Source organism: Equus przewalskii, chromosome 15 (genome assembly GCF_037783145.1).
Source record: "Equus przewalskii isolate Varuska chromosome 15, EquPr2, whole genome shotgun sequence".
NCBI classification, from domain to species: Eukaryota; Metazoa; Chordata; class Mammalia; order Perissodactyla; family Equidae; genus Equus; species Equus przewalskii.
Window position 1 is genome coordinate 41,821,191 of NC_091845.1, and position 69,648 is coordinate 41,890,838.

The following is a 69,648-nucleotide window of genomic DNA, read 5'->3' on the forward strand; positions in this document are numbered from 1 at the left end:
TAGTTTGCTTCCGTTGGGTTCATGACACGCAGTGCTGCCCTGGAATTCTTGCACGTGAGCCCATGTGAGTCCTGGGAGTGACTCACGAGATGGCTCCTTAGAAGCAGAATTTTAGCTGTAGAATTTAAAAACAGCTTCCTGAAACAGGGTCAGCTTACATATTGAGGACAAAATATGACATTTATCAAAATGAGACTCCCATCCCCCACCTCATACTGCCACAAAACAAAAACAAAACAAGCGGTAGGACAGCCGTCTCATTGGCAACTGAGCAGACAGGGAGACAGCCGTTGGGCACCGGGTGGTGGTCGTTCCCTCTGAAACCTCGGGCTCTGTTTTCTGGGAGCTGTACTGTGTTCTTGGTAGGTCTGAGAGGGACCGCACGGGCAGCCTGGGTCAGACTCTGGGCAGCCTCTGTTCTCTCTGCCAGCCGTCCCAGGCTGCTGCTGACCTCAGACCAAGGCAGTTGGGTCCTCTTTAGAGCTCCAGGCTGCCTGCTGCCTCAGGATGGAGGCGGATGCACCTGCCCTGACTGGCTCCTGGGCACTTTAGACACCATCTGCTCAAGGAAAGGGCAGTCTCACAGTCAAGATGATCCACAAACATTCACCTTAGGACCCCCACTCTGTCCAACCCTCTAGGACACACGGAGACCAGAAGGAGGACAAAATTCAGGGACTGCGCTTGTGACTCAGCAGGGGCTTGCAGACTAGTGGGAGAGAAAGAACATCCCAACATCTAGGCAGCACCAGGGCAGACTTGGGAGGTGGGGTGTGGGGCTGGGTTTTCTCTCTCGAGTTGCCAAGCCTTGCCTAGGCACCATTCCTTCTCCCCTCCTCCCTCCGTTCCCTCCCCCCAGGGTTCTTTGGCCTCAAGGAAATAGTAGGGGGAGGGGAACTGGGTTGAGAAGCAGGTGCCTATTGGGTCACAGGGCAGGGCAAACCCGGTGAGGTCACCAAGCCCTAGATAAAAGGGTGCAGAGCCGGCGCAGGTGGCAGAGGCTTCCTTCGCTGGAGTCGCCTCAGGACCCCAGACATGAAGCTCCTCTTCCCAGTTCTGCTGTCCCTCGGGGCCCTTGGTGAGTGCAGGTACCTGGGGACGCGCCCGGTCCTGTGGGCGTCCTGCTCTCTGCACCCCGCCGGTGGGTGAGGGTCCCAGTCCCTGCGCCCCACCAGGTGGGCGTCCGGGTCGCAGCGCCACGTCGGGCTGGCCCCCAGCGCCTGCAGCCGAGGAGGCGGCCGTGGGTGGGGCGGCCCCGGGGCCGAGTCCCGCCCCCGCCTGCCGCCTGGGGGGAGGTGCCAGGTCAGGGCTCCTGGCGCGCCTGGAGCTCCGCAGAGCTTTTCAAAGGGCCTGTCCCCTTTTGTCCTATTGGGATCTTTGGTACCCTTAGTACTGTATGCGTTAATTTACATGGGAGGAAAATGAGTCTCAGAGAGGGTGAGTGACCTGCCTGAGACACACAGGAGACCGGAGTCCAGGTCCCAGCTCCTGCAAGGACTGTGTAACTTGGACAAGACAGAGCCTTTCTGAACCTTAGTTTCTTCATTCAAAAAACGGCCCCAACATCTTCCCACAGAGCTGTGAGGAGGAGGCGGGTCCCATATGCTCAGTGGTAGGCGAAGGTGTACACCAGGCTCCGCCCGCAGAGGGGCAGTGGGGCTGGCACAGACCCTCCTGAAGGGACCCCTCTGTCAGAGGGTGTGAGAGAGAGATGATTGACTTCTGGTTTTAAGTGTGCCCAGACTAGAAGGGACTAAATAGAAGGGACGGAACAATTGTTAATTTTGTATCCGAGTGTCTGAAATAATTTCTGCGGTGCTCAGAGGGCACTGGCCAGTATGGACGGTGGTGGTGTAAAGGTGTGAGGGCAGGGCCTCCTGCAGTGGAGGGTGAGGGGCTGGGCAGCAGCAGAAGGGGCTGATGGGCACCAGCACCTGGGCAGTGGGTGGTCAGAATGAAAGCCCCGGTGTCCCCTCCCCCTCTGCCAGTGCAGCCTCCACTGTCTCGGGGCATCTACTCGGGGCTCAGGGCTTCCTGTATGGAAGGGGGTGGTCAGAGAGCAGCAGTGAGCTTGTGCCCCCAAACCTGTGCCTGCCTTCTGGTCCCCTTCTCCAAATTCCTTCCCAGGGGTGTTGGCCACTCCTCTCTTCCCTAAGGCAGGATCAGGCCTGGCCAGGACCTTCTGCTCCCTGACATCTGGCCTCCCGGGCCCACAGCACAGGGTTGGGGTCACCTGGGAGTGGCCTGAGAGGTAGGAAGCCTTGCTTTCCTGGAGGGGGTCACGTGCCGGGGTCCAGGACCCTGACTCAGAGCTGTACCCCTGGGTTCCATTTTCTCTTGTACCTTGGGGTGTCTTGGCCCCCACAGAGGCCTGCAGTTTAAATCCTGCAGCCAGTAGGATGGTGGCCAGCATCCCAAAGTGTCCTGAAATCTCGTCCGACCCTGAGGAAGGTTGGCTGCCCGAGGGGATTCCTGCCCTGCTCCCCGTGGGTGTCCTGGCCTGCAGGGTTGGGTGGAGTGAGAAGAGCGACTCCATGCCAGCCCTTGCCTTTGAGGCTAGGGCACTGCGTGTCTGCACAGAAGGAATCTGAGGACGTGTCCTTTCAGGAAGATTCCATCCAGGCTCAGATGGGCAGCATCTGAGTGGCTGACACAGTTCAGTTGCTGGGTTGGTGATATAGGAAGGGCCACACTCAGAACTGCTTCAGGGAGCACTTGGTCTTGAGGGGGAGGCATAGCTTTGGAGCTGGATGGTGAGGGCTGTGGGAGGGGATGAAGAGAGTGATGTCTTCTGCACCCAGGCCCTGGGGTTTGGGTCTTGGAAAACCCCTCAGTGGTCCTTTACTCTCCTCGTCACGCCACCCAGGGGAGGAGGAAGGGAGCTCTGCCACCGGTCCCCTATTCCTGCCACTGCTTGTACGCCCCAACCCTGCTTTGAGGCGTGGTCTTCGTTTTGCTCTCTCCCTTCACCCCCAGGTTCCATCCATTACCAGGCTAATTTCTGACACCAAGTTTCTATTCCAGCCCCCTTCTCCATTTCCCAGGGCATCTCTGCCTGGTTCCCAGGTTTCAGTCCACTCTGCCCCCTGTCCTAGGCAGAGCAGCTCTGACCTCTGCTCTCTGCCATGAGTCACAGCTCCACCACCTCTGGAATAAGACCCCCTTGGACCTGCACTGGAGGCTTTCCAAGATCTAACCCCAAACCCTTTACCAACCTGATGTCCACAGAGCCTGTCTCTAACCCAGCCAACCTCAATAGGCCGGCTGCCTAGCCGTAAGAGCAGGGGGCTGGGGGCTTGGTGTCTGACTGCCTAGCTTCGAATCCTAGATCCAGTACTTACTAGTTGTGGGACTTAGGCAAGTCACATAACTTACAGCCACAATTTCCTCACCTAGGAAATGGGGATGTTGGCCAAACTCACAATAAAGAGAGGCTGGGGGAATGGATGGAGAGAGAAGTTGTGCGGTGAGAGAGTAAAGCCCCTGCATGGAACGTGCCTGTCATGGTGGCTGTGCATGTGGGCCCTTTGTTGCTTCCTCCTGGAAGGCCCCCGTCCTAATGACTGGCTCAGGTTGTGGGGACCTCACTCCTGGTTTGGTATTTGTTCTCTTCTAGAGCATTCACCATACTTAGCTTCCTCTTTTTTGGGCTTTTGCCTTTCCAGACAAGACGTGAGACCTGGTCCAGTCTGCTTACGTGTTTCTCTGCATATCATGCAGTCCTGTGTATACAGAGGGGATCCAGCAAATGCTATTGGGTCACAAATGGCTGAATCTTACAGAGTTAATTCTCACTTCATTCCATGAGGGCTTCCGAGGATGGATCACATCCCCTGGGATTTCCTAGGATGACGGCTGGTGGAGGAGGTCTGTGACAGCCAGGTGCCCCTGAGGCCCTGCCGACCAGCCTGAGAGCCACAGGTCTCCCCACACCCTCCCACACTTGGCAGGTCTGCCTGTGCAGGGGATGGCTCATGAATAGGAGGTGGCAGAGGGCTGAGTGTTCTCCCCAAAGCACATCCAAAGGGGAAGTGGGCTTTTTGCAACCAAGTGTTTGGTTTTCATTTGTAACAGCTTTACATATAGGTATAGATTACATATAATAAAATTTACCTATTTCAAGCATACAATTCAATGATTTTTAATAACTTTACCAAGTGGTGCAGCCATCGTATATCAGTTTTAGACATTTCCACCCCCCCCCCCCCCCCAACTAAGATTCCTCTTCCGGTACGGAGGTGAGTGGTGGTAGCTCAGGCTCCCTGCCCCATGTGGGACACCGCTGACTGCCGTTTGCGGCTACTGACAAAGACTCAGGCATATTTTCCTTAGTTCCCTTGGCATCCTCTAGGGAGATGCTGTAGAAACAACAGTCTAGAGGGATCTGGATTCCAGGCTGGACTTTGCCCCTGCTGAGCAGCCGTCACTCAGCCTCCTCAAGAGCCAGTTTTCACACCAAAAAGCCAAGAGCAATAATCCCTTTCCTCCCTACCTCCTGGGTTCAAGTGGGACAAAGCACGGAGAAGAACTCCATAAACTGATGCAAGGATTGTCATCATTTTTTAGGGGTAGGAACTGTGTCAGTCATAGGAAGGAAAAGAATTAGGAGGGTCTGACTGTCTCCTCTAATTTATTGAGCCTCACTGCCCTCTGGTCAGCACAGAGTTCTCATTAGGCCAGCAAGACACCTCCACTTGAGGAGAGCGCCTGACTTGGCCGCAGGATGGAGAGGGACGGGGAGGAGCTGAGAGAGGGAGGAGTCTGGAAAACTCCGTCCCAGGGTGAGGCAGTCTCTTCCATGGACAGTGGTGGAGCCCTTACTCCTTGGCCTCTTTCTCCCAGGACTGTGTCTGGCTGCCCCTAGGAAAAGCGTTCGATGGTGCACCATATCACCAGCAGAGGCAGCAAAATGCGCCAAATTCCAAAGGAATATGAAAAAAGTGAGAGGCCCCTCTGTCTCCTGCATAAGGAGAACCTCCAGCTTTGAGTGCATCCAGGCCATCGCGGTAAGTCAGCATCGTATTTCGGGTGGGACCAAACTGCATGGAAGGGAAAGGAGTGGAGTAAAATAGAAAATGTGCTCTCCCCTTCTCCCTCTGCTTTTCTTCCTGGACGCCTGTAAGTTGGGAGCAGTCCACTCTCCTAGGACACAAGGCTGTTTTGAAAGCAGAAACTAACATTCTAAAGTGGAGAGACAGTGTAGGGAAATTGGGATCTCAGCATAAATTGTTAATAACAACTGTGCAAAAATGACAGAGAAGCAGTCCTATTGGAAGAATATGTACCACTGGCAAAAGTCAAGGTTGCTCTGAAAGGTGAAACCTCCAGAACATCTTCACCCCTAAACCCTGAGAGACACAAGCGCAGTTGGTCATGGTCACCACATGGCACGGCTGGGGCAGGGCCTGGCGGGCACCAGGCATCGGAAAGACATTTGTCCAAGACGTTTGCAGGGAAAGAGGAAAGGGAATCGTGACTTGTGGATGATTTCAGATTCCTTTTGCCTTTTGAGATGTAAGATCTACCAAAATAATTTTCACTCATTCACTCAACAAATTTGTTCTGTGTGCCCGCCGCGTGCCCTGGTTGTGTGTCCTCTGCTCCAGCACAGACTGGGTACTTTGTGCAAAAGTTTCCCATAATATCTAGGGTTATGGGAAAATACTTAGGGAAAAAAATTAGTCTGAGCAGTGTTTTAGGCTATTATTTTACAGCTGTGGCCTGTGGACAAGCAGCACCAGCATTTCCTGCAGGTTTAAAAATACAGCTCTCTAGGTCTTGTTCTAACATAGTCAACCCAAAAATATCTGTGAATGAGGTCACAAAACATGCCTTTCTAATAAGAGCCCCATTTTAAATCAGTACTACATACCATGCATCAAAATAAAGTTGAGATAGATTAAGTGGTTAAAAATAAACTGTGTATTATTGAAAAACTGGAGGACAGATTAATTAGTAGAACTGTAGAGGGGAGAGAAATCTCTTAGCTTGTTTTTGTGTGTGTGTGAGGAAGATTGGCCCTGAGCTAACATCTGTTGCCAAACTTCCTCTTTTTGCTTGAGGAGGATTGTCTCTGAGCTAACATCTCTGCCAATCTTCCTCTATTTTTGTATGTGGGACCCTGCCACAGCATAGCTTGATGAGTGGTGTGTAGGTCCATACTGGGGATCCCAACTCATGAACTCTGGGCCGCCAAAGCAGAGCGCACGAACCCAACCACTACACCACAAGGCCAGCCCCCAAATCTCTTAGCTTTTAAGCCGTGAACCAAATCATGAAGTAAACCGACAGATTTCAAAATATAAGAAATTTAATTCATAGCCATTATAAACATTTAAACAAAAAATTTAGAAAGTGCCAGAGTGAATATGCACCGGCTCTGCAAGTGATTACTATTTACAGTCTATAAAGAACTAACTCAAACTGGTAGGAAATATAGGATCAAGTAAGAAAAATAATAGGAGTAGAGTATTCGTAAGAGGGCATTCATAATTAATTAAAATACTTAGGAAGGTTCCCCTTAATAATCAGAGAAATACAAACCTAAGTAATTTGTCAGAACTTGCATTTTCTAAAGTAGTAACACTTAATGAAATGAAAGCCTGTCCTGCTGGGGATTCTATAATGTAACTGATCCTCACAGTTGGTGGCATTCCAAATTGGCATTATGAATCTTCTGGAAAGCAGAATAGCAACAGCAGCCAGGCCTGTGAAGCCAAACATGCTCATTGTCTGGGTGACTCCACACTCAGACGCCTATCCCACGGCAACAGTTCGTCAGGAGAAAAAAGCTACGAGGACAAAGGTATCCATGAGAGCAGAGTTTTAACAGCAAAAAGTTAGAAAGAACCCGAGTGCTGAACATTTGGGGAATTACTTAATACATTATGGAAGAACCACATGATAAGAAAATATTATGAAGTCAATAAAATCAATAAAAGCTCTACAGAAGTAAGGAAATGTAGGCAGTTTTCGATAAGTACAGCAGTCCGCAAAATATTATCTTTACCAGATTGCAAATATGAGAATTACGTAAGCATAGGAGAAGTGACATGCCAAAGAGGACGAACATGGTTACTACTATAATTTTAAGATATCATAATAGTTATATTATCTGTTCAATAAAAAAGAACTTAAAAGAAATAAATACAAAGCAAAAACAGGGGAGAAAGGGTCTAGAACAAACAACATGAAATATAAACGACTGTGAAGAGTACGATCAACGGAGCCGCATAGGCGGGTGGGCACTTCTGCGGCAACATGCCAACCTCAGGAGTTACAGCAGTTGGGCTGGTGCTCATTGCCCAAAAAGAGGGAGCCTCAGCTCGTGCTGCCTCTCACAGGATGTGAATGGACATGATGGAAAGCTGACCCTTTTGAAGATTGTTCCAGCCATGGAGCCTGCTGATGTCCTGAAATCCCTGTGCCTGGGTTAGGGCGGTTTTCTCCTGACGTCGGTCGTTCTGGCCTCTTTGCTTTCAGGCAAACAAGGCAGATGCTGTGACCCTCGATGGCGGTTTGGTGTATGAGGCAGGCTTGCACCCCTACAAACTGCGACCTGTGGCAGCGGAGGTCTACCAGACCAGAGGGAGTGAGTTCTCCCTGGGGACCCGGAAGCTGGGGCCTTGGCCCTGGCCCTGGCCTTGGCCTCTGGGGAGTCAGAGTGGATGGGTTGCGGAGGTGGGGTCTCAGACGATATCCCACTTACAGGGAGTGGAGTCCCTGGGCTCTTTGCGCAGATGCTGACCCAATAAGGGAGGACATGATGTGCTCCCTGGGGAAACAGAGCAGGCTCTGGGCTGCCCTGCCCCACATGAAACTGTGGCATGCAGTCCAGCCACCCACCAGCGGCTTGCTTGGGGTGGGCTGTTCATCTCCCTCTGGTTCAGGCTAAGAGCTTTCAATTCTTTCTGACCCTCTGCAGAGCCACAAACCCGCTATTATGCTGTGGCCGTAGTGAAGAAGGGCAGCGGCTTTCAGCTGAACCAACTGCAGGGCGTGAAGTCCTGCCACACAGGCCTTGGCAGGTCCGCTGGGTGGAACATCCCTATTGGGACACTTCGTCCATACTTGAACTGGACAGGGCCACCTGAGCCCCTTCAGAAAGGTAAGATGGCTGGGGGATTGTGGGTAATCTCAGGCAGGGGTCTCCACTCCAGTTGCACACACAAGCCACCACTTTGGGATCACACAGGTGAACACGTGTGATGAATCCAAGGTGGGGGTGAGGTGAAGCAGCTGGAAACATGCACTGGGAGGCTTGGCTGCACCAGCAGCCCTCCGGAGGTGGCAGCTGAGTCTGCTCTCAGCCGAGGTGCACCTCTCTGAGTCTCGGGCTCACAAGGAAGCTGTCTGGCAGGGGTGGAGGAAGCCCCTCTCTGCCCACAGGGAGTGCACACTGTGAGGTGTAACCGACTGTGGCCGGGGCTGGCTCACACTCCCTGGTCCATTTCTCTGTGTTCAACAGCTGTGGCCAACTTCTTCTCTGCCAGCTGTGTTCCCTGCGCAGATGGAAAACAGTACCCCAACCTGTGTCGCCTGTGTGCGGGGACAGAGGCAGATAAATGTGCCTGCTCCTCCCAGGAACCATACTTTGGCTACTCTGGTGCCTTCAAGTGAGTGAGATTGTCCTCTTCTCCCCAGTGGCCTGAGGGCCACATGTCCTCAGGCCAGAAGGCCTTCTCTCTGGCTCCAAATAGAGCTCAGCCTGCTACTAGGGACCATAGAGGAGGTTCAGTCCTTCTACTGCTGTGCACATAGAGAAACCGAGTCCAAAGAGGGTGCTGACTTTACCCAGTGCATGGTCCCCTCCAACCCCGAGCCCCACACGTGCCCTCTCACCTCTGCATCAGCCTGATGATGAGCAGTCACCTTGGCAGTGGCCCCTTCCGTCTCCCCAGAGAACCTTGAATCTGGCATTGCCCCTGTGTTGTCCTGGGTTGACTTCTGCCCCCTCCCTAACCATAGAGGGACTGAAGGAGTCTTGTCATGAGACGACCAGTCCCAGTCTCCTGGCCAGGTAGGACAGCTGGAGTGTCCAGGCTGACGTCGGTCTGCCCCACCTGGGCCTCTGCCCCACCTGGGAGACAGTGCGCTCTGCCGGATTCACCCCTGCACCCCATCTGCCCCCATGCTGAGGCTGATGCTACTGCTCTGCCCCCATCTGCCCCCTGGGTTAAGGCACTTTTGCAGAGAGAGGCCTCCCTGCTTCTCACCCGCAGGGCACATTCCTTCACTCAGTCCTGGAGAAAGAACCACATGGCCAAGAATGCCAAGCCTTCACCCTCTGGTGTAGAGCCTTCAAAACTCTCTGCTACATAGAAAGACAAGTTTTGCCCTCTCAGCCCTCAAAACGGAAGGTGGGGGTCTCTGGTCAGCACTTGAGTCCTTCCTCAGGGTCTACCTGGAGGTGGCCCCTGCCACCTGTCCAAGCGAGGTGCCCCCAAACCTCAGAGCCCTGCCCTTCCAGGATCAGCCGCCCACAGGAGACAAGCCCCAGGGCCTGTTCCACAGGAAGCCTGAGGACCGAGATGGGGGGCCGCTCCCTGCTGACGCTTCTGGTGCTTTCTTATTTCACAGGTGTCTGGAAAATGGGGCTGGAGACGTGGCTTTTGTCAAGGATAGTACAGTATTTGGTAAGAGGAGTGGGAAGAGCCACGGGGACTGCCTCCTATTATTTTATTTTATCGTAATTCTGAGTATTGTGATAATTAGATTTCTCACTTCTTGGCACACTATTATCAAGGTTCCCCACAGGGCACACAGCTCTTATTTGATGTTATTTCATAGTTTAAGTGGTCAGTTTTCTTTAATCTTCCAGGCCCACTGCCCTTCTCTTCCCCTCATAGACACCCCTGCCAAGGTACTTGACATGCATCCTCTGAGATATGTGTGGTCTGGCAACAGGTATAGTGCTGGTTTGTTTCCCTCAGCCCACAGAAGTTTCACTGATCATTAGAAACCATGCTGCTGCCAAGGTTTTCCACTTAGCATTTTGTTTTAGAGATTTATCCATGTTGTTGTATATGTCTAGTTCAGTGGTTCTAACAGTTGAGGAATGTTCCATGGAACACGTCCACCAGATTTTACTTATCTATCACCCTAGCGATGGACTAGCTCCTTCTGTCCTTCCCTCTACCACAAACAGGGCTCCGTGACTCATGCCCTTATACATATCCTCTTACTGTCCTTCAGGAGAATGTCCCTGGGGGACTACTCACTGAAGCACAATTGCTCAGTGTGCACAAGTGAACACACTCTACCCAGGACCACCAGAGACAGGCCCGCCACATTCACCCAGGACCACTGGAGACAGGTCCTCTCCATTCACCCAGGACCACCGGAGACAGGCCCACCACATTCACCCAGGACCACTGAGACAGGTCCTCCACATTCATCCAGGACCACTGGAGACAGGTCCTCCCCATTCACCCAGGACCACCAGAGACAGGCTCACCACATTCACCCAGGACCACTGGAGACAGGTCCTCCACATTCACCCAGGACCACTGGAGACAGGCCCACCATATTCACCCAGGACCACCAGAGACAGGCCTGCCACATTCACCCAGGACCATTGGAGACAGGCCCACCACATTCACCCAGGACCACCAGAGACAGGCCCACCACATTCACCTAGGACCACTGGAGACAGGCCCACCACATTCATACAGATATCAAGCTATTGTTGGTTCTAGATTTTAGGAAGATCTTTTCTCAGTCAAAAAATCTGTCAATAGCACCCTTTGTTGACCAGAAGTCCTTGACACTGATAGGGTCCAATTCATCAATTTTGCCCCGTTGGTCTGTGCTTTTGGGGTTTTTTTTAAAGATCCCCTCTTTACTCCCAAATCATAAAGATTTCCCACAATGAGATTTAAAGACCACCCTCGCCAGCACACGTTTGTTGTGTATTCTCCACACCTTGGAAATTAGGTATGGCTTTGGCCTCAGCATTTTCCTTTTATAGGAAGACCATCGCCCTCACAATAGCAACTATATAAAATTCAACATTTTTCCTACCAATATGTGGAGCCACTTCTACAGCAAGTTTGTATATATCCATGGATCAGTTTCTGGGCTACTTTGTTTCACTCGTGCATTTGTTTTTTCCTGCTTTTATTACCCTAGCTTGTAGTGGGTCTTAATATCCTGGGGGGGGGAGGCGGGGAGAGGGGGAGAGAGAGAGACAGAGAGAGCCTTCTCACCCTACATTTTGCTCTTCATTTTCAAATTTTTTTAACTAAAATTTTAGAATTGTTTTGTTGAATTTCCAAAGGCATCATACTTTAATTTTAACTAGAATTGTTTTGAATTTAAATTGATCCATGAAAAACACATAGTTATAATGTTAAATTGTCATAATATATCTCCCCCATTTGATCACAGCTCTTTTTATATCCTTTAACAGAACTTAAAAATTTTCTCTTTGTTGGTCTCATGCATATTTTTGTGAGGCTAATTACTAGCATTTAATGGTTTTAGTTGCTTCTACAATATCTTATATTCCGTATTAGTTTCTGTTTGGTAATTGCTGATGAGAATAACAGGATTTCTGTAGTGTTGCCCTTCTGAGCTCTCTTGTTAGTTCTATTAGTTCTTTCTTGGTTTTGTTGGCTTTTCTATGTAGATGATCACATCATGTTTAAATAATTAGAGTTTGTCTTTTTCCTTCCAGCGTTTATTTCTCTTATTTCTTTTGTAGACTGTGTGTTCCAGGCTGCCTGGTATCTGTTGGCAATGTGATAGCTGGCATCTTTGCCTCATTCCCGATTTTGAAGGGAATAAACATTCCCTTTTTCTTCTCATAGTTTTCTTCTCATAGTATGATTTTGCTGTAGATATTTTGTTAAATGGCATTTATCAAGTTCAGTAACTTTACCAAGTTCTCTATATTACCAGTTTTCTGAAACTAAAAAAAAAAATCACAAACAGATGTTGAACATATAAATGCTTTTTCGACTTTGCTTTTTCGACTTTTCTTTTTCTTATTAAAATTAAGACAATCTCATGATTTCCCTCCTTTAATCCATTAATGCTATGGATTACTTTAGCTTTTTTGACATTCAACCATTCTTTTGTTGAGGGAATGAACTGATAAACCTTAATCCTGATCTGTTAGTTTTTTAAATACTCCGTTAGATTGAGTTAGCTAATACATTATTTGAGATTTTTGTATTTATGTTCATAAGTAAAATAAGCTCGTAATTCTTTCTCTGTTTTTGACATCAAGGTTGTACTAATCTCATAAAATGACTTGGGCAGGTTTCTGTCACTAAATATATTCTAAAGTAACTTACATATGATATAGATAGTTCCAAATTGGGCTGAACTCACTCGTAAAAACAGTCTTCTCCCTTCTTGTGATATACCCAGAGTTGGGAAATGACTCAACTGTCATTTTTATTCTTTCTAGAGATGTGGGTAAGGCAGCACCCCCAGGCTGGCCCCTGGGCTTCTCTCCACTATGTGGCTCTTTTCTAGGCAGGGTTGCCATGGAAACAGATGAGGTTGGTTCAGCCGCCTCGGGCTTGCCAGGCAACAGTTGCAACAATACCAGGGTAGCCTATATGATCCCAGTTAGAGGAACACTGGGCCAGCCCCCAAGGCTTTCTGGACACTGTCTTTATCTTTCTGAGTGCTCTGGAGCAATCCACTGCCTTTCTGACCCCAAGTTCTGTCAACTGTGTAAGATGTCTCCTCCAGCTCAATTTCTATGGGGGAAGGGGGGCTGCAGCTCATGGTTACTCCCGGAGTGGGCTCATCTGGGATTCCTTCCACCTCTTCCCTTTCCCCTAGAGAACCTGCCAGATGAGGCTGACAGGGATAAGTATGAGCTGCTCTGCCCAGACAATACTCGGAAGCCAGTGGATGCATTCAAGGAGTGCCACCTGGCCCGGGTTCCTTCTCATGCTGTTGTGGCCCGAAGTGTGGATGGCAGGGAAGACCTGATCTGGAGGCTCCTCCACCGGGCACAGGTACCTCCCCCCACCAACCAGTCCTCTTGACCCACTTGGATTAGGTAGGGGGGAGATTTCTTCCTTCCCTAACTTCCTGCCACTCTAGAAGTCCTTCTGTAGCCTCACTGCACAGACGTTTATGACGTCAGTGGACTGCTTGCTTAGGCTGTACCCTGGACAGCAGAAACAACGGAGCCCCTCTAGCAAATTGTCAACTCAACTGACAGTATGGGCTGGAGTAGAAGCAGGGGGAGGATGACGCAATATTCTCAGGACTCTTAGGTGCTTGGACCCCAGCAACCTTCTAAAGAAGAAGCCATAGCTGACCTTGTGTCACAGGGACGGCACGGGTCCCTCTGCAGGAGGAAGTCCGCCAAGGTTCCTGCTCTCAGAATCATCCCGATTCCAGATACTCTTCGTCAACATCATTTTTTTGTTTCCTCCCTATTTATCACTGACATCATAATTCTATTTTTCCTTAATTAGGAGGAGTTTGGAAGAAACAAGTCATCGGCGTTCCAGCTCTTTAAGTCCACTCCTGAGAACAAGGACCTGCTGTTCAAAGACTCTGCCCTTGGGTTTGTGAGGATCCCCTCACAGATAGATTCTGGGCTGTACCTCGGTGCCAACTACCTCACTGCCACCCAGAACCTGCGGGAAAGTGAGTGAGGACCAGGCAGGCCCCGAGGGTGGGGTGCGGCCAGTGAGGCATGGGTGAGGCCTTCCAGGAAGCACTTCCCAGCCCCTCGTGGGCAGCACGGCCCTGCTCGGTAGTGGTCACTTCTGCATCTCCCAGCCACTGGAAGTCTTCACTGTGGTAGGTTTAATGCAGGTGTGAGTGCCTTCTGTCGACCAAGTCAGGGCATTTAACATGAGGGAGTGTCTCCAAACGAATGTGTCGGCCACGGGATTAATGCTGCCATGTGTCCCTTTGTGCATCAAGCTCTCCAGCTCTGCCAGAAAAATCAGTTTGCCTCCTATGAAGTGAGAAATATGAACATGAAGCAAGAGAGCCAGGGCCCCTCCTGAGATGAACCCAGAGGCCTGGTAGAACGTCCTCCTGTGCCTGGGCCCTGCGCTTGGCTGGGGACACTGCAGTGGGCCAGCTCAGCCTTGGGTCTTCCAATCCTGGGGGGCTTGGGGTAGAGTCTAGGTGAACCAGGAGGCTGCACTGTAGTTAATGGTGGTGACTGCTGGCCTTAGGGGAGGTCAGAGATGGGCTAATTTCCCCTAGGCCATCTCTTGGGGCTGCCACTGTGTCCTGGAGCTTTCATCCCATGGGACGGAGCTATCAGGCAAATCATTACAGTAAGGACTGAAGGGTGGATTAGAAGCCAAGGGAAGTCTCCAAAGGAACGGAAATGAGAAACAAGGGCGCTGCGCCTGCCTGAAGAAAGGGTTGTGGAGCTGAGAGTGGAGGGGGAGAGGAGCAGGTGGCCAACTCTTCCATGGAGGGAGTAGCTCCCGTGGAGGGTCCAGGCAGGAAGGGCGCTCCGAGTGGATCCCGGGCTCCAGGGAGGTCCGCGGCGTCTGGGCGTCCCCCGCAAGGCTCAGGGCCCCTGCCGACCGGCTGTGTCCCTCTGCGCAGCGGCGGCGGAGGTGGCGGCGCGGCGCGAGCGGGTTGTATGGTGCGCCGTGGGCCCCGAGGAGGAGCGCAAGTGCAAGCAGTGGAGCGACGTGAGCAACCGGAAAGTGGCCTGCGCCTCGGCGTCCACCACCGAGGAGTGCATCGCCCTGGTCCTGGTAGGTGATTACTCCACGCAGTGGGAGCATGCGGCACTTGCAGGTGGGGCCGCGCGCTCCTTAGCGGCCCACAGGTCCCGGCTCGGGCTCGGAGGCGCTGCCCGGGGCTGAGGCAGGGTCTGCCGCGGGGGGTCTGCGCGGGCAGCGCACGGTGTGCAAACAGGCGCAGCTGTCTGTTAAAAACTGTGTATTGTGGGCTTTTCACTCCTCTGATTGTAAGAGCAACTCACGATGCTGGTAGGTAACTTGGAAAATAGAGAAAAGTATGATGTAAGAACAATAAATAGGTAACAACCACTTGTGACCTCACACAGAGAGACACCAGGGTTCAAGTTTTGATAATTACCCTCTCCAGGATTTCTCGGTACATCTGTGCGTAGGCTCGCAACAATACTAGATCACACGAGTTTTGTGGGGTTTAGTTCTTTTCTCTTTACAGTGTATCAAGGCCATTTTGCCAAGTGAATACATATTCTTTGAAAACACTTTTTAAAAAATGATTTCAGAGTATCTTTTGTGTGTATGTGGCTCAGTTTAGCCATGACCCTATTCCTCCTTGTCTCCTTAGATTTTTTTATCAGTAGCCCTGTGATGCCCATCCTTGAATAGAAATCTTCATCCACATCTCTAATTAGTATAGTGGTAAAAAAATTATTAATGGGCCAAAGAGGGAGTTTTGCCATCTTGATGGATCCATCTTCCAGTGATGGAGTGTGGGCTCATGCATTCTGATGGTGAGCCCGTTTAATGATTTGTGCTCATTTGTTGGACAAATTCTGCGCTGCACTTTGAATGTAACGCCAGTGAGCTGAGACTTGATGAAGCTAGCTGTTCCCATCTGTTTCTCCGGTGAATGAGGCTGGTCCAGGAGGGTGTGTCCCAAGAGGGCTCCGAGTATAGAAAGGGTTTCGTTCAGAGGACAGAGAGTTGGTGAAACCTGCTCCTGGTCTTTCCAATGAAGTGACCGCATGAAAGGCATGTGGGGCTAAGTAGAGAATTAGTAGTGCACGTGGGGTTTCCTTTGGGTGCTCAGTTCAAACAACCCCTGCTTGTTTTTGCTGCTTCATTGGGACTTCTGACATAAAGCCATTCTCTCGGAGAGATGTAAAGACAGGTGGGACAGGAAACAGTGTCACTGTGAGGCTGGCAACCTGCTTTGCTTCTGCAGAAAGGAGAAGCGGATGCGCTGAACTTGGATGGAGGATTTATCTACGTTGCGGGCAAGTGTGGTTTGGTGCCTGTCCTGGCAGAGAACCAAAGTAAGTGGGGGCAGGGTCCTCTCAGGTTTATTTCTTCTGGGCTATGGGGGTGGGGGTAGGGACAAGCGACCCTACTCGTGGGTCCAGGGGACATATTAAGATGGAAGGATACATTCAAACAGAAGAATTGGGAAAGAATAAATGAAAGGGGCTGTATTACCTACAGAGCCTATGGTATTGAGAACTGACAAAGCACAGATTGGTTTCCTCTTCTTAATTTTTAAAAAGATTTTAGTAAAGTAAAATATACATGAGGAAAAGTGCACAGAAACGTACAACTCAATGACATTTCTCAAACTGGTACGGCCCTGGGCACTAGTGCCCAGATCAAGATACAGCAAGTTTCTCAAGTCTCCTTGTGCCTCCTGTCCCCAGCTCTCATACTCCAGTAAGGCTAATGACTCCTGACTTCAAACGGTATAGATCAATTCTGCCTGTTCTTGAACTTTACGTCAAAGGAGTGGCACAGCATGTGCTTTTTTAATGTCTCTTGCTCAGCATTACATTGGTGTTATTCATCCATATAAGTGTGTAGCTGTAGAATCTTCAGTCTCATTAGTGTTCTATTATGTGACTCCGCTGCAATTATTATCCGTTCTGCCGTGCATGGGCATTTAGGCAATTTCTAGTTGGTGGCTGTTGTGAATAGCGCTGCTATGAACATCTGTGTCCGTGTCTTTTGGTGAGCACGTATATGCATCTCTGCTACACGGAACTGCTCAGACAGTCTCTTCGGATCTGATTCTGTATTGTTGAGATTGAGAAGTTTGTGACTTCTCAATAAAATTGAGTGTTTAATGATCTTGTGCTTGCCTTTATTCTTTTAGAATCCCAGAACAGCAATGCCCCAGATTGTGTGCACAGACCACCAGAAGGTGAGTGGGAATTGGTGGTTTTCAGGCTGAAGGGTAAGTTCTTGCTGCTGGAGGAGGAGGTGGCAGCAACTTTAAAACCTCATGGAAAGAGAAGCAGCCATAGAAGCCATAAGTTCTTTTGAAGATGCAAATAATTTGTAGATAAGTAATCATAATTAACATTTATGTCGATGTTCACACATGACAGAGAACTTTCAGAGTTTCTCATTGTGTCCTGGCCACATGGAAGGAGGGGTGTTACATCCCCATCTCAGATGGATGAGGGGACACTGGCCCAAGTAGTCTCCTGAAGTGCGCCGGATCTCACTCACAGCCATCGATGATACTGTGGTAGATCCTGGCCTTGCACCAGGGGCTCTGTTGCTAAATACCATGCTCTGTGCGCCACACCCACCTGCCTGCCAGAGCTGGTGCTTACTCAGCTTCACGAGAGCTCCCCACCTGCCCCCAGCAGGGGTGTGTCAGGTGCACTCAATCAGGAGGAGGATTGCCACCACATTGACCCTCTCACAGTGCGGGGCTGGTTCACACTCAGCACAGGGAGACACACCCCCTGCATCCACGGGGCACTTGGTCTGGTGGTTGTCATTGCTCTGGCCCGATGCATATTGCAGTCGGTGATTTATGCACTCTTGGGGTCGCACTTGTTCAGCATTTGATGCTTTAGTGGCCTTTATCTAAAGGTGAATTCCTGGTTTGTAACTCAGGGACAGTGTGTGGCTGGTCGACGACAGTCCCCAGCAATCACCTAAAGGATCAACTTTTCCCCCTATTTCAGATCAATCTCACCTTAACATAGAGCAGCAGCTTAAGCCTTTTTGGTCTACCTGACAATGGCCAGTTGTCTGGGGGAATCATTGCTGGTGATGCTTCTTGGCCTGTTTTGGCCTGGGTTGCCAAAGACAGTTGCACTAGAGAGCCCATGTGCTAGGCCCTCTGGAGGTTAAGACTTGCTCTTCTGTCGTCCAAGGGTATCTGGCAGTGGCGGTTGTCAGGAAATCAGATGCTGACCTCACTTGGAATTCTCTGAGTGGCAAGAAGTCCTGCCATACCGGCGTGGGCAGGACCGCAGGCTGGAACATCCCCATGGGCCTGCTCTTCAACCAGACAGGCTCCTGCAAGTTTGGTAAGGATTCCGAGGTAGTCGTGGGTGGGTCATCCTGAGGGGTAGACACATGGAGCTGTAGAAAGTTTGGGGGGGGTGCGGGGATTTGTAGGCTGACTGTGGCCCGCAGCCCCTTTTGGTGTAAGTAGGCTGTCCCTGTGGCTGCCTCCTTCAGTCATGGATGGATGCACTGAGCGGTTCTCCCCACAGCACTCCCCATGCCCCATCCACCCTACCCCAAGGTCAAACACTGGAATATCAGTCTGTCTCTCTGCACCCTAAGAATGGATGCAGATTCTGAGATGTCCAAATGTTATTTTTTGCCTCTTAGATCTCCAGATCTAAATTCCTCACGGGTGCTGGCTTGCTAATTTGGGCAAAGGCCCCTGCCTACCTCATGATAGGTGACTTTTGTTCCTAGACAGAACTGACTTCTTACTCCACACTGCAAAGGAAACCAAATAAGACCTCAGGGATTCTGACCCAGCCTGCTTCTGGGGCCTCTCTACCTGCTGTACCCCATGCTCACACTGTGTTCATAAGCCGTGCCCTGCCTGCTATGGGCCCGGTGACATGGCGTGTGGCATGTTCTTGTGGTGGCTCACCTCTTGTGCAGGCATCTCTTCAGGTGGGGTCCTGCTACCCTTTAAATGGATTTGTGATCCTGGCTCGGGCAGGCTTGCAAGTGGCTCTGTTCCTCACCAGCAGTGCACACTGTTGTCGCTCTCTCCAGCACCCTTGGCTGCCTCTGAGCTGTGGGGAAGCTGCCAGGACTTCAATGAGGTGCTCCCCAGCCTTTTCCTGAGACTGGCACGTGGTGTGGCTCTTCCAGTTCAGGGGCTGCACGAGGCTGGCCATGGGTGCTACTTGCTCATGGGGGCAGGGCTTGCTTGTCACCTTTGTTTCCTCTTTTCTTAACCTATATTAATCCATATTAACTCCTTCATGTGAGTTAAATCATACGATGAGTTCGTTCAGGTTAGGTTCAGCTGCAAGGACAGGAAACCCCAAGTAGTATTAGAGGCTTAAACAAGACAGAAGTTTATTTCTCTTTCATGTAGGGGAAGCCCAGAGGTGGATTGTCTGGAGCTAGTATGATGACAACATAGTGTCAGGGACCCAGGCTTCAGACTTCTGGCTACTCTGACACAGGTGGCTTCCATGCTCAAGGTTCTCACATGGCCCATGTCACAACTGGAGGTCCAGTCCCCGCTTATCCATTCCATATGCAGGATGAAGGAAGGGAAGGAGAAGGGGCAAAAGGCATGTGCCAGCTGTCCTTTAAGGATGTTTCCAAGACACTGGCACCCAGCACTCCTGCTCATATTTCACTGACCAGGATGTAGCCACATGGCTGTGCTAGCCATAGGGCATCTGATAAGGCTAGTCTTTATTCTAAGGGACCAGATGACCAGGTAAAAAGGGTTGCCATTACTGAGGAAAAGGGGAAATCAGATCCTGGAGTAGGTAACCAGTAGGGTCTGCTGCAGATGGCCATCAAGTTCATCACTTGAGTCCCCAGCTTGAGGCTGTGATGACGGGACCCTCTGAGTAGAAGTCACAGACTCTCTTCCCAATCCCCAGTCAGGCTTCTTGTCAGTGCATACAGTCTGAAGCTTTTCTGGTTTCTGGTGGGTCCTGGCTTGGTGGTAACAAGCCACTACTTGTGATAGTGACTGTGTTCTATCTGTCCTGGGCAATACAATGAACTGAAATCAAGCTGTGTCACCTGTTAAGTAGAGGTTGTTTACGTTGACTCAGGTAGGAAGAGCTGACTTCCCATGTTTCTTCTCTCCAGATAAATTCTTTAGTCAAAGCTGTGCCCCTGGAGCTGACCCACAATCCAGTCTCTGTGCACTATGTGTTGGCAACAACGAGAATGAGAACAAGTGCATGCCCAACAGCGAGGAGAGATACTATGGCTACACTGGGGCTTTCAGGTGAGTGCTGCGGCCGGACTTCACGAGGATAGGGCTGTGTCCCTTGTCCTCCAGCATCTTGGCACTGCATTTCCAGGGGGCCAGAAGTGGCCTGTCACAGCAGAGCCAGGGTCAGCCTGGGGGTTGGCTAATGGGCAGCACCAGTGAGGGCTCCTCTCACCACATCCACCACTCTGGAGAGTGGAGGCCGGCACCAGGGCTCTCTGACCTCAGCTCTGCTGGGCTCCTTCCTATGGCCTGGAGCCAAAGTCAACCTTGTTGGGCCTCAAGGTCCTCAGCTTAAAAGTCAAATGGGTAGAGTATGTGTTATGTTAAGTCCTTTCTGCAGTTCAGTTTTATAGGGAAGAATTCTCTTTCCCATAGCCACCACTCTCCTCTCATCTAGGTCATCAGTATGTCTTACTTTTCACTTTTCTCTTTGATTTTGGCCTTAGAAATGGCAGAGAAGGTAGTATTGCAGTGTTATTCTTCTCTAGTGAAGTGGAAAGTAACCGAAAAATAAATTTTCAGAATTCACCGCTTATAACCACTTGGTGATCCACAGTAACTGTCCAACCTGTGTTTTACAATCCCATTCGTCTGGAGGTTGCTTCTCAGCGGTGCTATCAGTGCTTGAAGGGCACTGAGTCCTCCCCAGTCGCTTTTCTCCACGAATATATTTCACCACCAGATGGCGTCATGTATCCAAGAAGGATGGTGGCCAAGCTGGTCTTTGAACTTTTTAGTATAAATTTAGTAGCTGCCTCTCCAGTGATGGGATGATATAAAGGTAGCTTTTACGGTACTCTAAGTGACTCATAAAAAAAGTATTCTGTGACTATACAAACATATCTCTAATAGACTAAGGATTTTCAAATGGAATATTTGTGATGTGATTCCACTCAAAAATATAGAGTAGACATGTCTGATAAAAACCCCAAAGAATCATGTTTTGGGTTTTTTTCAAACCTATGGCAAGGCATTATTTCACTAGAAACACCTACACTTTAGTATTTCTATTTATACTAGAAGAAAATGCTTTGTCTTTTCTTCAAATTGAAAGCTGGAACCAGAAGTCCTATTTACCTTTCTATTTCTAACTAACATCCTTATATTGCTGGTTTTAAATATTTAGCTGTCGGCTATCTTCTGCTGACTTTCTGTTATGGAAGCAGACGTAGCCTCATACTGCCCCTACGCCTCTTCTACCCCTCAGCCACAAACTTCACCTCCTTTTACTACCCAAGAAGATGATGTCATATTCAGGGCTTACATTATTATGAGTGTGTAAATATTATTCTCATATTAAATATGTGATGTAAGATCGTATCTCCCTTACTGTACAAAGTGTTTGTTTACTCTGGAGTTAATAGGCGTCTTACTATTTGTTTAGTTTTCTGTGCTTTCTAAAAAAATGACTAATTCATCTCAAAACCCTCTATCAGTAGTCTAAATCTCCTGACGATGCAGACACAAGTAGAGCAGGTGCCGTCTCAGTTTCGTCATTTACTTGGGAGCGTGGCTTCTGAAGACTGCCATCCTCTTGCCCTCCTCTGGACCGGTGCCCTCTAGGCCTTCTGCACATCTGTGGTCCGAGGAGTCCCGTTGACCATCGTTCTGGGATTTCCCTTTGACTTACTTCATGTTAAATTGCCTATGCCTTGGGTCTTAGATCTTTAGCTCTCTTGGTTTTGTTGGAACAGAACACATCTTCTTGAGTTGCTGTTTTTTCAGCATTTACATGTCTGAAAATTTATCTTTATTCTACCCTTCAAATGACGTATTGTTTGGCTGGGTTACTAAGTGTAGATTGGAGAGCATTTTCCTAAGGAATTTGGACAGAATTTTTGTATCTGGGAAATGGTAGCATTAGGCTATTTTGACCAACTCTCACACTAAAAGTAAGCAAAAATGCCAGATTAAGTACACACATACACACGTTCTTAAGAACATTGAATAACTGACAAAGTAATAAGGGATTGTTAGGCTAAAATCTAAGGGAAAATAGGAATTCAGAGAGCTAAGTGGAGGCACTTTGTCCTGAGGGCATTTACCTATTCTGACAAATTTGAACCTAGATGTTACATGCGCCTTTAAGGTAAAAGTGAATGAGAAGTGACTTCCATGCCTTCTCCCAGGGCCTTCAGGTTGCCTGGATGCTGAGGAATACAGAGAGGAAAATACACACCATCCTTGAGAAATTGAAACCATGAGCCAGCTCTTGCATGGATTTGCAGCTCAAACTTGTGTGCCATAGGATGGTCTGGACATTCTCAACTCACATTTCTATCTAAGTGGTCTCAGACTAGTGGTCCCCTTAGGAACCTGTCCGGAACCTTCAGGTTAGGCCTCAAAGACTGCTCAAAAATACTCTTTCAATAACAATGAGAAGTACATGGTGAAAATTATATTTAAATATAATAATAATTATAATTAAGTATAATATTAACCAGACACACAGCGAAAAAAGTCACCAGAAGCAAAATCCAGCAGGAAAAAACAAGTCAATATTTTTAAAAAGGAAGAAATAGAACTTCTAGAAGGCGGGGTGGGGGGGGGGGCAAGAAATTGCAATTAGCTGTCCAATTGACCAGTCTAACAGATTAGACATAGCTAAAAAGAGAAGTAATGCAGTGGAAGATATGTGAAAAAATTAATCCAGAATGTAACATAGAAAGTCAGAAAATATAGCAAACACAAAATTTTAAAAGCATTAATCCATTGTCTTCTGAACCTAGAGTTTCTGTTAAGAAATCTGATGCCATTTTTGATTCCTGATTCTTTGCGTATGGCTTTCTTTCTTTTTGAAAAAAATTTTTGTTTGAGTTTTCAGCAATTTACTTTTGGCTTCCTGATTCTGAGAGAATAAGCTTTTAAAGTTTATGAAATGTCTTAGACAAACAAGTCACACAAAGAATATTTTGTGAAGAATAAATAAATCAGACACATAGGATTTATATTTCTCTCTAAGTGTACAGAGATTTAACAACGAATGAAAACTATTCTTTAGGAAAAATGAGTTTTGGGTTTCATCAAAGGTAAAATGCTTTTAAAACCAGTTTCTTGAAAACTTTTTGGGTTTAAAAATAAAAAAATAAATACTAGTTTTAAAAACTATTTTTTTTTATCTCCAATGTTCTGAAACTTCATAATGCTATTTATGTAAGTCTTCTTTCAATTCATTAGATTGGGCACTTGGTGGACCCTTTTCATCTGGAAACTCAAGTTGTTCAGTTCTGGGAAATTTTACTTCATTATTTACTTGATAAGTTCCCTCCTGTTTTCTCTAATTTACCTCTCTTTTGTTTCCCTCCCCAAAGCCTCAGTACATAGTTGTATATTCTAGTTGTAGGTCCTTCCAGTTCTCTGTGAGCTGCCGCCACAGCATGGCTACTGACAGACGAGTGGTGTGGTTCCACACCTAGGAACAGAACCCAGGCTGCCAAAGCAGAGTGCGCCGAACTTTAACCTCTAGGCTGTCAGGGCTGGATCTCCAATATTTCTTTAAACTTTAATTCTTAAATTATAGACTCTCCTAGATTATCATCTCATTTTCTTTTTCTTTCTTTTTTATTATCTGCTCTGTATCTTCTAGTTTCTGGGATATTTGCTCAGTTTAAGCTTCTAATCATTATATCATTTTTAAGAATTTTTTTGATTATTAGTTTTTACTTCCTGAGAATTCTTTTTGTGTTCTGACTGCTGCTTTTGTAGACCTCCTGTTCTTCTTTTATGAGTGCTGCCTTTCTTTCATCTCTTTAATGACATCAATTGTAGTATTTTTCACAAGTTTTACTCTCCCTCCTATGTTGTCACTGTATCCTCTGAGTATAATTGCTTTGATTTCCATCTTTTCTTGTCTTTCTTCAAATACCAATGGCCTCTGGCTGTCTCCCATATTTAAGAGTGAAGCGCCAGAGCTGACTGTTAGTTCTGCATCAGTTGCCACGTCTTGGCGAGTGTAGGTCTCACTGTAGGGCACTTGGTTTGTGTCACTTCACTGTGGGGCATCCAAATCTCAGAATCTGTAGATGTTTTCCTTGAGTTGATCAGATTCTCCAGACAAGGAATCCTCTGTCTGCTTCTTGGGAGGCTGAGCTGGGGCGAGAGGCTGTGGTTCAACCTTCTGGCTATAGTTTCGCTCCACTCTCTGATTTCCGAGTTGGGCCTCTGCTCTCAGCTGTGTTTGGTTGTCTAGTTCATAGTGTTATTCAGGTTCAACTTCCCCATGAACAAACCTTCAGCCTTCCGCCAGGCAAGTGGGGAGCCGTCTCCCAGCTGCGTGGGACGGGAGGGCACCCAGACTGCATCTCTGCAGGCTCTTTCGGGTCCCGTTGTCAGCCACTTTCAGTGAGACCTAGCCCTTGTAACTGCTGAGTCTTTCTGGAGCTCTGCTGTGCACAGCAGCTTTCTTCTAGGCTTCCCCCACTCCACCCTACGTGACAGCTTTCTTTGCTCTGCTGGGTCAATTACTGCTCATCCGTTTGCTCTCTTAACTTTCAAACATTATCACTATCATCTTCTCTCTCCCCACCCTCCACCCCTCATGGCTTATGGCTTTTTAAAAAATCTCATTAATGTCATTTTATTGGGATTTTAGAAGGCAGGAAAGTATACGTGTATGTTCAATCTTCCATTTTAAACCATAAGTTCCTGAAAATCTTCATCTTTATCTTTTCTATGTTTACTTTCAAGTTTCAGATTTTGGAATATATATTATAGATATTTATGAAAACTCTAATAGTTTCTCTTCTCTGGCACTGAGTTTGTTTTCTGGAATATTTTAGGTGCCTGGCTGAGAAGGCTGGAGACGTTGCATTTGTGAAAGATGTCACTGTCCTGCAGAACACAGATGGTGAGTGAAGATGTTTCTCTTTCCCCTTCAGAGCAGAGTCTTTGGCCTCACAACACATGCTAGTGTTCACATCTGCAGTTGGGAAGCTATATGCCCTTTGCCAGACTTTTGATCGAGTTCATGCCGAAGTTTTTTACCTCAGCATGCAACATGGTAACATCTACAAGGGTCGCCTTGATTTTGGAAGCGAACTCTTCCCCCATCCCACTTGCCACACACACACACACGCCAGCCATACTCAGTAGTAACTGTCTCCCCGGCTTTGTCTCGTCAGCCACAGAAGCGCAGCGTTTGCCTGTCCCCACGTAAGGGACACTGAATGTGGATGATACTACAAAAAATTTGAGCATATGTGAATAAGATTTCCCGTTTACAAAAGGAAGTAGTGGCCTTCATTCAGCCCCACGTGAGCCCTCGTCTCAAAACTCCTTAGGAGTGAACAGGGACAGAACACAGGCAGAGGCAGATGACGAAAGATAGCCAACCTACCAGGCAGTGTTGAATAAGCACTCTCCCTTCTGATCTCTAGATGAAACTATGAAGGACCAAATTCAAGACTCCTAGCCATTTGCTGCCTTCTGACCTGCACCTCTTTCCTTAGTCCCCACTCAGCCTCCCCACCCCTCCTCCTCAGCAGATGACTTGCCACTTCGTCCCCTGAGAAAGAATTGCCTCAACTGTCTGCCTCCCTCCTTTGAAGGCACCAACAGTCACGGCCGCTCCTCCCTCCTCACGGCTCTCGGGAGAGGCATTGAGGACATATAATGGACATATAAACGTGGAATAATCTCAATATCAAATAGACAAAGCTAAGAGAATGGATGAAGTGTTTTCTTGAGGGGAGAGGACAGAAGGAGAGAAGCAGGGACCTGAACAATGAACCTGTATTTACACACACACGAACATGCATACGATTACATTTTGAATTTATGAACCATTAATCTAAGTGACCTCCATGGATCAGATTGATGTCAAATTTAATTTTAAGCTTCTCTGGGATTTTACAACTGTATTTTATTGGCATTGACTAAATATATTTGATAAACCCATAGTTGTTCCTGTCCTTTCTCTGGTTACACTAAGAGTGTTTGAATATGAAAGAAAAGAAAATAATTTCTTCTTAAACTTAGACCAGCTATTCTTTTTCTGGAACTCACTGGAAAATATGGCACAGGTGGAGAATTTCCTTTTTAAAAATTAAAAAAATGTTTAACAGCTTTATTGAGATACAATTCACATACTGTAAAATCCACCCATTCAGAGTGTACAGTTCAGTGGTCTCCAGCACAACCACAGAGTTGTGCAACCACCAGCACAATCTGATTCTAGAACACTTACATAACCCCATAAAGAAACCCTGCACCTATTAGTGGTCACTTCCCCAGAGCTGCAATCATCAATCCACTTTCTGTCTCTGTAGATTTGCCTATTCTAGACATTTCACGTAAATGGAATCCTGCAATATCTGGCCTTTTGTGACTAGCTTCTTTCACTTAGCATCATGTTTTCAGGGTTCATCCAGGTTGTAGCATGATTCAGTCCTTCACTCCTTTTTATGGCTGAATTCCATTCCATTGCATGGACGCAGCACTAACTTTGCTATGTTTGGAGTTCGGCTCGCTCGTGCAGGATGAGGCTGCCTTCTGTCTCCTTTATATCACTGCAACCTCAGTGTGTGCATCTTAAGAGGCCTTTGGATGGTCACATACACCCAGAAAGGACCCTTTAACTATACTGGGCAGCCGTGGCTGATGCTGCCTTCATTCTCTCCCCAGGAAAGAACAGTGAACCGTGGGCTAAGGATTTGAAGCAGGAGGACTTTGAGCTACTGTGCCTTGATGGCACCCGGAAGCCTGTGGCTGAGGCTGAGAGCTGCCACCTGGCCAGGGCCCCAAATCATGCTGTGGTATCTCAGAGTGATAGGGCACAACACCTGAAAAAGGTGCTGTTCCTCCAACAGGTATGGACCACCAGGGCCTCCTGCCCTTTCTTAACTGCGTGGGCTCCTGTTAGGGGGACAATCACAACGCCCGGTGATTCTTTCTAGTCCCTCTGCTTGAAGCTGCTGATGACAGTATTTGCTTCATGCTGTGGCGCTGCACAGAGCCTCGATGAGGACAACAGAGGCTTCCGATGCTGGGCTTTCTGGAACTAACCTGACTTCTGCCCGGAGTCTCATGCACCTGAACTTGTGCTCACTGCCTGGCTTGGAGATGCTTTCTCTCCTTGTCCTTACTTCTGTTCTTCAGGCAAATGAGGCAGGCGATTGAGCCTTCCTCCCTCATGCCAACGTGGAGCGTGATTTACTCTGGTGATGTTTCCTGAGCCTGGGCCAACTGAGCAATGTTCTAGACAAGGCCCTGCATGTGTAATCTCTGAAAAACAGCAAACCCAGAGCTCCTATAGATTTAAGGCTCTCTATGTGAAGTGGTTTGAAGGAAATCCTGCAATTTCCTTCAAGTCTGTGATTCTCTATTAGAGCTTCTAGTCTTGTGTTAAAACATCAGATCTCTAAGTGTGCTTTAAAGACGGTGGCCCTGGAATGGTAATAATAGGCCTCAAACTGGCATTCACGGAGCCCTCACTGTGGCACACTCCCTTGGTCTGCTGTCACTGAGGTGCTTGGTTCTCATAGTTCACCCCTGCAGGAGCCCTGGGCACGGAGAAGGAACTGTGGCCAAGTTGGCTAAGTAACTTGCCCAAGGCAACGATCTGGTCAGTGGCAGAGACGATTTCCCGTGCAGACTGCCTCTCTGGGAGAGCTGGCCTATTAGAATTCTATAGGTGACCAGCTTTGGGGGCAGATCTCAAAAATCTTCAGCCGTCATCTAGTCACTTATAAGAAGTTCTAAGGGAAGAGGCCACAAACTAAGAAGACAGGAGAGATGGCAGGAGGTGAGATCAGAAGGCGTGAGGGGCCTGGACGCTGCTCAGGGTGCGTCTCCCACCTGGGGCATGGGCAGCAAGAGGACACAGGCAGCGGAAGACCCAGCCAAGGCAGTGGAACAGCTCTAGGACTCAGGTCCTTTTGCCCCACCATTTTCCCAGGGCTGATCCTGGATGGAAGAAATGTCCTTGGCCTTCCCCAATCCGTAAACTCTCCTGTTTTCCTTGGCTGCTCACTGACTGTTGGCCTTTTGGACACAGGATCAGTTTGGAGGAAATGGACCTGACTGCCCGGGCAAGTTTTGCTTATTCAAGTCTGAAACCAAAAACCTTCTGTTCAACGACAACACTGAATGTCTGGCTGAACTCCAAGGCAAAACAACATATGAGCAATATTTGGGATCAGAGTATGTCACGTCCATCACTAATCTGAGACGCTGCTCGAGCTCCCGTAAGTGGACATAGATAGTGTCACTGAGAAACCACCATGGGGGAAGGTCAAGATTGGAGGGCCAGACAGCATTCTAGGAATGAAGATGGGTATAAAATGTTAAGGCAATATAGCGTTTCTGTGCCTCAGGAAATGGCAGTCTCATTGATAAGGTGAAAGAATTAAGAGAATAAACTAAAGTAGTAGATAATATGCTAGATTTTATAATGCTGATAGTGACTGTCACGGAATTTTTAGAAACTGATCATTCATTTTATTTTATTTATTAACTTTATTCAGTAAAATGAAGTGTGAGTGTGTGTGTATACACACATGTACATAAATATATATACATATGTAATGAGAAATGATAAATTCTGGTTTCTAGACAGTTACCATAAATACCAACTATATTTGAGAACATAAATTCTCAAAAGACATTTTAGCCAGGAAAATGTATTGACAATAATTTAATCCTTTAAAACATTTAGAAGACATCGCAAAGTATTGTCAGGCTCCAGGCGATGATTCTCGAATTTCAGCATGCACTGGGTTCATCCAGATTCCTTTTTCCCCGTGCCTCACCCAGGGAGTCAGAGGCATTGAGGGGGTGGTGGTCCAGGGGTGGGGTTCGGGCCAAGAATCTCTGTATCAGTGGTTCTTAACTGATTTTGCCCCCAAGGAGGCATCTGGCAATGCCTGCCGATATTTTTGATTCTCACAACTTAGGGGGTGCTGCTGGTGTCTGTGGGCAGAAGCCAAGCATGCTAAAGAAAGCACAGAGCAGCTCTCACAACAAAGCACTTCCTGGCCCGGAATGTCAATAGTGCTAAGGTCGAGAAACCCTGCTCTGTACCACCGACATCTCAGGGAATTGTGAGGCAGCTGGCTCTAGGACTGCCCTTGGAGAAACGTGGCTGTGGGGCTATTCCTGTAAGCAGCCAGCTCCCAACTGCATAGGCCCTATGCCGCGTTGGGGCAAGGCCTGTCTGTCCAGGCTGAAACCCCAGCATTTAGCACAGTGACTCACACAGAGCAGGGGCTCAGCAAGTATTTGTGAATGAATGAATGAGAAGGTGAACACTGTTGCAAACAGATTTGCGTGAAGACCATGTTGTTAATGGCTCATATTCCAGAAGAAGTTAGAGGACCATCAATGTCTTGTGAACTTGAGAATGTGGCTGGTCAGTTCAATTAGAGACAAGTGGGGTGGGGGGTTGTACCTCTCAGGCCAGAGTAGGGAAACCCCCTGGTTGGGAGGCCAGAGCTGCTGTGTTCCCTTGGACACTGTGGCTGCTAGGAGGAGGGGCAGTGGGGAAATGTGAGCAGGGCAAGCAGAAAGTCTTTGTTCTGGTATCCTCCTTAATTGATTTATTGACTAAAAAAAGAGGAAGTCAGTTTCTGAATCTATTGCTTTGTTGTGTCCCACAGCGCTTCTGGAAGCCTGCGCCTTCCTGAGGGCATAAAGTCAGAGAAGACGGCCCGGTGTCCCTGGGGGAGCCTCAGCCCCTCGCCGCTCCCAGCCCTCACCCCCTTCCTGAGAGTGATGCTCGCCAGACTCATCTGCTTTCACAGTTTCCGCTGTCATCTTAGCAAGAAATAAAATGAGAAATGCTGTTGATTTTCATTCCTTATAAAGTGCCGTTCATATTTTCTAGAATTTTATACTGAAGTCACATGTCTGACCAAATACCTGTACAGCTGGACTTTTCCTTCCAAGTTTTCCAGGGCCAACTTCTCCTCCTTCAGCAGCTGCAGCTTTGGGTATGATGCCCGATGGCCTGGAATCTAAGGACAGGCTGAGCAACCATTCTCCCCAAGGGCATCTGGTTGGTCATTCACATAGTTGTCTGTGTGTGTGTATGGGTGTGTGTGAGCGTGTGCAGGGGTGAATGTGCATGTGTATGTATGTACATGAGTGCGTGTGTATGCATGTGTGAGTGTTGTCAACAAAAATAATCCATAACCAATCTATAAATGAAAATGTGGGTGAGTTTATTCTGAGACAAAGGTAAGGACCATATAGCCTGGGGCCTTCCTTCTTCAAGGAAGGAAGGGCACTAAAGAAGTGGGGTGTACAGAGTGATTATATATCCTCAAAGAGTATGTTTCACATGATTGAAATGTCCCTTTTACACTAGTCATGAGACTGCTCTGTCGGCACAGCAGTGACTGATGGACACAGCAGGTGGTAGGTCTGCTGTCTCCGTGCACACAGCAGGGTGGCAGGTCTGTTTTCTTGAGCTGGGTGGTCACAGGGTGAGCGCAGAAATCAATTCCTAGCCTAGGGAGAGAGGCTTATCCTTAAGAAAATGCCAATGTGGGGGAAGTTGCACATTTATCTTAAGGGCATTTGTTCTTGTCTTTGGGACACAGCAAAGGCTTAAAGCAGATACACAAGGCATGCTCAACGGCCGTGTCAGGCCCTTTTGGAAAAAATCAATTAAGGAGGATACCAGAACAAAGACTTTCTGCTTGCCCTGCTCACATTTCCCCACTGCCCCTCCTCCTAGCAGCCACAGTGTCCAAGGGAACACAGCAGCTCTGGCCTCCCAACCAGGGGGTTTCCCTACTCTGGCCTGAGAGATACAACCCCCCACCCCACTTGTCTCTAATTGAATTGACCAGCCACACTCTCAAGTTCACAAGTCAGGCCGAATTAGGTTTATACCAAATGGCTTCTCACATACTCTAGTATATCCTATTGCTTGCCATTTATTTGTCAGTGTGCATGTGTGTGCATGTGTGTGTGTGTGTTTCTAGGGCAGGGGAAGGGAACAGAGAGTAGGAATCAAGGGATGAGTGAAAGAAACTGGATATCCAGAAGATTTATGAGTATTTGGTATTGGAAGTAAACAGCATCAGGTGTAGTCAATGTACAAATATAGGCATCATAGGAAAAAGTGAAATACTTCTATCCCTTGGCCTTATGGGCTCTCATCCTCCGGTTAACCTCTAGTCACTAGATGGTTTCCCCCACTTTTCTCAGCCAAACCCTTCAAAGCGTGGTTTAAGTGGGCTGCCTTCGCTTTCTTCAGCAATTTGGGTAGGGTGGTTGGGTCGCTGTTTCACTCTCTCTTCACCCCACTGCAGTACACTTCTAACCTGTTCACTCTCCTGATGTGGTTCTGGAAGAGGATGCCATGCCCTCCCAAAATGCCAAGCTTCGTAGAGTTTCAGATATTCCCCCTGGGCCCTTGCTGTTTCTGATCCCCGGGATCATGCACTCCTTCTTGAAACTCTGTCCCCTCAGCCTCCACGCCACTCCTCCTCCTTTCTGGCCTTCCTTTCTCTGCCTTTTTGAGGGTCATGCTTTGTCCTTTAAGTGCGTCTCCCATGGTTTCCTTCTCCAGAGTTTTCGTTCTGACCTACTGTCTCAAAGCAAGGAAGGAAATTAAGAGAGAACGAAATGATTGGGTTTTAGCCACCAATGCACAGCCTCCCTGGACCAGTAAGTGGGGCCCGGTGGTGTCCACAGATCTGCTCCCTCAGATTAGTAACCCTTCCCTGGGAAGGAAGCAGTTTCCTGCTTGTAGTTTTTTCCATTGACTCACTGGACCCAACAGGCAAACCTGTGTCGGCCAGGTGAGACTGCCCCTGCAAAGGCAGCGGTCAGACAAGGATGGCCAGAGTCAACCACTATCAACGAGATAGGTGGTTCTGCCACTGCCTGCAGAAGCCTCTGAAATCTGTCAGGCAACGACGTTAATTAGGGTCCCATAATCTTGGACTGAAACTCACTTTTTTGCTACTTTGAATGATGGCCCTGAAATGTAGTCCATCCTCACTAGCTTGAGAAAGTTATTCAGTGAGCAACATTTAATGATGCAGCCATATTAGTTACACCAGCTCCATAAAACATAAAATTTGAACAGTGTGAACCTTCTTATATAAATAAGATACTAAGATGAAGTTAAAGGCCCACCAACGAAATATCCTTTTCCGGCTAAAATTAAATTTCAAAATATAACATCACTGTGTCCATCACCTAAGTTATATCAAAATCTTAGTGGCTTACACAACAAAGGTTTGCTTCTGTCTGGTATTCATGCCTGTCTTGGGTCCACAGTGGCTCTGCTGCTCATCTCTTCATTCTGAGACCCAGGCTGAGCCATCTGGGGCATGTCAGCCTCAAGAAAGAGAGGGAAATAAAAGAGAGATGGAGGCACCGCACAATAACTCTTAAAACTTCTGCTTGGGAAAGGCTATATCGTTTCCATCATTTCATTGTCCAAGGCAAGTCAGGTGGCCATGACATCAATGAGGTGGGCTTATGATGTCCCACAGGGAGAGGCCCAATAGGAAGAGGCAGTGAATATTTTGGCAATAGGACACTCTGTTTCCTGTTCACTTCTGGATCTGAGGCAGTACCCTCATTAATTTCAACCCTAAGTCTCTTGTATGTCTGTCTTTTCTAAAATTTAGTGTTGTCAACAGACTTCTTAGGGGTATCTGTACATCAGGCGCACACTTGTGAAACGTAGAGAATGTCAGCCAATCACCAGCCACTGCAATAGTTGTGGGTGTGAGCACCAGGCTGCTCCTTCAACCAAAGCGACAGCGCTGCTAGGCTGTGAACACCATGGCCCAAAGCAGGGCATTACCAGCACTGGAGCAAGAAAGGAAAACATGGCTGAACTTGTGTCTGAATTTTAGGGTGGAGCCGAAGAGATCATCTTAGGATAAAAGTCTTGTTTGCTAGGAAAGCATCTTGTGGGGCCACCAGGGTTAAAAAAAAAATGAGCCCTGTATCCTAATTGTGAGAGGTTCGAGCCAAATAAGTAGAGCTGACTGGCTCTGCTAAATGGATAGGGGAAATCTAATTGACTGCAGGTGGGGAGAGGCATGCAGATGGCGGAAAAACCTGCCTGAAGAGGATGGATGGGCCCCAGAAACACAGCAACTCAGGTTCTAAAGAAACATGCGGTCATGGAGTCAATTCCTGTCCCTGATGGCGCGGGAGCTCTATCCCCGATGCCCAAACACATGGAAGACTGACCCAGGGGAATAAATCCCCAGGACAGTGTTTGCATGTGGGGAAGGCACATGGAGAGAGGATAGCAGCTTCCAGAAATGAAAGGATAGTAAAGATCAATGATGTGGTGGCCAGAGGCGTCCAGAAGGAAGTGAGGCCCCCGGAATCTGTGGGAATTCTGAGGAAGATCCTGAGCCTTCTGCAGTGGAGGAGATAGGCAGCACGGGTCTATTATTTGAGTGTTAAAGGAGAGTTTCACCCCAGAAAGTTAGAGGACATGGAGACTCTTGGATAAGGCATGGACAGAGGGAGAAAAAGGAGAAGCACCACAATATTTCCTTATCTTCAGCTTTGCCGGGACACCTAGTCGTCAGAAGGAACCAACTCGTGGCCTTTGTCTTAGCCATGAGAAACGTCCTTCTGAATGGACTGCTGAGGTTCTGTGTCACATCCTTGGGGGAAAAACAAAACCAAAAAGTCTATCCACGGGGAACTAGCTCAGACAGTCATATCCATGAATACTTACAGAAGTTAGAAATGTGCAAGCAGGGTGCCACAACTACCTGGCTGCTTCTTTCTCCCCCTACTCAATGTCCATCCCCTGGAGTTCGAGCCTGAACCACCACATGAGTTTTGGCCCCCTATTCTTTCACTCTCATGCTGAATCGAGTGTGGCTCCGTTTGGTCTTTGTGCTTTCGCTTCCTCAAACCCCAATTTCCTTACAGTCTTCAAGGAAAGCTCATGGCCTTACGTTCTGCACAGTCCACATCCGGTGTCTTTGTCTCTGCTTTTCACCCTCCGGCAGGGCCTGAAGGCCTTTCTAGTCCTGGTTAAGTTGCAGTGATCTCTGCCTGCCTCCCTGAAGTTCGCTCTGCCCCTGAGTGTGGTCCCTGGGGAAGATTCCCCCTTGTCCCGTTGGTCCTGGTAGGGGAATGACCTCCAACAGATTCAGGAAGTTAACCTGACCTTCTTCTTGTCAGAACTTTGACCTCAGAAACCCCAAATGCAACAGTGGTTTCTTGGCCTCTGGTTCTGCTCAAGGCCCCTTGTCTAAAATGTTGAATTTTCTAGAGCTTGATTGTGCTATGTTAACTGCAGAGTACAAAACCAAATACAAAAACAAATATCAAAAAATTAAATTTAAATTTAATTAAATTTCTGTTTTCTCCTCGTTGAGTTGGGATAGAGCCTGAGGGTATCATTTCCCTTTGTTTTTTTGGTGAGGAAGATCAGCACTGAGCTAACATCTGTCCCAATCTTGCTCTATTTTGTATGTGGGATGCCACCACAGCATGGCTTGATGAGTGGTGTGTAGGTCTGCACCTGGGATCTGGGCCCATGAACCCTGGGCCACTGAAGCAGAGGGTGTGAACCTAACCACTGTGCTACCAGGCCAGCCCCCTGAGGGTGTCATTTCCTGGTCATACCCTGCTATTTCAAATTATTAAACTTAGATTATGTTTGCTCCTCTACCCTCTAATACCAGAGAAAGGTTGACAATGAAGACAAAGCAGGATAACGTGACCTGCAGCTGAGAATGCTCTTGTCCCAGACCTTGCTCCAAGGGACATGAACAAGAAGAAGCAAACACACTCTGCAGACCTGTGCCCGAGAGATGCAGGCAGGTGAGCCTTTCCCAGCCTGCCCTTCTCCCCACCTTTGGCCCCAGGAATGGCGGTTTAGCATTGCTTTACAGAGCTGTAAGAAGAAAACCAAAATTGGAGTAGTGGGCACCATCTCTTTTCTGAGCCCCACCCTGTGAGAGGAGGCCACTCCTTCCTCATCTTCCCTGAAGTGGAATTAACTTTCTACATATGTGCAGAGTCTTCAAACAAACCACATCACTGGAAATCCCAAAGACAGCATCTCAGGAAGATACCCATACATGTGTGCCCACACACAGGACAAGGGACAGCATGATGGCACAGGAAGCATAGCCATTAGAAGAGGCAATTGCAGAGCATTTCACGATGCCTGGTGAGAGGGTCAGAGGACAGTCCTGCCTGCCCACACAGGGCTTCTGTGCAAAGTCTGAGGGGGCTGCCCCTTTCCTGGGGTAAGAGCGCGGCCTGGTGAGCAGTGGAGCTGGATTTCAGCCTCCATGGGCACCCTCATTCGGGTGCCTCAGATAGGGTTCTACCCACACAACCACTCAGGCTGCCACAAGAACAGAAGACTGGCCAGGTACAACATCAGCCCCGTCCCCTCCTCTCCCGTCCCCTGGTGCCTTCAGTGATATTTCACAATTTATCTCGCATTGATGAAACTTCCCCATACAGAGAACCACGCAGTAGCTTCCAAGATTGGGCTCCCTGCGGGGGAATCATTCGCACTTGATCTCACTTACCCCCGAGTGAGGCCACTGCTGATTCCTGTAACACCAGTCCCCTCTCCCTGACGCAGTAACAACTTCATCTCCCCGACTCCAGGCCACATCGTTAGGCCGGGTTTGGGGACATCCCTTGATCATTTTCATCTCCGTCTACTGGGGACTGTAAATGGCATGGGTGTAGCAATTCTGAAACCTTTTTATGTGTGTGTAAGATTGAGGAAATGAATAAATATGACGGGGACCTGGAGTTACTGTGAAAGAAAGAAGGAAGATAGAAATGTGGAATGGGGAAGGACAGACCGAACCAGTGGGTTAGAACGGAACGGGAGGTATCAGCGTCAGCTCAGAACGAAGTGCCTTTATTTTGGTAATACAGCTCTCCTAATGAGAAAATGGAATTCTTTTGGGGGTAGTAACGTTTTGCTTAATTGGGGTTCAAAGTTAGTATTGCCTATTATTAAAATGGATTTTAAATGCTCATCTTTTAATGATGATCGGTAAGTGAAATTCTACATATTTCATCTTTGAAAATGTCTTTTTGCATAGTGCTGTCAAATACTGATATTAATCTGCAAGCATATGCTTTTAATTGTGCATATTTATCACTTGGAATACATTTACAGAACGCTACTAGATTCTTCTCTTGATGTTTATCCTCTGGCACAGCATGCCATTAGATTGCAGACCACTTCCAACTGAAGATTAGATAGGAGCTCTTCAACTGTGCAGTTAAATCAGTTTTGAAATATGGAAATCTCTTTTGTCCTGCATTGAGGTCTGAAAAACACTCCTGGAACTGTAGTTTGAGCTCAGAAAATATATCTGATCCAAATTTGTATGAGAATGGAGATCTCATTTCCTATCTTAACTTTGATAGCACAGGAAGTGTATGTGTGGCTTGACATTTCTTGTGATTTGAACATTAGTTGTCAAGTGACTTCATGGCAGTATGTTTCATATGTAAGTGCTATTTTGCCTTGTAATTCTAGGTTGAATTGATTAAGAAATATAATCAATTCTGCAGAGAAATCTAATTTTCAAAGCCATTCCGTGTTCTGTAGACAAGGACAGTCCTTCTTGTTCAGAAAAATGTCAATCTCGGCCCTGACCTCAAAATATCACCATAAAACTTTATTGCTGCTAAGCCATCAAACCGCTGTGGGTAGGGTGAATCAGGATATCACATTTTTATTTCTGAAAAAAGTCCGTACAACTGATGATGGTTAAGACCATGAAAGCAAGTGAAGTTCCTTGTTGATGCTATTCGTTTGATGCACATCATATGTTCAAATATTTTCTACAAAGTACCACTAAAGAATAGCCACAGACTTTAAACACCTGCCAGTTTTACAAACTTTGTAAATTTGCCCAGCTAAGGCTTTTTCTGCTCAACACATATTTTAACCACCATCAATTGTAATACATTTTAACAGATTCCACTGCATTAGTGTTTTCTCAATTTCTTTGAAGATATTCTTGGTTGTAGTTATTCCATCCCAACTATTCTGGGGGACTGGAATTTGCCACCCCAAGATGTGTCTCTTTGGCATGAGGATTACTTTGGGCTGGTTACTTTTAAAAACTGCAGACATGATGGGGCCAGTCCCATGGCCAAGTGGTTAAGTTTGCGTGCTCCGCTTCGGTGGCCCAGAGTTTCGCTGGTTCGGATCCCGGGTGTGGACATGGCACCACTCATCAGGCCATGTTGAGGCAGTGTCCCACATGCCACAACTGGAAGGACCCACAACTAAAAGTATACAACTGTTTACTGGGGGGATTTGGGGAGAAAAAGAAAAAAAAAACAAACCTGCAGACATGAGAGAGACTCTGAAAAGTAGAATTTACTTACCCTTTGTTAAGAGACATTTACATTTGTAAGGGAAATGTCCATCTGTAAAGGTGTCTCCCTCTCTGTACCAGGAAGAAGGGGGGATGACCTTATCTCTAGAAACTCTTAATCAATGTGGAAGGCAAGGACTTAAATCTGCGTTATAACCTTACTCTCGTTTATGGTGCTTTTCTGGTAATCTTCCATAACTGACTTCCCCCACCCCCAACATCCTCCTTTGTCTTTAGCTGAGGATGGTATTTAAGGTGAGAACTTCCACCATTTTGGGGAATTACTCAGTTTTTCTGGGTCTCTCCTGTGTATACGTGTCACAAAGCTTTGTTTAAATTTTTCCTGTTATTCTGTCTCATATGAATTTAATTCGTTGTCTGGCCAGAAGGACCCAAAGCAGGTAGAAGAAATGTCTTCCTCACCTACACTATTCATGGAGGCTAATTCTTCACTCACTGCAAACTCACCCTCGACTCCTCAAATAAACAATTGACAACCACTGTAACATCTGTTGACTCACCAAAAGCCACGGAAAACCATTCAAAATCATTTGCTTGGTTTTTAATTGACTGTTGATGTAGTTGCCAATGTCCTCAACTCTTTGAGCAAGTGTTGTCAATGAAGGCTAACAGTCTTAAATGAGTTTATTTTCTCTAGACATTTCTTTACTGCTGTAATCAAATGTGGTTTAACTAACTCAACATAGTTAAGTGGCTTTCCTCGCTTGGCTAGCAAATGAGCCATTCAGAAACCTACTTTGCACACAGCCTTATTTTCGATTTTTATTTTGAAGAAATTCTGTCATGATGAGATATTTCACTTTAAAATTTCTAATTTTCTTGACCACTTTTTTACCAGGAGTTAGAAATAGTGTGATGAATGCTTAGTCTGGAAATGTCAACCCGTATTGTATTCTTTTAGCACAACTATAGTTTCATTGCATAACAAATACAAGGCTGTGCTATCTCATTTGATAACAAAATAATCCACTCTCCATAGTGTCTTAACAGTGTGACATTCAAAGTTCACTTTTCTATTCTTTTCTTGTTTTGACGTGATGGATATGCGCTGGTAGTAAAAATAAAATAAAGTGTTGTGGTATGGTATGAAGCATCTAAAGGGAAACTGTTTCTCTACTCACGATACTTATGACACCAAATATGTGGGTTTTCTACATCAAGCAATTCTGTAATTCTGTGTGGGAACCAGCTGGGTGTCCTGCAAGTCAATTCAATTCCGACACTAACCACCTGGAGTTAACACAGACCCCCACAGGCTAAGGGCTCAGTCCCACAAGACTGCCCTCCTCCTTCAGATGCCAACTGCAAGTAGTGGGCTCCCAGGTTACCTACACTTCTGTCTAACTTGGCAACAAATTAGGGATTTCCACGACCCTATCCTCAGATTTGATAATTTGCTATAATGACTCACAGAACCCAGGGAAACACTTTACTCACTGTTACTGATTTGTTATAAAGGATACAAATGAACAACCAGATGAAGAGTTACATAGGGTGAGGTTTGGAAGGGTCCTGAGTGCAGGAGCTTCCGTCCCGGTGGAGGTGGGGTGGGCCACTCTCCCAGCTCTTGGACGCATTCACTAACCAAGAAGCTCTGTGAATCCTGTAGTTTAGGGTTTTTATGGAAGTTCCATTACATAGGCACCATTGATTAAATCCGTGGAGGTCAAGAGTAGGGCTGAAAGTTCCAGCCCTCTAATCATGTGGTAGGTTGCTCTGGCGGCCGTCTCTCGTCCTGAGGCTGTCTAGAGAGCCAGCCAGCCCCCTTGCTAGCGTAAACTCAGGTATGGTTGAAAGGGACTTATTATGCATAACAGACACTCCTCTCACCTCTGTCACTCAGGGATGAAGACCATGTGTGTGTTTATATAATATGTCTTTTATATCACAACATCACAGTGCATGCTTGAAATGCCACTAAATTGTAACTGCCCCATTGGGACAACCACAGGTAATCCATATGCAAATGAACATGGCTGTGTTCCATTAAAACTTTATGGACACTGAAATTTGAATTTCATATAATTTTCATGTGTCATAAAATATAATTCTTCTTTTGATTTTTTCCCAACTATTTAAAAATGTAAAAGTAATTCTTTGCTCACAGGCCATACAAAAACAGGTGGTAGGCTGGATTTGGCCCAAGGGCTGTAGTTTGATGACCCCTTTTCCAGTCCTTAGCTATCTGTCCTGTGGTCAGAAAACCTATCTCCTTCCATCTCCTCTTTGAGGGTGGGCTCTGCCTTCGCCCAACGCGCAGGACCGGTTCCTGGAGGTGTTCTAAGGAGCACGGCGATGACGACCGCCCGTCGCTCCCACTGCCCTGGGGGTTGAGGGCCTGGAGCTGCTCCACTGCAGCCACCCCTCTGCTGCAGGGGCCTCGGCGCTGGGTCCTGGGTGCTGCGGGGCATCAGTGCAGGGTGGACTCCGAGCTGCTGCCTGTGGAAGACTGGAAGGGACGCCTGCAGTCCTCTCCCCAGGCGGCGTGGGGTTACTTTCAAGGGAAAAGCCCCTACTCTGTGGTGCTGCGAGCTCCCCGTCACGTCACATCTGGAGGAACATCATTTGCTCTTAGGTCGCTGGGAAGTTGACTGACAGCCTGCACACTTTTTTCCCAGGGAGGCAGCTTTTACCCATAAAGGGTATTCAGACTTATTTAGCTGGCCCCTGTTTTCAGAAATAATTACAGGCCAGTCCTGAGTGGGAAAAGGAAGTGGCCTGTGCGGCAGGACGTTGAGAATCCAGTCCCAGCTCTGCTGCTGTGAGGCTGTGTGGCTTTGAGTAAGTCCCTTACTGTCTCTGAGCTTGGCTTTATTTGTGGGTGAAATGAGGGGCTTGGGCTTGTTCTCTCTACAGCTCTCCTACAGAGTGTGTCTGACGCCAATCATGAGGGACCAGAGAGGAGTAGACTTTTAACATTTATACTTGCGGTCGAGCTTTTATCTTTGTTTTTATCCAGACAACATCAAAGCCAGTCTTCCCTTTCAACTTTGTCTGACGAACATTTCCGTTTATGTGGTGTGGGTTGAAGAGGCTCAATAACATTCACGTGCGCTCCATCCAGATTTGACATTTGTTAACATTTGAGATATTTTCCTCCTCCCTTCCTTTATATATACACATGGTGTGTGTGTGACATTAACTGTTGGAATGTAAGTTGCAGCCACTGCGACATTTCACTCCTAAATTCTTTGGCATGTATCCTCTAAGAATAAGGACATTCTCTCACATAGTCATAATTTCATTATCACACTTGAAAATGGTAACTACATCATCTGACACCTTGTTCATATTTACATTTTCCCAATTGTCCCTAGAATGTTTGTACGGCCTTTTTTGAGGAAGTGCTCCCATTACTCATTGGCCGTCAGCCCTGCCCTCTTGACTTCCCTCACAGGCAAGTGTCGCCTCTGTCTGGGAGGCACCAGCCCCTGCCTTGGCTGCAGTGTCTCTCTGGGCCCCCTCCTGATCCATCACCACACCTCATCTCCTATGGCTCATTCAGAGATGAACTAGACAGACTGCGCTGGAGTCCCTCAGAGGTGAGGGTGGAGACACGACGAGTGTACGGACGAATTGTCATCAGATAGAACTGACACAAGCTTGGGGACATAGGTGGTGTGCTTTGCAGAGGACAGAGGGCCTGTTTGCATGGGGTAGCTGGGGAAGGCCCTGAGCCATGGTGAGCGCTGTGTGCGGCCCCAGGAAGTGTGGGTGGGTACACTGCAAAGACAGCCGCCAGAAAGGGCGTGTGGGCAGGGGCCCCAGTGGTGAGGGCTGGCCGCAGATTCACAGAGCAAACCTGCTGAGCTGACCACATGGTTGAGGGCAGAGGGGAACAGGTTCTGTCATAGGTGGCGATCTAATCCTCCCCACCAGTCCCTCCAACAAGGAGGGCAGCCACAGGAGGCCCATGTGGGGACGAGGCGGGTGTGAGAACTGCAATTCAAGCACCGTTGGGTGCAGGCAGAATCTGCGAGGGAGCGAGGAAAAGGGCTGTGTAGACAGCATCCTGTGGGCCAGTCACCATGTGGCTCAACCAGACCTCATCACAGCCAGCAACCCTGCGAGGGGAAGCGCCACTTCCCCCGTTGTCTGAGGCTCAGGGAGGCCAGATGGCTCAGCTCAGTTCGTTCTCACAGGAGCAGACAGACACCCCCTTCCTCCCTCTCCCAGCTCAGGCACGGTGGGGGTCTCCAAGAAGTGACTCTCCCCTCGCCCAAAGCTAAAGGCCACATCACAGGGAAAAATCAAGGAGTTTAGAGTCTGAAATTTGGATCAAAGATTTTCTTGTGTTAGATGCGCCAGAGACAGTTCTTGGCAGAAGAACCGTGCCTCTCAGTGTCTATAAGTGGGCGGCTGAGGGGAGCAGCGATGGCAAGACCATCTTCCCCCAATCCTTCGGATCGTCGTGAACAATCCATTGTGATAATACCCGGGACTGACTCTATGGATGAAGCCCTATTATGGGGTGGAGGCAAGGAGCAGGTAGGGGAAGAGCGCTGGATTTGACGTCAGAAAATTTCAAGACCAGGTTCTGACACTTGAAGGCTGTGTGATTTAAGCCTCAGCTTTCAAACTTACAAAATGAGGCTGAAGATATCCAATTTTCTTTGAAGGACTGTTGTGCAGTGCAGATAAGATGTTGGTGAGAGCACTTTGCAAAGGATACTGGAATTCAGGCTCGATGTGGGAGCCCTAGGCCAGGAAAGGGTGCACAGTTCTTAGGAGGAGGGAGAGCGCGAGCTAATGCGGCCACAGCACACTGAAAAGGACAAAAGACAAAATTATTTGTTGCTTAACTGAAATTCAACTTTAACTGGGCATCCTGTATTTCAAATTTTATTGCTTTTCCATTTACTATATCAACTGTGTTTCCTGCTTCCAAATTTGTTCTATTTGTACCCACAAATAGATAGAATTCAGATGAATCACATTGCTCCTGAGATCTCAATCTTTCTCTCAGATGTCCCACATCAGAATTACTTTGACCTGATAGGAAATTTTTTTTTGCCTTAGAAAATAATTTACAAGCAAAACAGAAAGACACACTCTGTTTTTCTTGAATGGACTAGCATCTTCTCTTTTGCTTTTCATTCGTTGTTCATTTTCTAAGGCAATAGTTTGCAGAAACGTGGAGAAGGATGTGTTATTTTTACCTTTAGGATAACTGTCTTCTTGTTCTGACATGGGAGGCAGCCCTTAATGGATTCTTAATGTTCCAAATGTACTACTTCCCGTGTGCAGGCTCTTGGAGCTGGATCATCCGTCACAAACTTTGGATTTCTGACAACCATTCCACTCTCAGTCACTGTAAGAAGCTGTAGATCTTTATTCTCTATTCATGTCATGTTTTTATTCTGAAAAGTCTCACAGGATTGTTCTTTGAGTTCATCGCTGTGTCTGTAAACATGAGAAAATGAACTCATTTTCTCTGAGGTTCCCATCTCACACGTGGTAGGAGAAGTGGATGGAGGGTCCAGAACCCCTTGTATAAATGTGTGAGGAGAATTTCTCTGTCCCTTCTCTTTTTCTTCTTCTTGAACTTCTTAACCCTCTTTTCATATCTGCTGGGGTACTTTCTTCCGAGGTCTCACTCTTGCCTTGTCATAATGTTTTTATTTGCTATTTAGTCATTCTGGATGACCCTGTCTTAGTCAGCTCAGGTTGCCATAATGAAATACCACAGATGGGTGGCTTAAACGGCAGAGGCTTACTCCTCACAGTTCTGGAGGCTGGAAGTTCAAGATCAGGGTGCCAGCATGGCTGTGTTCTGGTGTAGGCCGTCTTCTCGCTGTGCGCTCACGTAGTGGAGAGAGAAAAAGCAAGCTCTCTGGTGTCTCGCCTTATAAGGGCTCTAATTGCGTCATAAGGGCCACATCCTCATGCCTCATCTAAGCCTGATTGCCTCCAACAGGCCCTATCTCCAGACACCCTCATAGTAGGGTTAGGGCTTCAACATTTGAATTTGGGGGGGGACAGATCATCCATAGCAAGCCCATTGAGGACACAGAAGAGCCAGTGCTTGCTATAGGCTGTGCTCCCCATGGGGTCTCTTGCATGTGCCACCTCCACCTCCTCCTTCCCTGGTGGTGGAGGTGAGAGGCTGTGGTCCACGGGCATCCTGCACTTTTGTCTGTCAACTCTACTCGGGATATGTAACAGAAACACGGGCACTGGATCTTTCCAGGCAAATGCTTATTGTGTATTTCCAAGACAATCCATACTAATATAATAGAGTGTCTGACACATACTAGAGGCTTTTTTTGTAGCCTTATGGAGGCATAATGGACATAAAATAAACCACGTATTTAAGGTATACAATTTGATAAGTTTTGACGTACATATGTGCTGGTGAAACCATCACCACAATCAAGACAACAAATAGAGCCACATCCCCAAAAGTTTCCTCGTGCTTCTAGGTAATCCATCTTCCTTCCCTCCCACCCACAACCACCACTTATTTTTTTCTGTTACTACGGATTAGTTTGCATTTTCTAGAATTTTATATGAATAGAACCATAAAGTGAATACTTTTTTAATGAAATAAAAAAAAAGAAAGAAATTGATGGTGACGTTTTAAATGGCAGTTTTTTTAGTTACAAATAGGATGTGGAACAACTGGAACAAAAGTGACAAGTATTCACGTTTGGAATAGTGGGATCCCTTATTCTAGGAAGAAACCCTGAGTGGCTTGTTTTGGTCATTTTACCTCTGCACTCACTCCAGATGACCTTGAGGGCAGACTTGAAGCTCAGTCACACTCCCTAAAAGAGCAGATCCAGCCGCAAGGCCCCAGGAAGTGACTCTTGATGTCAGAGCAGAGGTTACATCATGGGCTCAGCAAAATGGAAATCATTGGTGTAAGTTCTCCTGTTTATTTCCCCAAAACAAATAGCTGCCTCCTATATCCTCTCTCCCTCCCTCCACCGTACCCCCTCATTCTCTACCTCCCCCAAGCCCCTCTACTTCCCGAACAATTCCTCTCTGATTCTAATTTCCATGCTATATTCAGCACAAAACAAAAATCCTTAGTTAGCCCAATTCCTTCTCCCTAGAACAGTGGTTCTCAGAGTTTGTGGTCCCCAGGTCAGCAGTATTGGCATCCCCAGGGAATTTGCTGGAAATGCCAATCCTCGTGTTTCACCCCAGAACTGTGAATCAGACACTCTGGGTTGGGGCCCAGCAACCTGTGTTTCGACATGGGGGTTGTGATGTGTGCTAACAGTTGAGATCCGCTATCACAGAGTATAGTTCAGAGCCATCTATTGTTACTCAAGTATGTTGCTTAAGAGTGTCATCTGCCACTCTAACAGGCTTTTCAAATAATTTATCTAACATAAATGGGGATCTTCAGTTATGGGGTAGCATGTGGAGATATCTGATGTTTAGAAAATAAGATTTTTTTCCTTTTCATTTCACCAATATAAAAGCAAATTTCAAGTGATGTCAGCATCATGGTGGTGTGAGTCATTCCCTTTGTCTCTCCCCTTCAATTAACAACCAGGAGGACATCCATAACATAGCAAAGATTTCTCTGCACAGCATACAAGACTCTGGAGAGATCCATACATCCATACATCCAAAGGTGAGTGGATTGGATCTCATGGAGGCAGTGGAACTGGGGGAGTAGTGGTGGAAATGGGGGAGTAGCAGCAGTGGTTCCTGTGATTACAGTGGTTCTAGGAGCTGTGGCAATGTCCAAGACTCTGCCTCTCCACCCAGTAGTGACAACAGCACTGGTGATCCCAGCTGTCACAAGCAACAATGATGGCACCAGCATCCCCTCTGGCAGAGGGGATGGAGGGTGGAAAGTGTGTTTTCCCAAATATAGCCACAAGGCAGCTCAGGTAAGAGAGGCCAAACATTTGTTTTATAGTGCCACCTCCAGGAAGACAAAAGAAAGGCCTCTAATTCCCAGCCTATGGAACTGTTAAAATCAAAGTAACAAAGTTCTACTTAAATAAGAAGGGTGTTTGCTACTTCAAATGCACTGACAGAGGCACATCTCATCAAGACCATGAAAAATCATGGTAATATGGTATCACAAGAAGAAAACGACAATTCTCCAGCAACCAAACTCAACCCACAGAAGATTGGGATCTAACGGATAGAATATTCAAAATAGCTGTCATGAAGAAATTCAATGAGCTATAAGAAAACTCAGAAAGGTGATTCAATGAACTCAGGAATAAAATTAATGAACAGAAGAAGTACTTTACCAAAGAGGTTGAAGTTCTAAAAAGAAACAGAAATTCTGGAGCTAAAGAACTCAACAAACGAGATGAAGAAGGCATTAGAAAGCACTGAAAATAGAGCAGATCAGACGGAAGAGAGAATAAGCAATCTGGAAGGTGGGACTCTAGAAATGATACAGGTGGAAGAGGAGAAAGAACTAAGATTTTTTTTAAATTTAAAAAATTTTTAAAACTCTACAAGAGTTATCAGACTTCATTAAGAGAGCCAACATAAGAATAATGGGTACACCAGAAGGAGAAGAGAAGGATAAGGGAGCAGAGAGGATATTTAAAGAAATAATGGCTGAGAACTTTCCAAATCTAGGGAAAGAACTAGACATACAAGTCCATGAAGCTAATAGATCACCTTACTATCTCAAGGCAAAAAACCCCTCTCCAAGACACATAATAATGAAGCTGTCAAAAGTCAATGATAAGAAAGAATCTTAAAGCATCCAGGAGAAAAAAGAAAGTAACCTACAAGGAACCCTCATTAGATTATGTGCAGATTTCTCAGCAGAAACTCTATAGGCAGGAGAGAGTGGAATGATGTATCCAAAGTATTGAAAAATAAAAATTGCCAGCCAAGAATACTCTATCCAGAAAAGTTATTCTTCAAATTCAAGGGAGAAATAAAGGCTTTCCAGACAAACAAAAGCTGAGGGAGTTCACCACCAGCAGACCTGCTGTACAAGAAATGTTGAAAGGAACTCTTCTACCTGAAACAAAAAGACAAAAGTACACAAAACTTTGAGTAAGGTGATAATTAGACAGAATCAGAAAATTGTAACTCTATTTTAGAATAGGATGTTAAACACTTAATAATACCTAATAAAGATTAAAGGAAAAAAAACGTAAAAAATAACTATAGCTACCACAATTTGGTAACAAACTGACAGCATAAAAAAGGGATGATTTGTGACAACAAAAATATAAAAGGAGAGGAGAAAAATGATAGAACCTATATAGGCAAATGAAGATAAGTTGCCATCAGCAGAAAAAGGACTATTTTATCTATGAGATGTTTTATACAAGACTCATGGTAGCCACAAAACAAAAATCTAGAGTAAAGACACAAAACATAAAAAAAGAGAAAATTGAAGAAATCTTCACAGAAAACTGCCAAACTAAAAATGTAAACAGAAACACAAATAAAAAGAAACAATGGAGACACAAAACAACCAGTAAACCAAAGATAAAATGGCGGTAGTAAGTCCTCATATATCAATAATCACCCTAAATGTAAATCGATTAAACTCACCAATCAAAAGGCACAGAGTGGCTGGGTGGATTAAAAAACAAGACCCAACCATATGCTGCCTTCAGGAGACTCATCTCAGATCCAAAGAAAACATAGACTCAAAGTGAAGGGGTGGAAGATGATACTTCAAGCAAATGGTAACCAAAAGTAACAAGAGACTAAAAAAGGTCATTATATAATGATATAGGGGTCAACACATCAAGAAAATACAACACTCATAAATATATACACTCCAACATGTGAGCACCAAAACATACTAAGTAAATACTAATAGATCTAAAGGAAGAAATAGAGAAAAATACAATAATAGTAGAGGACTTCAATACCCCACTCTCAGCAATGGATAGATCGTCCAGACAGAAAACCAACAAGGAAACATTGGAATTGAACCACACTTCAGAACAAATGGACTTAATAGACATATATAGAGTATTCCATTTGACAGCAGCAGAGTACACATTCTTCTCAAGTGCAAATGGAACATTCTCCAGGATAGATCATATGATAGACCGCAAAACTAATCTTAGCAAATTTAAGGAGAATGAAATCATATCAACTATCTTCTCTGACCACAGTGGCATGAAATTAGAAGTCAACAACTAGAGGAAAGTGAGTGAACTTCAAATCTGTGAAACTAAACAGCACACTTCTAAACAACCAATGGGTCAAAGAAGAAATCAAAACGGAAATAAAAAATTATCTCAAAACAAATGAAAAGGAAATCACAACATAACAAATTTTGTGGGAAGCAGCAAAAGCAGTTCTGAGAGGGAAGTTTATAGCAATAAACACATATATTAAGAAATTAGAAAGATCTCAAGTAAACAACCTAAGTTTACACCTCAAGGAACTAGAAAAAGAGGAACAAATTAAGCTTAAAGTTAGCAGAGGGAAAGAAATAATAAAAATCAGAGTGGAAATAAGTGAAATGGAGACCAGAAAAAATAGAAAAGATCAACAAAACTAAAAGCTGATTCTTTGAAAAGATAAACAAAATTGACAAGCCTTTAGCTAGACTAAGAAAAAAAAAAGGAGATTCAAATGAATAAGATTAGAAATGAAAGAGGAGACATCACAACTGATGTTATAGAAATACATAGATTTTTAAGAGACTACTATAAACAATTATATGCCGATGAATTACATAACCTAGAAGAAATGGGTACATTTCTACAAACACACAGCTTACCAAGACTGAATCAGGAAGAAATAGAAAATCTAAACAGACCAATAATGAGTCAAGAGATTGAGTCAGTGATCAAAAAACCCCCAACACAGAAAACTCCAGGGTCAGACAGCTTCACTAGTGAGTTATAGCAAACGTTTAAAGAAGAATTAACACCAATCCTCCTCAAGCTCTTCCAAAATGTTGAGGAAGAGGAAACACTTCCAAACTCATTCTAGGAAGCCAGTCTTACCTTCATACCAAAACCAGATAAGTATACCACAAGAAAAGAAAACTATAGACCAACATCCCTGATGAATATAGGTACAAAAATTCTCAACAAAATATAGTGAACTAAATTCAAGAACACGTTAAAAGGATTATACGCCATGAACAAGTGGGATTTATCCTTGGGATACAAGGATGTTTCATCATATGCAAATCAATAAATATAATTCATCACGTCAATAAGAGGAAAGATAACAATCACATGGTCATCTCAATAGATGAAGAAACAGCATTTGACAAAATACCACATCATTTAATGATAAAAACCTTTAATACATTGGGTATAAAAGGAACATACCTCAACATAATGAAGGCCATATACGACAAACCCAGAGCTAACATTATACTCAATGGAGAAAAACTGAGTTTCCTCTGACATCAGGAGCAACACAAGGTTGCTCACTCTCACCACTCCTATTCAATACAGTAATGGAAGTCCTAGCTAGAGTAATTAGGCAAGACAAAGAAATAAAAGGCATCCAAATTGGGAAGGAAGAAATAAAATTGTCACTGTTTGCTGACAATATGATCTTATATATAGAAAATCCCAAAGAATCAATCAAAAAACAGTTGGAATGAATCAAGGATTTCAGTAAAGTGGCAGATTATGAAATCAACTTAAAGAAATAAGTGACATTCCTTTCCACTAAACATGAAGCATTGAAAAAAGAAATAAAGAAATAAAGAAAACTATCCCAATCACAGTAGCATCAAAAACAATAAAATACCTAGGAGTAAATTTAACCAAGGAAGTGAAATATCCGTGCAATGAAAACTACAAGACTGCTGAAAGAAATCAAAGACACAAACAAATGGAAAGACAGCCCACGTTCACGGATAGGAAGAATAAATATTGTTAAAATGACCTTAATACCCAAAGCCATCTACAGCTTCAATGCAATCTCCATCAAAATGCCAAAGGCATTCTTCACAGAAATAGAAGAAACAGTTCTAAAATTTGTATGGAACCACAAAAGACCCCTAATAGCCAAAGCAATCTTTAGAAAAAAGAACAAAGCTGAAGGTATCACACTTCTGATTTCAAACTATATTACAAAGCCATTGTAATAAAAACAAAATGGTACTGCCACAAAAATAGACACATCAACCAACGGAACAGAATAGAGAGCCTAGTATTAAATCCTGACGTATACAGTCAACTAATATTTGACAAGGGAACCAAGAACACCCAGTGAGAGAACGATATTGAGAAAACTGGAAAAACATGCGGAGAACAATGAAATTGGACCCCTATCTCACACCACTCACAAAAGTTAACTTGAAATGGACCAAAGACTCAAACATAGGAACCAATACCATAAAGCTCCTAGAAGAAAATGTAGGAAGAAGCTCATTGATATTGGTCTCAGCAATGATCTTTTGGACATGACACCAAAAGCACAAACAACAAAAGCAAAAATCAACGATGGGACTACATCAAACTCAAAAGCTTCTGCACGCCAAAAGAAACAACTAACAAAATGAAATGACAGTCTACAGAAAGAGAGAAAATTTTTGCAACCGTATATTGGATAAGGGGTTAATACCCAAAATATATAAAGAACTAACACAATAACAACAATAACAACAAAAACCAAACAATTGGATTAAAAAATGAGCAGAAGAACAAAATAAACATTTATTCAAAGAGGACTTTAAAATGGCCAACAGGCATGTGAAAAGATGCTCAGCATCACTAATCATCAGGGAAATGCAAATAAAAACCACAATGAGATATCACCTGACACCTGTTAGAACGGCTATCAACAAGAAGACAAGAGACAAGTGCTGGCAAGGATGTGGTGAAAAGGGAATGCTTGAACATTGTTGGTGGGAATGTAAATTGGTCCAATCACTATGGAAAACAATATAGAGATTCCTCAAAATATTAAAAATACCATAGTATCCAGCAATTCCACTTCCAGGTATACACTCAAAGGAAATGAAAACAGGATTTCAACAAGCTATATGCACACCCATGGTTATCACAGCATTATTCACAATAGCCAAGATATGGAAACAACCCAAATGCCCATCAACAGATGAATGGATGAAAAAGACTTGGTACATATACAGAATAGAATATTATTCAGCCATGAGGAAGAAGGATATCCTGCCATTTGCAACAACATGGATGGACCTTGAACACATTGTGCTAAGTGAGACAAGTCAGACAGAGAAAGACAAGTCCTATATGATATCACTTGTGTGTGGAATCTAAAACAGTCAATCCTGTGAAAAATAGAGAGTAAAGTGGTGGTTACCAGGGGACAGTGAGTGGAGGCATAAGACTGATAGTGCTTAAGGGTACAAACTTGTAATAACTAATAAATAAACCTTAGAGCTCTAATGCACAGTATAATGAATGTAGACATATTCATTATGTATATGTATATATATTGGATGTACCATAATTATGTGATGTGATAAATAGTGCTACGTTTGCAATCATATTACAATAAATAACTGTATCAAAGTAACATGGTGTACAACTTAAATTCACAAAATATAACATGTCAAATTTATCCAAAAGAAGTTTAATTAAAAAAAGAAAAATAAATAGGGCAAATTGCCATCTACTGATCCTGAGGAAGAAAGAAAGGACCCTTTTTGGTTTGCCAAAACCTGGGCTTTCGATGGGTTAGAGGTCCCTGTGTATCTATTGGCACTCATCAATTTTAGATAGGCAGGAAGGAGCGTCCTGTGACAGACGGATAGAGGCCCACTTCTTCCATCTAAGGTTCAGTGGTGTGAACATGTGTCTGATGCTGGGAGGGGAGCAGTGTGGGCTAGTGCCCTTGGATGCAGCAGGAGTGGGTGACCTGGTTAGGTCTTCAGCAAGCATCGATGCCAGGCCTCCAGTTCTCTTCGGGTCAAAAGCTGTTGGGCCAGCAGGAGGAGGCAACCAGCCCAGGCCCCTTGTCTACAGGACTCAGCCATGAGCAGTGCAGGGTCCCATGGCAGCAGGGCTGCAGTGGCCTTGAGGCCTTGGGTACCAGGGGTGAGATTAACAAGAGATCATTGAGTGTGGCGTCCAGCTCCAAATGACAGTGTTGGGAGGGCTGTTTTAGGATCAAGCATGAGCCACCTTACAGATCTGGGGGTGCAGGGAGGTAACCGTGCTGGAGAGTTGGTCTCCTGCTGATGTGGCAGGTGGGAGCCCGTGCTCTATGATTCAGCTATAGAAAAGAGGTGGGCCATCTTTCCATAGTCACAGGCTGGTGAGGCCTGAAGTATGTGTTACACTGAAAAGGACACAACATGCATTGTGATAAATGTTTCTAAACGAAATCTTACATTTACTCTTGTTATATCATAGGAGGAAGTACTGGACTCGTGGGAGGCTCACAGGGTGGGGTATCTGGGGGCCCTGGGGGTGTGGTGAGTAGCCAAGAAAACCTGGAGACCCTCACAGAGCAAGTCACTTCACTTCTTTTTATTCACAGTCTCCAGGAAGCCAGTTCTTTCAATTACCTGCAAGAAAATGTGCCTGAAAACTTACTTCTATATACATGGGTTGCTTCTAATTTGGAACATGGTCCAGTTGGTTTTAAAAGTACAGATTTATTTTATGTGTTTTCCTTCCCAAGTTTTGGAAGTCTGGTGCACTGGGCAAAACTTATACTCTGGAGCGAATGGCACCTAGGTTTGTGTCCCAGCCCTGCCACTTTCTAGCTGTGTGATCTCAGACAAATTTCTGAGCCTCAGTTTCCTCCTCAGAGAAATGAGACTAATCCCACCCACAGCATGGATGAGCAGAGAAGAGCGAAGGGCCTCCTGTTTGTAAAGAGCCCAGCATGGCACCGGGGACAAATTCAACGCTTGGTAAATGTCTGCTCACCTCCTTTTCTTCCTGTATCCTATTTCGTATACAAATATATATTAAAAAAATTACACAAAACAATGCAACGAGGCAAAAGTCAATGTTTATTTAATCCTGGCTTTGACGGAAGCTAGCTTGCATTTCAGCAGAAAGGTCGTGTTCTTCCCCCGGTGTACGTGGTGCGCATCTCTCAGTGGGTTGCGGTGGAGCGTTACCCAGATGGCCAAGGCGGCAGAGGTGTTTCCTAAATTCCTTGTCAAGAAGCACGTAGAGGAGCGGGTTGACACAGCAGTGGGTGGTGGCGACGATTTTCATGATGTGAACACTTTTGTCCAGGTTGTAGCTGTGCCTGCAGTCTTGCAGGCAGAAGTAGTCTTTGAAAGTGGATAAGCAAAGTGCAACATTGTAGGGTCCCCACATCAGAAGAAAAACAACCATTACGGCAAAAACAAGCTTGTAAAGATCATATCTCCTTTTCCCAAATCTTATTGTTTTTCTCATTCGCACATAGCAAAATATAAAAACAAACAGTGGGAAAAGAAGTCCAAAAATGTTCGTCCTCAAGGTCAGAAAATGCTTCCAGAACGTCTCATCAGCCGGCAGGAAATGAGGTTTGCCAAAGAAGCACTTATATTTCTGGCTTTCCACCTGTGGTTCGTAAAACACCAATTCAGGCAAAGAGACCAGAATAGCTATTCCCCATGCCAGGACACTTGTGATGATGCCACGGGGCACCGAGGAAAGCGTCTCCATGTCAAAAAACACCAGGCACCTTTGCACAGTCAGAAGGGCATTGAAAAATGCCTCACTGTATAGGCCTACAGAGGAGAGCGCTACCAGAATTTGACACTTGGGGTCGCCGAGAATCCCTCCATGGGTGGCAGAGTGAGCCCAGAATGGCAGGGTAAGCAAGAAACACAAATTAGAAACTGCCAAGTTTAGGAAATAGATATTTTCCACTCGTTTTAGTCCTTTATGTTTTACCAGGATAAGCACAACCAACAGATTGTCCAGAAGACTGAGCAGGAACACCACTGTGTAGAGAGCAGGCACCAGCTTGGCTGAGAGAATCTTGGTGTCATATTGGTCGCATTGTTCTATCTTGTTATTCAGATCGTCCTCTATGAGGACATCATATTCATCCTCTGGTGTGGACGTGTAATTAGCCATCTTTTGGCTGCCCTGTGGAGAAATGAAAGATTATTTCCCTTTCATACAGCTGTAGGGTCCTGGAGGAAACAACACCAGGACCAGTGCCCACGCAGCCCTACTTTCCTCTTCTGGTGCTTAATTTCAGCCAGAGTAGGTCTACATCACAGAAGCTTAAAAATAAACATTTCTTTAACACCTCCCTTCTTCCCGAGCGCGTGCAGTTCTGAAGCCCGCAGGCGCTCAGTTGTGTGCTAATATCACAGGGAAATAAAGGAAGCGTGACACGTAATTCTCTTAGCAGACCTCAGTTCTCTCATAGGACTTAATTCTGTCAGTAAAAACAAGACCTGCTTACCTGAAGACACGTAAGAAAACACAGAATTAGAGAACCAAGTCCCGTGGTTTAGTTGGACGAAATTAGTGTCCGTTGTAATTTCTACATTTCTAAAAAGTTTGCTCACCCCCTGAAACAGCTTCCTGTGACAGGCTGAGAGGTCTGAGTTCTTCTCTCGAAAGATATAAACAAACGTTTGCAAAAGTGAAACCATCCTCAGCTTCCATATGGACTAACGGGTTAAATACACAGATGGACTTACCGCTTGCCCCAGTTCCTGGGGGGAAGGGCCTCCCAGCCACCATCCGAGTCGCTGTGGGAATGGCCCGGACCGTTGAAAGACTGGCTTCCTTCTGAACAGACGGTCCTGACCTCTAGGGGCGAGAGAACTCACGTTGATCCCCTGGGAGCTCTACCCACCAGTCATGGCTCTCGGGGACTCCCCGAAAGAAAGCAACTCGAAAGCTCCCCCAAACCCCCGAGCGTTTCTTAAGCCTCTGGGAGGAACTAGGAAGTTGTTTTCTCCTCCCGCTTCCCTGTACCCCGCCTCTGACTTCCCCGTGGACTTCAGACAGTCTCCTCCTGGCCGCTCTAGATAAGGGAACTAAGTTACTGCTGCTCCTCAGTGATACTAAGGGTGTGTAGGAAGGCACTGCTGACCTTGAGCACACTGAGCAGGCAACAGCTAGCAGCTGAGGGGAAAATGTCACATGGTGACTGTGCACTCAGACCTGAGGGACCTGGTGCTCATTGCAGCATGTCATCAGCCTTAGCAGAAGCCCACTCCCTGAGTGGACATGGGCATCGAGAATGCGCAATGAGAACCACAGTGAGCCGCGTGTGCTTGGAATTTTGTTGTCACTTTTGAGAGACACTGCGTTTTGGCTGAGGCATGGGGTTCCAAGAGAGGATTTAGGGAAAACAGAAGCCACAGAGTGATGTCAGTTGCAAGGGGGGTGCAGGAAGGGGCCTTAGTGCCAGCGAGTGTGGGGTGGCTGTGGGCATTGATACTGAGGAGAGCAAGGAGTTAGGCAAGCTCTCAGGAGCTAACCCTGCTCCAAAAAGGAGAACCCAGTACCAGAAAATTCCATGGTGAGGACACGGAGGCGTCATCAAGTCAGGGCTGCAGAGAATGTGAGGGGAACAAGTTCAGACTGAGGCTGAAGTTGGGGTGAGGATTGAGGCCAGGGAGAAAGGAAATTGAGGGAAGAGCCCAGATTTGGAGTTGTGGGAGGAGGCAGCGTGGAGGCGGGAAAGGGACTGGGGCGGTTTGGAAGAAGGACGAACTGAGAAGAGGAACTTGCAATAACTGAAAAACCTGTACAAACTTCTCCCGAATCAACTCTTTGTACCTGTGATGGACGTAATTTGGGGACCAGTCTTACATATCGGTTAGCATTCATATCGCTGGTTAAATAACATCCTGTTAATGCCAAAGATGTGTTTGAGATAGAATTCAAGACAGAATGTGGATCTACTAGAACAGAAATAGAAATGAGGAAACTATCAAGAGAAAGGAAAAATAAAAATAAACAAAAAGAGCTCGGATGAGTATGTGTTTAGCAGTAAGTTTAATTCAAAGAGAAATGCAGTGATGTTCCTCCGTGTGGCGGGGTTGGTGTTGGTGGGAACCTGGGCTGTGACTGCTTCCCAGCAAGTTCTCTCCCAGCCCTTCTTCCCAGCCTGGGCTTCTCTGAGTGAGTGAGGGTCATTGTGCCTGGGAAGCTCTGCCTACTGGTGGCAGCCACAGCCCTAGGATCAGCAGTGGTCCCTCCTCCTGGGGCTCCACATCCCGTGTGAGGCTATTTGGAGCCACATGAGGACACCACAGAACCTCGAGAGAGGAGGTGATGGTGGCTCATGCTGCTTTACTGCCTGATGCTCACTGGTCAGTTCCAGGCAAGGGGATGAGAGTCAAGTCAAACTTTGAAGCTGGGGAAACCCCATGAATATACATACTGCACATGATGTATTAAGTGGAGGAAAACAGCAGCAGGCAGGTACCTCACATATGTGACAGAAAATCATGTGAAATTTGAAGTTTCCAAAGAAAAACAGTTTTGTAAATTCAGAATCACCCGAACTTCCCAATATTCATATAGCCTTCACTTTCAGTATTATTTTATTTTGGCTTCATTCCCAGCATTCTGTTTATCCACACTCAGACCACTGGGGTCTTCCCTTTTTTAACTGAGATATAATTTGACATATAACATTGTGTAAACTTAAGATGTACAACATATTGATTTGATACATGTATATTGCAATATGATTGTCTTTGTAGCATTAGCTAACACCTCCGTTCGTCACCTAATAATCATTTCTTCTAGTGGTGGAAACAATTAAAATCTATTCTCTTAGCAAGTTTAATGTATACGGTCCAGTTTTGTCGTCTATAATCACTGTACTGTGTATTAGATCTCCAAGGCCATGGGATGCTTGAAACTTCTAAATTGGTAGGAAGGAATGGTTTAGAGTTCTGATGTTGAGGAAAGAGGAAAGTTACTTACCATTCTGACATCTGGAACTATAATAGAGTCATCGTTATTTGTGAAATGTCACCATCTGTGGCTTTGGCATGTGACTCATAAACGTTACGTCTGAGGGTCTGAGTTCCTCTTTATCGCTAGAATTCAACTCCAATTTCAGTCTAGGAAACTATCACGTTATACGCTCATTCTTCCATACACGTAGATCTCTCATTTATTCAACAAATTTTACAGAGTGCCTGGCATGTGCACAGCCCTGTTCTAGGTGCTGGGGATACATGGATGAACGAAATAGGCAACCATCCTGACCTTCATGGCACTTACATGCTACAGACAAGGACAAAATAAGCAAGAAAATGGCAGGGTAGAAGGAGACAAGTTCCGTGGAGAAAAGCAGAGCAGGGACGGAGACTAGGCAGGGCCAGGGCGGTTCAGGTTCACATTTTACACAGGATGGTCAGAGAAAGCCCTGCTCACAGATGAGCATGGAAGCAGCAAGTGATTAGGTCCAATAACTGATGCTAATTATCTCATCCTTTCTTGATACTCAGTTCTTATATCAGGGAGGTTGGAAAACACACCTAGTTATGACTTTAGCAACAATTTCACAGAAGATGCAGAAATATTCTTCATGTGACATCGGCCCTCAATAAAAAAGCAAAAAATACAATGCCCCTGTTATTAATTCACTTCCTTTCAGCTCCTAACGCATTCTGCTTTTGCCTTGCTCTGTGATCTTAGAGCTGAAACCCGTAAACATTTCTTCTTTGCCAGTTGACGTAGAGTCACAGGAAGAGGCAGGGGCTTCTCATGCTGGTTCCGGGATTTTGCTGTTTGTTTTTGCTCCTTGGGGCGCCTGCCAGCGCTTTGTGGAGACCCAGTGGTGCCCACCCTCCCGTGAGTCTCATGGGGAACGCTGCCAGGCAGCTTCCTGCTCACCAGCCCAACAGCAGCCCCCTGGCAAACTTCCTGACAAGCCGATGGGCTGCAGTCACACCCTCTTCACCAAAGCCTGAATCTCAGCTTTAGGAGGGAAGACATCTGCCGAGTGTGCTCCTTCTCGAGGGGTCTGCCTCAGCCCAGAGACTGCTCCCCACATCCGCTATCCCGACTCCTTAATCCCTTGGGAAGTTAACCCCCTTTAACTAGGTAATAATGCTTCATCGTAAATGCTCTTTGTTCAGATTACTGGTGGGATTTCTTTCTCTTGACTGGATGCTGATTGACAGATACAACATTAAATTCGTTCAATGAGGGGATGGGAGACTGGTAGGATGATGAATGTTAGCACGACAATGTTTTTCAGAGATCTAACTTGATATTGAGAAATGGATGTTCAAAATTTTAGAATTATAATAATTCAATCTATCCCTTAAAATGGCTTCTTCAAGTATCAGTGCTCTCAGATTATCTGTCAACTATCTATCCACTTATCTGTCTATCATTATCTCTCTTCTAATTTTTATTAGTAAATACTCTATTACAGAAAATTTGGAAAGCATAGAAAAAATAATCTATGATAGTGATGTTCCCAAATAATAGCTGTTATAACTTTTAAATAGCACCGCTTCTTAATGGAAAATGTGCAAAACTACGTTTAGAGAACAATCAATGTTCTGCTGGATTAGCTGTTTGGCATTGAGTAGTAGATTGAAGGGGTAAATCCCCATAGGCTGTAATTTTAAAGATTCTGAGAATGCCCCATCCTGCTCCTCACATTTTCTCCCACATGCTAGCCATGCCTAAAACTCCACCAGAGTGCTTGGTCCTCTCGGGAGACGGGAGGACAGCAAGGGGAGAGCATCCTTCCAAACTACCATCATACTGATAATCAACCCTGAAATATAGATTTTTATGTGTACTCACAGGAAGAAAAATTGTTAACTATATCCTAAAAAAGCCTTTCTCAATGCTTGTTCCGTTTATTCTGCAGTGTGCTAAAAGTGTAAGGAAGAAAAAGGAGGGGGGGACTTGGCTCAAGTAAGTTTGGAAAATAGGTGGATTGAAAAAATAAAGCACGTTTCTGTACTACGGGACTTCTCAGAACTCTTACTATGCTAAGAAGCATTATGATCCTCCATGAGGGGGACAGTATGCAGTGTTTCTCAAAATTATTTGATCATGAAACCCCTTTTTTAATTCTCATACAGATACTTATGGGCCAAAGGCTCTGCAGAACATATCTTGAGAAACGTCGCCTTAGACATACAAGTATCACCGTGTTATGTGGCAGCCATGGGAATGGGCCTCCATGTCCCAGCTGCTGTGCTTTGAAATCCATCCTTGCATTCACGCCGAGGCCGTGTCCACATGGGCTACTCCCAGTCAATGACCCTCCTAGGGTCACTGTGACAGGCCCATTCCTGGGAGATGGACTCTGGTGGGTGACTTTGGCTGATGCTTCCACCCAACCTTGCTTCCTTCCTCCTTCTCTCTCTCACTTGGGGTCAGACCTGCGCTGTGTTCTGGGAGCTTTCCCAGCTTCTCCTGCCTCCCTGTGCAGTCTCTCTCAGAGATGTTTCCTCTCATACATTTCTTTTATGCCACATCCCATCTTGGCATCTGTATCTTGAAGGACTTGGGCTAACACAGCCTTGGAAGGGAAGCGTCAGTCTCTAGAGTCTTGAGTCCTTTGCTTACTGGAGACTAATGTTTTGTAGCATCTTAATCCCTCTCTTATGTTCTTACCCACTATCCACTTGTGGTCTTCCGGGATCCATCTTCTTGGAACACGTAAGACCGCTTAACGCCATCGTGCCCCCGTTCTGGTCATCTTTATTCAACTCTTCAGGTCACGCACCTTCTCCTATTTCTCGTTGCCTTTCTCCTTTGTGCTTCCTCGGCCCTCGCCTCACTTCCCAACATTCATTCCTTTTCCTCCCACGCTTTTCCTCTGTGCCCTCTGGAATCTGAATTCCACGATAGACAATCCTCCTGACATTCTTAACTAATTCCCAGAACACTCCTACCATCTCTTGTCCCTTGAGGGTACTCCTTTCCTCTCACACCTACCTCAAACGTGGGGGTCAGGAGATGACATCCCTGGCCCCAGTGCCACTTGCGTCAGCATATACCTGTACCTGGTATATGAGAGACTACTTTGGTATCCAACCCTTTGACTGTACCCACTATCTCACCTTGTTGCTGCCACTGTCTGCCTGATTGTCCCCTTCTTTCATTTAAGACTTGTGTACATGGGAAAGGGGCTTCTATTTCCCCTAGTTTCCTCCATCATCTTGGTGACTTAACTGCCCATATTGACCCCCATCCAGTGCCCAGGTCTTTCAGTTCATTAAGTCAACTTCACTGGCCTTCAGCTTCACTCTACTAATGTCCACACTCATGGTCAGACTTCAGGTTTGTTAACATTGGTCCACTACTGAACTCTTACAATAAAATTGCTCACTTTTCTGATTACAGCTGCAATTCCGTGGCTCTCTCTCACTCCATATACTCTCTCTGTAACCATGGTTCTCCTTCACCAAGCCCCACAGCCTCCAACTATCAGTCCCTTGCATGGTCACATCCCTCCTTGTCTAACTGAGATCCAATTGTCTATCACTTAGTCATTCTCTGGTCAATACTCTGACCTCCCTTGAAGCCCTAGCCTTAGACCAATCCATCAATCCACTTCTCCCTTCCATTCCTTTTTTTTTTTTTTTTTTTGAGGAAGATTAGCCCTGAGCTAACCTCTGCTGCCAATCCTCCTACTTTTGCTGAGGAAGACCGGCCCTGAGCTAACATCTGTGCCCATATTCCTCTATTTTATGTGTGGGACGCCTGCCACAGCATGGCCTGACAAGTGGTGTGTATGTCCGCACCCATGATCCAAACTGGCGAACCCTGGCTGCCAAAGGAGAACGTGCAAACTTAACCACTGCACCACGGGGTTGGCCCCCCTCCTTTCTTTCTTTGAGTTTGTGTGCCTGAGAATAGTTGGTTGAAACTACTTAGTCATGAAGACAAGATCCATCACTAATGTACAGTCTCCAACCTCAACTAGTTTCCAGAGATTTTTCTAGTTTCCCTGGTAACTCTCCTCAGTGTCCTAAATTGTCGCTTTCTCCTATGTTGCATTGGCTATTTCCAGCAATTGAAAACACTTCTAGTCTCTTCAAACTCCCACTCCCACCACCTACACTATACCCAGGACGTGATTTCATCTACTTTTCTTGGGACTTTCTCAACTTCCTGGCCCTCAGGTTCAAATGTAATCGTGGTCATCTCCATTCTTCCTCTTTCTGTGAACAGAGTTACTACTCTTATTTCGAAGGCTATTTTCTCCTCCTGCACTCTGGATCTCATTCTGTTTAACCTCCACTGTTTTTTTCCGCATTTTGTTTTAGCTCTAACCTCTCTTTCTGTATCGGATTCTTCAGAATTTTAAAATGCTGAGGTCTCTCCCTATATAAAGGCTATAAACCTACCCTTAACCCCACACATTGCTTAACTACTTACTCTACCTCTGCTCAGGCAGCCTTTGTTAGTTGTCCAAACTCACTGTTCCTACTTCATCCTCGTTCCTTCCTTACTCCAGCCTGGCTTCTGCTTCCTCCATTCCACTAAGATTGCTCTCCCCAGGTCACCAATAGCGTCCTGTAGTGAAGTGTAATCGATTGCTCTGTTGAGTTGGGGCAGCCAGTGCCTCATGCACCCATAAACAGGAAGTGTCCAGTGTCTCCCTACTCCTCAATACTAGAAACAGCAAAACCCTAAAGTCAGCAACGCACGAGTACCACGACATCTAGAGCTGCCCAAAGCCGAAGCAGTGCTTCATGTTTTTGAAGCCCTTATAGAATCTATAAAACATTAGTGTGGAACTTTCAAGTAAAGATGGCGGAGTGAAGCAGGATCACAGACTCCCTCCTCTAGCACCTTCATAAAATGACCCCAAAATAATTTCAATGAAAATTCTAAAAGTTTGCCAGTAGCAACTGAATAAGAAATAGGGCACAATCTTATACAAGAACTTTGAAACGTGGGGCATTAGAACTGTGCCTCAACCTAATCCCACTGCAGATACAGTACTGAAGAAAGAAGGAAAATCAGTAAATCCTGAGAATTATCTTAATACTCTCTAATGAGGAGACAAGGGGATTCAGAAGGTGAGTATCGATCCCTAGGAAAAGAAAGGAACCGCACCTACTGAATAAAAGCCCTCATATTCCAGAAGGGTTTCTAGAACTTTCTATATTCTAAGACAATGTGCTGAGTTAGGGCAATAAGACAAATTCCAGAAAAGTAGAATACGCCCTTGTATACACTGAGTGGCTTCTGGTAATAAAATTTTGTTTCTTTTTAGGATTTTGATTCCTTAGAGAAATACTTTAAATCAAATCATGATTTAATGAAATAAAGTGCTCTAATCCTATGGTTTGTTAGGCCTGCCAACTGTCACTCATGGTGACCCATTTCCATGTGTGTTCTGTAGTCTTGATGTGAGTTCATATTTATTGGAAATCATTTTCTCTGCAGCAGCTTTTTGTGGCTTGAAGTGGGAGCGCTCCTTTCTGGAGGAGTTTTGTGTTTTTTCAGGAGCATGAGGGGCATCAGCAGCCTGAGATAAATTTTCCTGGCCTGCTTTCGGGGACTCCCATTTTGAGGGTGTTATAAAATTGAACCTCGTAATTGCAGGAGGCATAGATGTTAGATTCTCAAAGGAGATTCCCTTCCCTACCACTTAGAGCCCAGACAGAAACAGATACGTTTCCTCACTGTCCTTTGCCTGTGGGTGAATTTCTTCTGGTCTACCTTTTCCCAGGTGCTAGCTTTCCATCAGGACCCTCAGCTCCAGCTCCCCGTCTCTCATAGCCTAAGGCCTTGCTATCTGCCCTGACGTTGGAGATACACTTAGTAGCCTTTTTATGAGTGTGACCTTTGATTTTTCAGTGATCGAAATGATAAATGTCCATTGAGTAGTGTTTCAGTGAATGCTTGTTGAAAAATGTTGCTCATTTGTTCATTCCACAGTATTTAGTGTCTACTGTCTTGTAAACCTTCCTTTTGTCCCCTGTGTCCACTCTCCACTCCCCTGCAGCCTGCTGTGTGTCCAGGGAGGCTTATCTTGTTACTAGCAGACTCCTCCGTCCTCTGAGTTTCGGTTGGGTTTGGCCAATGCGGAGTTTTAGGCAGGAGACTGGAGAGTGAGGTCAAAAGATTGAGCCCCCTGGCTCCTTCCTGGTGGGGTCTCAGGGGCCTCCTTCCTGGTGGGGCTGATGTGTCCCTTGACCTCCAGGCAGCTCCTGTCAGACAGCACCCCCTTGCCCTTTGCCCTTGTTCCTGGCAGGGGCATGGCGGCCTGCTCTCTAACACCAGGTACCGCCCTGTGTATTGTGCTTTCCTGATGCCCTGTCTAAATCTTTGTGAAGAATCCTCTTACCAAACTTTCCTCAGTTGCCCTACTTGAGTGTGCCATTTGTTTTCTGCCAAGACCCTGAAGGACACAGCTCCCAAGTGCCAGGAACTTTGCCAGGCCCCTGAAGAAAATGGTGAGCAAAGCAGACCTGTTCTCTGCCCTCATGGCATTGACATTCTAGGTGGAGATGGACAGAGACATAACTGATCACAATTCAGGGAGTCACATGTTATGCTGGGAGTGGGAGGAAGCACGCTGGAGCCATAGGGACAGTCAGAGGTGCCTGGCCCAGCCCAGAAGGAAGAGGTTTCCCGGGGCAGGTGCCATCTAAGCTGAAAGCCGGAATGGGGGAGTTAGCCTGCGGAGGAGTGCCTAGGTCTCTCCTCCGCTCCTCCCTTTTCCTCCTGATGTCATCTTCTTCAGGTCCTTGAGGGACCTTCTACTTGTATCTCAGAGATGGGACGAGGGAAGGGAAAGTAACAGAACTTAAGGTGGAGAACATTTTACTACTTATTGGCATCTGTAACTGAGTTTCTCTGGAATAGAAAGTTGAAACCAAGAACAAGAGTATTTTAGATTGAATTTCTGGGAATCCAGAACTCTCGGTGGCAGAGTTGCATGCAGAGGTCCGGTTGGGGAGGGCTTCCAGGAGACACCCCTGTAAGGGAGGGAGTGAGAGGACCAGAGGGAGAAGCTGATGGCAATGTGATTACAAATGAGGCCTCGGCTGATCCTATGAGGAGCTTAGCTGGGATGGTCCTTTGGCGCAGTCTCACACTGAGGGAAGGGGGCCAGGCTTCTGCAATCCCACATCAGCCAGTCGTTGGCCCCAGGGAGGGTCATAGCCTGGGCAGGAATGTGGGGGAAGGTGGTTCCCAGCGAGGGGCCCAGCAGCCTCATCCCCAGCAGCTGGGAGGGTGGGTGCATGGACCCTGAAGAGGGTGTCTGGGCAGAGCCCCACAGCATCCACTGTATAGGCTAAGGGTTCTGGTTTCCTGAAAACTTCATTTACCGTGAAGAGCAGGAAACAGAAACTAAAAATTTCGAAACCACCATTTCAGAAGACTGTGAAACCCATGTGAGCTCATGCACACGGAAGGACGGGTCACATGCGCAGCGAGGCCACACTGCCCACTCACTCGCCTGGACTGTTCTGCGGCATACTCACCCGTTGTGAAGAAAGGAGTCAGAGAGGAACTGGAGCATCCCTCCCAGGCCCATCCTTCAGCTTTCCCTTTTCCTCTCTCTCCTTCCCCACCTAATTGGCCACACGCCCGTTTTGGTGGGTTGGACAAGGTTGGACAGTCACTGGTCTGATATTAACCATATCTTAAATGGAGAAGGAATCTGTTCTTATGAACAGAGGCAAAAACTAATAAACTAAGTAGCATCTCCACTTTAAAAATACTCCCTTTAACAAAATTAAATTATGACAGGTTTTAACTGGGCAGGACGGGGCTTTCCCTGTCCTCAGCCTGGGTGGTTGCTCTGGGCCCCTTCTAGGACCTAGGCTGGTATCAGCCCTTTGTGTTGGAGACTGAAGCCTCTGCTCCCTCCCTGCCCAGTGCTCCCCCAGGAGCACAGTCCCTGAGGCTGCTTAGAGGCTACGCAATCATCCTCTTCCAGGACTGAGTGTCTCTGCACCAGAATCCCTGGTTCCCACCCTCTTCCTGTCCCTAAGGATTTGGCCACATCCTCTGGAAAGGGCTCTTAGAAAGGGATCCTCCCTCTCCCAGCAAACCAGGACCTTTGAACCCCAAAGGCTGGTCCTGTCCCCCGTGGAGAGCCCAGAACTTGGGGACAAAAGTCATGCTTTTCTAGAAGGAAGAAGGAAAGATGATTCTGTGCTCCTTTCCCATGTGTTGGTCCGGGAAGAGACAAGGCAGGAGCTATTAAGTTATCTTGCTTTTCTGATTGCATCACAGAGTCAGTGGATGTTTTTTCCGCTCTTATCTTGCTTGGCGTCTCTGCAGCATTTGACGTCGCTGACATTTCCTCTTCCTCCCAGAACTCTCTTCTCTGCACTTGGCTCTGCCTTTCCTTGCAGACTTCCTCCTACTCCTTTGGGGATCCTTTGCTGCCTGTGTTCCTCCGGGTTGTGTCTTGAGCCATTTGTCCACCCTCACGGTGTCTACTGCCTGTGACCCCAGATGTGGATCTCCACACATTTGCTCTGCTGGGTTTGAGGCCAGCACATCCGGCTTCTCCTGACCCTGTCACCTGGATGTCCCCCTTGATTTCTAACTCAACCTGCCCTGAAAACTAAACCCATCATCCCACATCCTGAAGCCAGTGTTTCCCATCCCCTGTGCTGGGGTCCAAGCCTTGACCTCCCGAAAGCCAAGTCCTGATGAGTCTTTCTCTCTCATAGCTTTCAAATCCATTAACTTGTCTCCTCTCAGAGCTCTTTACCTTGGCAGAGGCCTCCGTTGTGTCCCAGAAGGAGCACTGCCAAAACCTCCACCTCGGGTGTCTGCTCCGTTGTTGCCTTCCTCCAACATATTCTCCCCACGCCAGGGCCAATCAGATGTTCAAAGCATGCATTAGCTCCCTGGCTTCAAACCCCTCTCCTCCCCATGGTCCCACACTCCTTAGCACAGCGTGCAAGGCCTGCCATTATTTGTATACTCACCAGCTTCTAGTCCCCTTTCTTTCTACTCCCTTCTCACTTCCTATTCTCGTGAAACCACTCACTGTACCCTGCAGTTGCTCCCTCCCCATGCCTCCATGTTTTCTCATACACTGTTTCCACTGAAATTCCTCCACGCATCCCACAAACATACACTTTTCCTTGTGATTTCTCCTTGTATAAGAGGACGCCCTCCCCCGACCCCTCCATATACACACAAATTGGATCACTGAGAAAGATACCTAAAACTGCTATGTTCTAAGGACACCTTGCCAGTTGGGGGACAGGAGACACATTCACCAGGTCAACTCATTCCGTGGGGGGAAGTCTGAGAGCATTCTGGTCCCTGATGGGACTCACAAGGGTGTGTCCTGCATCAACAGGGTGGGAAGGCCGCGGAAGTGGTGGAGTGACATGAATAGGTGGATGAATGTGTGCCTGTGGACAGTCTGAGTCTCCTGTGGCCATGCAAAGAATCCAGAATGTTCCATGGGTCTGGAGTAAGCTGCAGCAATCTGTGAGGGGCCTGATCCAGCCCACCACAGGTCTCAGAGTCCTCCTTGATGAGGCTGGAGCAGGGTTTCCCAACCATGACACTGTTGACATTTGGACTGGATAAGTTTTTGTTGTGGGGGATTGTCCTGTGCATCGTAGGATGCTGAGCAGCATCCCTGGCTTCTTCCCAAGTTGTGACACCAAAATGTCTCCGGGGATTTGGTTGGGTGGCTCTTGGAGGAAAATCATCCTCTGGTTGAGATCCACTATCCTCGAAGAACCAACCATGGGAGTGGGGGGAAGGGAAACAATTTTGGCAAAGGAGCACAGAACGGAAAATGAATCCTACGCATCTTGAATTTGACTGAAAAATCACAGAGTTGGATTGAACATGCTAGGAAGGATGAAACGGAACTTTGGGTTCTAAAACAAATGTAGCTTGGAATGAGGAAAAGTACGTGGTTATAAAATAGTTTCATTTGTGCTTCTGAGCAAGGGGCCTGAGAGACCCATGAGACATCAGCAGGCCCCTGCTTGGTGCCCAGGTTTTAGCTGAGCCGCTAACACTGCCGGGAAGCCAGTCTGACAGCCCAGCGCTGGGCTAGGAAGCTCTCCTCCTTGCTGGCTACGTGCCTCACTCCATGTTGAGACTGTCTGTTTATCTCTCTGGCTCCTGTCTCTAGACTCTTAGATCATTCCTTGAAAAGAGGAACTCTACCCTATTGTAACCCAACCACCAGCATACTAGCTTCTCAATAAGTATTGGATAAATAAGTTATTAATTTAAAACACAAATCCTCTGAATTAGTGACACTTTCCACTGTAATCCGTTATTTACTCTGTGTGGGTGAATGACAGGACAGGAAGTTTTGGTAGAGGGGGAATACCATGGCGGGGGCGGGGCAGCACTTTGAGAGGGGCAAAAAGGTTCACCTTCCAAAAGCAATACTCTTTGTAATTAATATAAGGTCCCTTAGGAAGGCAACTTCCAAAAGGACAGACAAACACCCTGTGTTAGAGATGCCCGGTGTCTTGGTCAGCTCAGGCTGTTATAACAAATTAGCATAGAGTGGAGGCTTAAACGGCAGACACTGATTTCTCTCACTGCTGGGGGCTGGGAAGTCCAAGATCAAGGTGCCAGCATGTCTGGAGTCTGGCGACAGCTCTCTTCCTGGTATGCAGATGGCCATCTTCTCACATCTCCTCACATGAGAAGGGCAGAAAAACAGAGCACACCCTCGCATCTCTTTTATAAGGGCACTAATCCCATTCATGAGGGCTCCACCTTCACAACCTGATCACCTCCCAAAGGCCCCACCTCCTAGTACCATCACACTGGGGGTTAGAATTTCAACATATGAATTTGGGGTCGGGGGAAGTCACAAACATTCAGTCCACAACAGCTGGTAAACAGCTGCACATCTGTGTGTGAAAATCTGTCCACTCATTGGGAAAAAGAAAGGGCAGCTAAAAAGTGTGAGTGGAGAAATGCTTCTTGCTGAGTGGGTGGGAGATGTGCAGACTTAACATCTGCATTAGTAAAGATGCTCTCAGTGCAAGCGGCAGAGATGGACTCAGGCTTGCCTAGCAGTGAAGGAAAGTGCTGCAAGATTCTTGGGCTTGATCACAGAAGAGAAAGAATCATGGAGCACCCGCCCTTGGGAAAGACGTGACCCAGGGCAGTTCTGTGTTGGGACATCACCCCCAGGCAGTCTTGGGCCCTCTCTTCAGGGCACCACCGGCCACAGTGGGGCCCCATCCTGGTCATCATTTCTGGGAGCAGGAATCTGACTGGCTCACCTTGGGTAGCACACACGTAGACTTGGTGGTGGGCAGGTGGCCTCTCCAATTTGTGTCCACTGCAAAGGCCTCGAATGGTCATCAAAGGCTGACAGGGCACTCGCTAGCTGATATGACTGACTGGCCCTGAACCCGCTGATCAACGTTCACACCACAGGAACAGCGGCAGTGCCCCCTGTGTGGAAGGACTCCCCCACCCGCGAGGGGTCTCCCCAGGAATCACACCTGTGGCTGACCAACCTCCAGACACTACCCGCCAGTTCAGAGAAAATACAGGACATAAATACCACGTGTTAGATGGCACCTGGGATGCCGTCACTTCTACACAGGTAAGTGTAGAAATAGAGCCAGACATTGTAGGGTGATTTAAAATGCTATAAAGACGGTATTTTAAGTTAATAGGAAATGATTTAGTAAATGGCCTTGGGGTGATTGTGTGCCATCTGGGGAAAAAAACATTGGAGTCTCACTTCCTCTGTACTCCCAGATGAATTCCAGAGAGCGGTACAAATTATAAAAGATGAAACCCATAAAAGCTTTAGAAGAAAAAATGGGAGATTTCAGCAGCCTGGGGTTTACCACTTCAGATCCGAGGTGCAGACCTACACACTGCTTGTCAAGCCATGCTGTGGCAGATGTCCCACATATAAAACAGAGGAAGATGGGCATGGATGTTAGCTCAGGGCCAGTCTTCCTCAGCAAAAAGAAGAGGATTGGTGGTAGATGTTAGCTCAGGGTTAATCTTCCTAAAAAAAAAAATTCACTGAGTGTTTGTCATGTGCCAGTTAATACATGTCACATATTGCCATACACCAGTCAATATATTAATTCATTTACTCCTTGGAACAGATAAAGCGAGGCACAGACAGCTTAAGCAAATTGCCTAAGATCATAAAGTGAAAAAACCCAAGGTGTAGTATATGGTACTAGCATTTGTGTAAAAATAGGGGACAAGAATAATGGATGTGAATTTGCTTATATATGCAGGACATGTCTCCTGAGGTTAGGGAACTGATAACTTAATTGCTTCCAGGATAGGAACCTGGGTCGCTGTAGATGGGGGTGGGGGGTGGGGGGGATGGGGAGGGGGGTGGGGGGAACAGATGGGGGACGGGACATGGGACGGGGGACGGGGACACAGACAGATGGACGGACTTCTTACTTCTTCCCTTTGGTTCCTACAAACTGAAAGCAAGAGGGGAGACAGGGGAATGACGAAACCAGACCCAAGAATCCTAAGAGCCTGGTGCCTTGTCTGCAGGCACAAGCTTCTCATCACCCCTTGGTGACCCCACCTCAGAGCTGTGATGCTGGGACAGTAAGGAGTAAGTACATTCTGTTGAGTGTCATCTGTTTAATGAGCCACAGGACCGAGCACCCAGGTGTGACCAGCCTTTCTTTGCAAAATGGTCATGATAAAATACTGACCCTAAAAGCCGTGAGCTTCAGGTATCTGGAAATAACTGCTGTGTGGAAACCTCCTTCCCTGGGGGCCCTGGATCCCTGCCTTCTCTCCTCCACTGTCTCTGCCCTCCACAGGCCTAGGCTCACTTGGCGGGAGGGAGCTTGTGACACCTGCTCCTTCTCTGCGTCTCTCCTTTTGTACAGAAGACTTTTTCTGAAAAGCAAAGCTGCTGCATCTAACACCATCGGGGGTTTCCTGTGGCCTGCAGGATAAAATCCACACTTGACAGCGGAACATAGACGTTGCATACAGTAGGCACTCGATAAATGTTGAATTAATGAGTGAATGGGGGGGGTGTGAGATCATAAATAGCTAACATACTTGGGTACTATATTAGTGAGACTCTCTACTCCCCCGTCACCCTGTGCTTTTCTCCTGCTGACAGGGAGGGCAAAGTGTTCGCCCAGGGGAAGGCTGGAGGGGACACTTCCTAGACCTGTCCTCCCTTCACACTGGCCACTGCTCCTGATCTCCCTCGGGGGGAATGCCCTCCCTCGCCCACACTCACAATCTCTCTCTCTCTCATCTATCTGTCTTTCTGATGAGGGTTATTTTAGGCTGGTTACTCTTAAAAACTGCAGACAAGAAGGAGGCTCTGAGGAGTGGAATTTGCTTGCCCTTTGATGAGAGACATTGGCATCTGTGAAGGAAGTCTCCATCTGTGGGAGTGTCTCCCTCTCTGCACCAGGAGGAAGGGGGATGACCTTATCTCCAGAAACTCTTAATGGGGACAGCAAGGACTTAAGTTGTTTACTGTCTGGTAACCTCACATAACTGACCCCCCCCACCCCCCACCCAACATCCTCCTTTGTCTTTAGTTGAAGATAATATTTAAGGTGGTGGCTTCTGCCATTTACTTAATCTGGTTTGATTCTTATCTAAAAGTTATAGGACCACCCAATAACCAGACCGTACGGGCACTGATACCATTTTAACAACTCTTTTTACATATTCTT

General features: G+C 46.4%; 2 protein-coding genes across 3 annotated transcripts; one reads left to right on the forward strand and one right to left on the reverse strand.

Annotated features, from left to right (window-relative positions):
- The first annotated feature begins 917 nt into the window (after positions 1–917).
- On the forward strand, positions 918–29,658 carry LTF (lactotransferrin). The gene is made up of 17 exons (XM_070577143.1): positions 918–1,078; positions 4,843–5,006; positions 7,483–7,591; positions 7,925–8,107; positions 8,468–8,615; positions 9,580–9,635; positions 12,799–12,977; positions 13,446–13,620; positions 14,548–14,702; positions 15,871–15,961; positions 16,789–16,836; positions 17,807–17,962; positions 19,740–19,881; positions 24,648–24,715; positions 26,491–26,675; positions 27,863–28,052; positions 29,463–29,658. The coding sequence occupies exons 1-17, from the start codon at positions 1,036–1,038 to the stop codon at positions 29,495–29,497; spliced, it is 2,127 nt and encodes a 708-aa protein (XP_070433244.1). The 5' UTR covers positions 918–1,035; the 3' UTR covers positions 29,498–29,658.
- Positions 29,659–52,057: 22,399 nt separating this feature from the next.
- CCRL2 (C-C motif chemokine receptor like 2) lies at positions 52,058–54,201 on the reverse strand. 2 transcript variants are annotated; one of them, XM_008543837.2, is made up of 2 exons: positions 53,722–54,201; positions 52,058–53,155 (listed from the first exon to the last, which is right to left on the reverse strand). In XM_008543837.2, exon 2 carries the CDS (start codon positions 53,141–53,143, stop codon positions 52,082–52,084), a length of 1,062 nt encoding a protein of 353 aa, XP_008542059.1. In that variant the 5' UTR covers positions 53,144–53,155; positions 53,722–54,201; the 3' UTR covers positions 52,058–52,081. The 2 variants fall into 2 exon arrangements, with proteins under 2 accessions (XP_008542059.1, XP_008542060.1); XM_008543838.2 differs by lacking the exon at positions 53,722–54,201 and adding an exon at positions 53,481–53,707.
- Between the last annotated feature and the right edge of the window lie 15,447 nt (positions 54,202–69,648).

Excerpts from the sequence above, each read along its gene's own strand:
- LTF (XM_070577143.1), top strand. The coding sequence starts at position 1,036 with ATGAAGCTCCTCTTCCCAGTTCTGCTGTCCCTCGGGGCCCTTG. Across the intron at positions 1,079-4,842 it reads GCTGTCCCTCGGGGCCCTTG|GACTGTGTCTGGCTGCCCCT; the intron begins GTGAGTGCAGGT and ends TCTTTCTCCCAG. Across the intron at positions 28,053-29,462 it reads GAGACGCTGCTCGAGCTCCC|CGCTTCTGGAAGCCTGCGCC; the intron begins GTAAGTGGACAT and ends TGTGTCCCACAG.
- CCRL2 (XM_008543837.2), bottom strand. The coding sequence starts at position 53,143 with ATGGCTAATTACACGTCCACACCAGAGGATGAATATGATGTCCTCATA.